The sequence below is a fragment of the Miscanthus floridulus genome, chromosome 9 (genome assembly GCF_019320115.1).
Source record: "Miscanthus floridulus cultivar M001 chromosome 9, ASM1932011v1, whole genome shotgun sequence".
Classification (NCBI taxonomy): Eukaryota; Viridiplantae; Streptophyta; class Magnoliopsida; order Poales; family Poaceae; genus Miscanthus; species Miscanthus floridulus.
Window position 1 is genome coordinate 134631077 of NC_089588.1, and position 72089 is coordinate 134703165.

General features: G+C 44.4%; 1 protein-coding gene and 2 pseudogenes across 1 annotated transcript; 2 read left to right on the plus strand and 1 right to left on the minus strand.

Annotated features, from left to right (window-relative positions):
- Positions 1 to 21721: 21721 nt before the first annotated feature.
- Positions 21722 to 22477, minus strand: LOC136481011 (uncharacterized). Its single transcript, XM_066478406.1, has one exon. The coding sequence runs from the start codon at positions 22475 to 22477 to the stop codon at positions 21722 to 21724; it is 756 nt and encodes a 251-aa protein (XP_066334503.1).
- A 10989-nt stretch (positions 22478 to 33466) lies between these two features.
- LOC136481012 (putative WEB family protein At1g65010, chloroplastic) lies at positions 33467 to 34552 on the plus strand (annotated as a pseudogene).
- A 15759-nt stretch (positions 34553 to 50311) lies between these two features.
- On the plus strand, positions 50312 to 51822 carry LOC136481013 (uncharacterized; annotated as a pseudogene).
- The last annotated feature ends 20267 nt before the right edge of the window (positions 51823 to 72089 follow it).

A 72089-nucleotide genomic window follows, 5' to 3' on the forward strand; every position in this document is an offset into this window, starting at 1 on the left:
GATGGGCCTTTTGTAGGTGCAGAGGTAAAGTTCAATCTGAAATAGGCATAGGCATAGCCATCCATCACCGTTTAGTGGCATAGTTGTACATGATATATCTCGGTGGTGTGTCTGAGTTAGTAGGTATCCAAGAACCTCATGATCTTAGAGCAATGTGGTCTTGGTTACCTACCATGGGATACTTCTTATTATTAGAATTTCTAGATCTCAGACGCACCACTTAGCTATATCATGTGCAGCCCTACCATAGAGCAATGGGTGATTGTGCCTAACTCCAGCTAGACTCTGCCTCTGTACAACTGAATGTCTATCTAGTTGATTTCTAGTCCGGATGTATCTTGTCACTTTTACTTGGTTTAGTTCTCGAATGATATGATCATATGTGTGGCATACATCCAGACTTACTTGTCAAAAATTAGAGCACGTACTTACAACAAAGGTGCCTAACCTACAAGAAAAGAAAGTCCTATACAAATGATAGTGCTCTATTTCTTAGTCTATAAGATGAAGATTATATCTATTAAAAACATATGGTGTCTCAATTGTGATTCTATAGGGGATGGTTGGTCTTAGATGGGGATCACATAATTGTGGTGGTTTTGGAAGGGAAACACAAAAATTCATCCCTACACAATTTTGGGTGCACAAAGAGAAGGTAGTGCAATGTCTGATTTTTTTTGTTAATCCAAAGGTCTCTTATGCATTACACTCTGTTTTTTAGCCAGCCACTGATATGTGCTTGATACACTTTTGGGATATAAGCTTAGGATTGCACCCATCAGACTATATGCAAGATTCTGAAACCAATTCACTACTATAAATTGAGCGCAACACTATTTCATCATCCTTTCCTAGCCTTGGCTCCCTTTTCAGTGAACTTCACAGGTCAATTTACTATCCATTCTTCCTCTGTCATGGCATAATTATCCTGCTTTGTTTTCTTTGATATGTTATATATTCTGGTAATCTTTCTTACCATAACAGGTCTACTCACTATGATGAAGTTGAGATACTTCTTGTGGCAAACACCAAATAGCATGCGTGAGTTATCTTGAGTTGAAAATTATTTTGGTATACCCACAACATGTTTTTGCACTATGAACAAATGGTTCAATCATTTAGATTCTATCATCCACATGTTCATAGGGAAATGATGTTTACTAAGTGAGATGATAGAGAATTAATATTTTTTCTGTGTTTAATACGTGTTCATGCTACATGAACAAGGAACGAAAGAATGTGTGTGTTTGTTCATTAGAAGGTTACTATTACTGTTGTGTAGATATTTTGGATTAGGTATTTACAAGGAATACCTCCAACATACTCAAAAGTAATAAAATCTATTTTTCAACATTCATGTTCACCATCATTACTATTTGACATAATGCTGTCACCCCTAGAATTTATTGACAAACAAAATTGGATAGTAAACTATACTTCCCTCCGTGCACGTAGAACATAGTAAGGATGATTTTTCATGTTTTCCAATCTACATCCAACACAATTATGTGAACCCCAACTAGAACATGTCCCTATTCTACAATGGCAACAAGTTTGATATAGCAAGGAAATGACAATGGCATCATTCTTCTTATGTGCTATGCAACATACAACTATTCAAGGAGCCTTTCCTATCTCCTACAGTACCATTAAAGGTGGCCTCATATCAATGATTCATTCATGTTTCAACTTAATTAACTAGGTTTTAAGTTTGAGTTAGTCAAATTAAAAATAGTTAATTAAGTCAAACTACATTAGATCCATCCGTACGTACTATTAAAGGCACCTTCGCTAAGTCCATTAGCAATTTTCCATGAGTAGATGTGTACCGATGTTACGACCATGAACTCATCATTATAGAACTAGACAAAGTGGAAGTGGGAAGAGATAGCTAGATTGGAAATGAAATAGATCGGCCTTTTGTAGGTGCAGAGGTAAAGTTCAGTCTGAAATAGGCATAGGCATAGCCATCCATCGCCGTTTAGTGGCACAGTTGTACATGATATATCTCGGTGGTGTGTCTGAATTAGTAGGTATCCGAGATCCTCATGCTCTTAGAGCACTGTGGTCTTGGTTACCTACCATGTTATACTTCTTATTATTAGAATTTCTAGATCTCAGACGCACCACCTAGCTATATCATGTGCAGCCCTACCACGGAGCAATGGGTGATTGTGCCTAACTCCGGCTAGACTCTGCCTCTGTACAACTGAATGTCTATCTAGTTGATTTGTAGTCTGGATGTATCTTGTCACTTTTGCTTGGTTTAGTTCTTGAATGATATGCTCATATGTATGGCATGCGTCCAGACTTGTCAAAAATTAGAGCACGTACTTACAACAAAGGTGCCTTGCCTACAAGCAAAGAAAGTCCTATACAAATGATAGTGCTCTATTTCTTAGTCTTTGAGAGGAAGATTAAATCTATTAAAAACATATTGTGTCTTGTTGTGATTCTATAGGAGATGGTTGGTCTTAGATGGGGATCACATAATTGTGGTGGTTTCAGAAGGGAAACACAAAAATTCGTCCCTACACAATTTTAGGTGCACAAAGAGAAGGTAGTGCAATGTCTGAATTTTTTTGTTAATCCAAAGGCCTCTTATGCATTACACTCTATTTTTAGCCATCCATTGATATGTGCTTGATACACTTTTAGGATATACGCTTAGGATTGCACCCATTAGACTATATGCAAGATTCTGAAACCAATTCACTACTATAAATTGAGCGCAACACTATTTCATCATCCTTTCCTTGCCTTGGCTCCCTTTTCAGTGAACTTCACAGGTTGATTTACTATCCATTCTTCCTCTCTCATGGCATAATTATCTGGCTTTGTTTTTGTTGGTATATTTTAAACGCACACAAATAAATTTGCAAGCGCACAGATACCGTTGTAGCTTTCACCCGGGAATATTCTAGAGTATCGTATTTATCCATAGGGAAACAATGGTTAAAGAAGTTGATAATTCACCATCATGTATCTAGTAACTAGTATAGCAACTAAAATAAAGTGAGAGTAAGTGATGTTAATGATAAGCGTTATGAAGAACACACGCATAAGAGAATTCCATAGTAAAATAAATAAGCAGTCTAGCTAAGTTGAGAGGACAACGGGTGAGTTCAAGGTTCCTAAATACTTCTCTATTACTTTGGTTCTATAGGATATAACTAATTCATGGATAGATATAGCGATCACACACAATAACACTTTTGAGCAACAGTACCTTTCCAACTCTCAAGGGGGATGAGAAAGCGTAGTTGGGGAAAGGCTACCTAAAGCTCTTTGAACATCAATCCTAATGTGGTGAATTACAATGGCTTGATAGAGCTGTCGCCCCTGGGGCTACCACAACTAACCATAGGATTGAGCACAATCTCAGGTAACCTATAGTCTAGACACCATGTCTATCCTACGGATTACTACTCTAGTCACATATGATAACTAAAGCACTCGATGCGAGCGGAGATCCCATGCTAAGATATGATAACTGTACTAACCATACACATGAAAGGCATAAAAGTAGATAGAGAAGATCACTATATTAAAACATAAGTCTTGCAAAGGTGAGATACAAAGATATACTAGACCTCCGAAGATTTCTCCAGAACATAAGCATGACTCAACTCTTCCTAACTCTCAACTAGAGTTGTTCTACTTCTACATCTTGAGAGTTGGCTTTGAGCCTGACGAGGAGGATATGAATTAGGGTTTTAGGGGTGCCCTCAGGGAAGGAGGTATAGGGCTATATATATAGGGGTCATCATCAATTTTGAGCCCTCAGATCAAACCGACATTAAGTAACGGCGTAGATTTAATCCATAAGGCAGTGGAATAGTCCACGTCGAAGGGGAGCGATTGGGCTCTGTAGTAGGCCGGCCGACCTATGGGCTGGGCCAGCTAACCCACTTTCGTGACCGTTCGAGCCCAACTTCGGTGAGTGTTATAGAGTCTTCCCATGCTGTTTTTGTGGTGGAATTCCGTGATTTCCTTTGACGAATATGTCCCCCTTGGTAGTTTTCTAGATAAACCCTGCTGAAAACACAGATTCACCAAAACTCGTGGAATTTATTAGTTTAAACCCCTATGCCTATGTTTGGTGATGGAATTAAGCATATATACATGTTATGTTGACGGTTTATAATTTATGTTAGTGACCATCAACAAGCTCTCCTAAGCTTAACCTTTGCCAGTCCCTGAGCAAAGCTAAACTCAACAATGGATCAGAAGTTGCTACAATGCTTTCACGCCTCAAAAGTACACATGTGTTCAATCAAGAATTCTCTTCCGGATTAGAATAAACTGATCTAACTTTCAAACTTACCCATATTACCTTCAACCATGGGGCTTCTTAGCCTTCACTTGGGTCTTGAGCAATTGAAAGACAAAATGATCAAGTCAAGCACTATGTCTCAAGTTCATTGTTCCACAATTGTTCTAGAGTTTTTATAAATTTTCAAAATAAAACTCAGAGATTCCATTGTATGACACTCTCAAGTCTCTCAATATATGTGGTATTTGTGGATCCTCACCAAAGGTAGTAATGATGTTATGCCTTTTTCTCTTCCTGCCACTAATGCTTATGTGGAGTTCATTGGTAAGGAGAAATCTAGGGCATACTTGCAATGCATATATTGTAAAGTCAAACAATGGATCCAAAGAGAGTTGAGTCATACAATCAAATCAAGATGTGCATGTGTGTGGATGTATATGGTGGATATATATGGTGGCTAACCTAATTCTACTATAATCCTTGAAAACATATCTCTCTTTTGAAACTTGGAAACACTTGCTAGAGAGCAGGGGCTATCTTATTCATCTCTTTTTTTTAGGTGGGCATCTAAGTACCCATTGTTTTAGATATATCGGACACTTGTCCATTTTTTCTCAACTCTTTTTTTTCTTATCACTTTTTTTACGAATAACTTTTGCATAGCCCTATGCCTCTTTTCTACAACAAAACTTTGAACGATAGCAACAAGAACTTGGAGCATTTATTTGGTGGATGGAAGACCTATCAAGCATGTTTTTTGGTGTTTGCTTCCAGTGTAGGAGTAAAACATTTTTGGGTGGATCTAAATAGAAAGCATGTTTTGAGTACTCCCAGTGTAGGAGCAGCAGGTATATGTGGTGTGTACGTGATCTTGATTTTAAGAGCATGACAAACCTCTCATAAGGGTCAACAAAGCTTGACAAAACCCAATGCAAAAGCAACCAACATATATATGAAAGTTTTTTTTAGCCTAAATAACATATATGGCTTTGGTGGAAATTCAAGCTTTGTCATATAGGAACTCATCATGTAGTATTTTTGTGTTTTTCAAAGAGTAAATCTCTAGAACTTTAGTATCACTTGGAACAAGATAAACAACAGCTCTGACCTTCTCATATCATATCTGTCAATTACCTAGACTTAGATCAAGCATATGCTACCCACGAGTTTCAAGTTCAGAGTAAATTCTTATATAAAAACAATTTTATCCAAAACTCGAGAGAATTCAAGGCTTAAAACTAGGTACTTGAAAGAAATTACAACAGAGCAACTATTCATCATTTCCATTTAAGAGATTATTTTGAGTCCTCTTTATTTATTCAACTCTTAAAAACGAATTAAACAAACTAGACACATCTTTTTATTTTGTTTTCAAGATTTAAGATCACACCTTATAAATATAATTAATTAGCTAAGATAAACTTTTATTTTGTTTTAGTTTGTTATGTATCTTTTTTTATTATTATTTTTAGCAATCTATATAGTAAACTTAATAAATAACAAATGGAAAGAAATACATAGCTAGATACACGGGGGATGCCCTTCCCCCAAGCTGAATGTTGTTGTGGTCTTTCTTAGAGCAGATTCGCCAGTGGATGTCCTTCTCATCCATGAGTGGAGTGAGATGAAGATGACTGGGTGAACTTGCTCTTGATCACCCTGCAAAATGCCAACAAGAACACCAAAACTCGTGGAACGGGTTAGGATAAGGGGTTAGCGGTCAGCCGTCTAGAGATTCGTTGTTCTTGTGGATTTAGACAGATTTACTATTGGCAGAATTTTAGCAGGATGTCTATCTAATATATTTTTGGATTTTCTTGTTTTTACAATGCAGAAAAGGAAATATGCATGGTATTTTTAATTTTTATGCCACCATAGCGAATATTCTTATGAGTTTTTACACTCCATAAAAATTACTCATATGGGGCTTAAAGATTTTATGATGCAATAACGAACTTTTTATTTTCTTTTTCTAATGCAATGCCAATGCAGAAAAGTAAACACACTAAAGTGAAAATAATTCATGCAATGCTGAAAAGTAAATATGGATAACTACCGATGTTACCTCCCGATGAGGGTTCAGATTTTTGAGTCCTCCGAACAGGACTTCTTCCTGTGAAGTTCATTGATCAAGTACCTCGGTTTGCTCTTAAGTTGAGGATTCTTGTGATGTCACCTCTAATGGTGATGTCACATTTTTCCACCAAACCCATCTTGGTTTTAAGTTTGGATTTTGGTTTGACAGGTTCATCTTCTTGACTTGTTTCTCCTCCTTGTTTTGTGTTTCAAAGTCAACCATCAGTAGTAGAAACTGGAGACATCTTGTGTGCATCATTATTGCCGGTTTAGAACTTTCACTTGTAGAACTTGGTGGATCAACTCCCCCACATTTGCTCGAAGTGTGTTCTGCTCGTGAAGACAAGGTAGAGATCAAGTGCATGGGCTCTGTTGGTGGAAAACACCAACAGAACCAAAACTTTATTTATTCTTCTCTAGCCTTAAGCACATTGGATCATGATAAGTGTTCATGTTATGTGCATTGTTCATTCTTACAACATGGGTGATAAAATGAGAATGATTGTGACATTTGAATACATTTGTCAAAAATAGTGGAGTTGCTTAACCTATGGAAGGATTGTCCATCTTTATATAATGTATCAAACTTTACACGATTATGACTATCATCTTCCAAAGATAAGATATGCAAAATTTTAGATCATTTGGTTAAGACTATGAGATCAAGGAAGTGGTGATATGAACAAGCTTAAGAAACAAGACATGTTGAGTTAATCAGGTTAAATCAAGCAAAGTTGCAACTCAATCATGTTTGTTTCTTCATTTATGTGAATACCAAGATCAAAGGAAAGCTTCTTTAAATAATGACCACTTACCTTAAGATGTTACCTTCATCATTGGAGCATGATGACACCCTGTGATGAAAGGTAGATGACTTGTGGTAATGTTTTCTTCCTACTTGAAGCTTTCCTTGCTTGAGTTGTTCATGAGTATCTTGTCTCCTTTGTCGCACTCCTTCTTTCTCATCCTTTTATCATGCCATCCTTTTTTCCTTTCTTTCGTGGATCTCAACACTTTGTTTGCTCCTCTCATTCCTACAAAAGATTAGTAGACATACCCGAAGGAGTATACAAAAATAATTCGAAGCAAGGGTAGTGTTATTGTAGAGTTGAAGGTCATCCTCTAACGAAGTTGGTTTTAACATTTTAATCAGCATAGAACATTTATCTCATGTTTTAAATAATGTGCCTCATTCATTACAAAAACTTCTTCTCGCAAGGATTGAATTTTACTTTACATCTTAAGTTTGATTTTCATGTATGAAATTTGTAAACATTTTCAAACTTATAGAAATAAAGCAATATTGAGCAAAGGGATTGCAAACCAGCATGTTAGAGCTACGGGAGGTTGGGAGGAAGAAGAGCAGGGTTGTATCAACTGTAGAAAAGTTGTACTTCCTCCCCCACACATGGACTTTTATGTCACTCGATACTGTCAGCGAGGACTCATGGTTTTTAGGTCCATTGAGCAGGACCTCTCCCTTACATCTAGCTTTTCTTTGCACCATCTGATCTAGGAGACGAAGATGCGGACAGTAGCATGTTCTTCTCCCATCAACCTTTCTTGATTTTTGTTGCTTCTCGGTTGATGAATTGGTGTTCATTGGAGATGCAGACTCAAGTTCCTCCTTGATTGCCTTAGTCCTCTAGCAGTATGGTAGAGAATTGTTCTTCTACCTTTGATAGCGATACGCCAGCTGTCTTTATGGTCAAGGAAGGAACCTCATTGGTACTCGCATGGAAGTTTCATCTTCAATGACTTAGTTGTCTTTGCGCGACCATGGTTGTGACCTAACACCATCGGCAGACCATTGATCATTGATGTCTGTTGGCATGAGAATGTACACCATGACGTGGTGGCATCCCATCATCTTGCTCCTTATTGCCGATGTGCGAGCTAGTCTTTTCGAAGATGATGAAAGCAGGCATATTCTAGCCAATATGAAGTGGGCTGCATCCTGATTCTCCTCAGCATTCTAGCTTGAGTCCTAGGAAAACTCAATGCTAGGTTGTCTTTGATGTTGCTCATAGCCCGTCGATTTGATCGTCCACATCCAAGCTGTAGTGGTTGATTGATTTGGGATTGACAAGTTCATACCAAACCATGAACAGGCCTAGCTTCTATTGCTTCTTTCCTGCAAAATGTTAGTGAACACATATCCGAGGGAATAAAATGAATTCGAAACACGGGTTGTTGTCCATAACTTTTGTGATTTTTCTTCTATGCTAATGAAAGGATGGTTTTAGGATTACTTTAGCATAGATTTTGTTTATTAGCAAATTTTATGTGTTTGTTGCATTCTAGCATGGTTCAAGGCAAAGATAACTCGCAACAAAAGATACGTGAATAAATTTTGATACTCACTATTCTTCCTTCCATGAAGAATGAGCTGGGTCTTCTTTGTGCAAAGTTATTGGGAGTTCATCAAGCGCCTTGATTCATCTTTGATGTGAATTCATCTCTTGACTTACCTAGATTGAATTAGAGAGTTTTCTGCAGGGGTTAGTCCAACAAAATGACCAGTATCTACTACAACATATTCTTGGTTCAAAAATCAAACTAGACACCATGTCTATATTAATTTAAGAAAGCATTTTAACCTAAGCAACACGTTTAATTTAAAATTCCTTTGATAGTAAGATCAGCACTCCTAAACTAAGCACCATGCTTAATTTAAAAGATGTATGAACACACTACAAACCTTAAGCACACTATAGTAAACAAAGATAGCATGAAAGCATTATAGAGATCTATTCAAATAGAGATGAAAGAGCATGATCATGGGGAGAGATTTTTTATCAAGCTTGATCCTTCATGTGCCCATATATTTTTTTCTTTTTAAATGCAAATGATATGGATATATGTAGGTAACCAAATATACTGTGGATTTGACATAAGAAAATGCAAACTAAACGGAATGGATGCATGGATTATTCAAAGTAAACATGCAGTGGAATGCAAGAATTTAATAGATAACTACTCATCGAATTTAAAGTCCATGAGCAAGACTATCTCACATTTCTTGATCATACTTACCATGACTCACAAGATGAAATTTGTGAGTAGTGCAGCATTTGTTTCCGTCACTTGAGATTGATTTGAATTCTTGTGACGTTGACCTTTTCTCCAATCTACAAATGGTTAGAATAAAATATATATGCAATACCTATGAGATGGTAGGGTTCCAGTGTTGATGGATTATGAATGTTTTGGCACCCTAGGTTCTTCAATGTTTCTCCTCTTCTCTTCTTTTTCTTGTGGAAACTTGCCGAAAGGTCACAACAACATCTGTTGTCCTGTCTTATCCACAATTCAACAGAACAGGGGTAATCCTACTAAAGCTAGCGATAACTAGATTAGTAGACATCAAGATCAATATCAAAATATTTATTGTTTCCCCGGCAATGGCGCCAGAATGCTTATTGGTATATTTTAAACGCACACAGATAAATCCGCAAGCACATGGATACCGTTGTAGCTTTCACCTAGGAATATTCCAGAGTATTGTATTCATCCTCTGAGAAACAATGGTTAAAAAGTTGATAATTCACCATCATGTATCTACTAACTAGTATACCAACTAAACTAAAGTGAGAGTAAGTGATGATAATGATAAGAGTTATGAAGAACACACACATAAGAGAATTCCATGGTAAAATAAATGAGCAGTCTAGCTAAGTTGAGAGGACAACGAGAGAGTTCAAGGTTCCTAAATACTTCTCTATTACTTTGGTTCTATAGGATATAACTAATTCATGGATTGATATAGCGATTACACACAATAACACTTTTGAGCAACAGTACCTTTCCAACTCTCGAGGGGGATGAGAAAGCGTAGTTGGGGGAAGGCTGCCTAAAGCTGTATGAACATCAATCCTAACATGGTGGATTACAATGGCCTGATAAAGCTATCATCCCTGGGGCTACAACAACTAACCGTAGGATTGAGCGCAATCTCAGGTAACCTATAGTCTAGACACTGTGTCTATCCTACGGATTACTACTCTAGTCACATATGATAACTAAATCACTCGATGCGAGCAGAGATCCCATGCTAAGATATGATAACTATACTAACCATACACATGAAAGGCATAAAAGTAGATAGAGAAGATAACTATATTAAAACATAAGTCTTGCAAAGGTGAGATACAAAGATATACTGGACCTCTGAAGATTTCTCCAGAACCTAAGCATGACTCAACTCTCCCTAACTCTCAACTAAAGCTATTCTACTTCTACGTCTTGAGAGTTGGCTCTGATCTTGACGAGGAGGATATGAATTAGGGTTTCAGGTGTTGAAACTAGCGGTCTCAGACAATGCGGTGAAGGCAGGGGCCTCCGCCCGCTAGGCGCTGCTATCGGGCGGAGGCTAGGGAAACAGGCACCACAAGTGAGCGAGTAAAGAAATGGCACGCAAAACTAGGGTTTCATTAATGCATTTGCCAACCATCCGCACGGTTACAAGTGTTCTCTATTTATATGGCTCAACTACCTCCTGACAGAATTTATTACAATGCCCCTCAACTGCTACAGTACATTCCTGGAATATTCCGCCACTGGTCTCTTGTTTGCGGGGCAATCCTGCCACACCGTCTTCAAGTAACGGGCCTCCATAAGCGGCCGGCCCACCGTGCCATGATCTTCGGCCCAAAGGCCTGGGTTCCCGATACTGGCCTCTATCTTCGGGGGCGCGCCGTCGCCTCGGTGGGTCTCCGCCGGTCCGGTCGGAGACATCGTTCGTATGTCTCCGCCCGGCCACGCGGCGGCCGTGGTTCCCGACGCTGGCCTATGTCTTTGGGGGCGCGCCGTCGCCTCCGTAGGTCTCCACCGGTCCGATCGGAGACGTCAATCGCGGGTCTCCGCCCGGCCGCACGGGGGCCATGCTGGCGCACTCGCACAGACCACGGGCGCCTGCGCTTGAGTACCTGCACACACTTAGGCAAGATTGTTTGTTTAATTAGTTCAGAGGTAAGGTGGCCTCCGCCCTCATCACCAGAGATGCTCGAGAGCCGAAGCGCGGCGGCGTCCGCCTGAGCATAGGTCGGAGATGTCTGCGCCTGGCCTGGGTGGAATTCGCGACAAGTTTGTTGAGCCTCGTGTAGTGCCCTACGAGCATAGCCAGGAAAGTTCCTTCAGTCAGCGCCAGGTCTCCGCCCTAAGACGGTCGAAGACGCCTTGGCGACACCTCGCTGTTGGAGGCCTTCGTCACCCGTCGAAGCCGTGTTACAACAGTTCCCCCCTTTTGAGACCATGGTTCACCGGAGCGTGCCGTGAGCTCAAAACGCCTTGACCAAAGGCATCCATGGGGGCGGAGGCCACATTCATTGGTGTCTTCGAGCGAGGCCCCGCTACTTCCCCCCTGGCCCGCTCTGGCGTGGCCGCTAGTCTCGTTGAGAGTAGCCGTTGGGCTGCAAATCTAGCCGTTGTCCTACGGTGCGGCCATTTAAGCCGTGTCAGTTTCCGTTGCATACCTTGCGACTTTTTCGGAGATGACCGTTGTGCGGCAGGCGAACTATCCAGAGGTGACCGTTGGGCGGCGATAGCCGAACCACCCACCCGCGGCCTATATAAGGGCGGGGTCCCCCCCTGCGTGGCTCAATCGCTTTCGTTGCCTTTGAGAAGTCGCTCTCTGCTCTCTTTGCGTTCGCCTGAGCTGCTTTTGCGCTTTCTGCTTTTTCGCTTGCGTCCTCCACCTAGGCTGCTGCCGCGGTGGCTTTCTTTTCAGCATGTGGCCTCCACCTTCCCTATATCCCCTTCCTTCACCGGGTGTTGGAGACCTTCAATGTCCAGCTCTATCATCTGACTCCCACTGCCTTCCTCACGCTCAGCAAGTTCTGTTGGGCGTGTGTTTCCTATGGCGCTGAGCCGGATGTGGACAACTTCTGCGCGTACTATGAGCTGTAGAAGTAGCCGAAGAAGAAGAAGGAGGTGCGGGAGGGCAAGGAGGTGGAGGTGACCTACCAGTATGGTAGTTGCACCTTTATGTCGAAGAGGAACCAAGGCGTAGAACGCCTGGAGATTTCTTTCTGCCAAAAGGGCAAGTGGGATCGCGACTGGCTCGAATAGTGGTTCTACGTGAAGACCTATGGGGTCTGTAGCACTACCGAGGATGGTGTGGAGGTCGCGGAGTATCCACTGACTTCAAGAATGGAGGTGATGGCGCCGCACACGCGCGTGGATCCTCCGGAGGAGGTGTCTCCGGCGAGGGAGGCTTGTGACCGGGCCTTTGCTTTGGCATGCCGTTACTCCGGGGGCCAGGATCTAGTGGAGGAGATTATGGCCTTCGACTATTGGCCCTTGAAAAAAGACAACCCACCCTTTCGGCTTGAAACGGTGGTTGTTCCCGTTTTTGGGCCGGAGGCTGGGATCCCGTTTCCCCGCTTTGGTCAGTCTTTGGGGGAGGGGGTGACGGAGGACAGTTTCGTCTCTGAAGTTGAGGAAGCCGCCATCGGGTTAGTCAGCAGAATTTCCGAGCGTGAGTACACATCTCGGAGAGCCATGGCAGGCACCATGCCGTGGCTCAACCGAGTTTTTGAGGAGCTCGGGATCGTCTACCAGGAGCGTGAGGTTCCCGCGGAGGTCTTGGCTTCGATTGACAAGAAGAAGAAGAAGGCCTCCGCGAAGAATGTTACGGTGGAGGCCGAGTCCAAGAAGAGGAAGGGCGCCCCTGTTGGTCGGGCGCCTGCGAAAAAGAAAAAGAAGAGCGGTGCTCTGGTGATCGCGCTGGCCATGTCTTCGACCGGTAGTGCTGGCGCTGCCTCCACCGGTAGTGAAGATGTTTAGAGCTCCTCTGTCCCATTGGGGAACATGCAGGTCGTGATCGGCGGAGATAGCGACTGCCCTGGAGCTCCGCCAGTCGCTCCTAATCCGGCGCGCTCCTTGCGCGGTGCTGCGAGTGGCGCCGATCAGCGGGAGGTTAGCGCCGCCAACCCTGTGCCCGACATTTTTGGCGGGCTATACTCAAGTTCTGAAGAGGGCGCAGAGGTCGCCTTGTAGCATGCTCCGTCGTCTCCCGCCATTGTTGCACCTTCCCCCATGCCAGCGGCCGATGTCGGGCAGCCGGAGGCCATGCTGGCTGAGCAAGCCCCCGTGGCCCAGTTTTCTCCGAGCCCTCCGCCCGCCAGGCCGCTGGCTGAGGAGAGCCAGCGCTTTGGGCCTTCGCCGCATGATGTGGCGGAGACTTCTGCCTAGGGGGCCCGGCAAGCGGCACACCCTGGGCTTTTTATGAGTGAGTTTGCTTGGGGCACATTTTGGTGTTTTATGTCTTCGCTCGGTTTATTTGTTTATGTATTCTACCAAGTGCTGATACTGTGTACTCGTTGCTTTGCAGGTGATGTCATGGCTGGACTCCTCACCTTGGAGGAACAAGTGGCTGCCGCCAGGACTGGGTTTGGTCCGGGGCAACCGGGGCTGATGGCGTCGGGTCCAAGTGAGTGTAGATCGTTTTTAGCTTGCTCGTCTTTGGGTCTGCTGCTGTCGCTTATTTCTGATTAGCCCTCTTACCTTAGTTGCTGTTGTTGTTTTATGTTGCGCAGGCTCCTCCGACACCTCTATCTCAGGTTGGGAAGAGTGCTATCTTGGGGTTCTTGGAGACGTCGGAGGTCGTCTCCAATAGTTGTTGTATTCGTTGTGAGATTTGCTTTTCTCACCTTATGGTTTTGTGTTGTTCGTTTTTCTTTGAACAGATCGCTTCAAACAGCGTCTGAGAGACATGAATTTCTTTCAACTTCTCTATGTTCACCTAGAGCACCAGAGCTTGGTGTGTCTCCGGCGGTTTACCTTTTTTGGTTGTGTGGTTGCCTTTACACTTGCTTTTATTTGTATTGTTGATCGCCTTGGTCTTCTTTCTCCTGGTCGCAGGGTTATCACACAGGCGTTGTTATGGAAGAGCGATGCACTCGTGAGGTCCTCGACCAAGATACCGCGATTGAAACGCTCAAGGCAAAGAATGAGCGCCTGGAAGGTGTAAAAGGGGGGTTGGCCAACTCCCTTGTGGCTCTCCGCCTTTCTCTGGCGGAGAAGGAACAAGAGAAGGAGGCTTTGGGGGCTGATCTCGCCAAGGCTCAGGATGCGGTAGCCTTGTCCGCCGAGCATTCCCGCCGGGCGAATGAGTTGGCCGAGGGTCTCCGTCGAGAGTTGGCCGCTGAGAAGGAATCCGCTGCTGCAGTGGGGGAGCAGCTGTCCTTGACAACGAGGCATTTGGACTCGGTCAAGGGGTCCTTGCTTCAACCGTTGGCCAATACCGGGCCATCATCGCCGAGTTTAGAGGCGAAACCTCTGCTCCTTCGGAGGAAGACAACGTGTACGCCCTTGCCTCCTGGCTAAAATGTCACCTTGCGAAGCTCCCTGACCTGATCAATGGCTGCATGGACTACGGAGCGCTAGCGGGAGTGTCGAATTACGCCAAGATTTTGGTGCGCAGAGGGTGTACGCACACCGAGAGTATTCTGGAGGGAGCGCTGCCGAGTTTGGAGGAGCTTGGTGAGACTTCTCTTGGTTTGCGGAAAACCTTGAGGAATTTCATTGGGTACTTCTGGGCTCCGTTTGGGAGACCTGCTGCCCGGAAGCTGGTGGAGGAAAAGAGGGCGAAGGTATTTTTAGTCTTTGCAGCCGCTATTTTTGTCTCCGCTGCGAAGGCTTTCATTGCCTGTGCCCCTAACATTTTAGCCTATGGTACAGGATGCGCAGAAGATTCTTGCGGGCAGGCCTCCGGCAGTTCCGCGCTTGGGGACCACGGGCGGTGCCTCCGCCGGCGCTGCGATCGGTGGTGGTGATGGTCGGAGGCCACAGGCGCTGCACCCGTCCACAGTTGATGCGGGCTCCGTTCCTGGGACTTCTGCTGCGGCCGATGCGCCGAAGGTCTACGCTCTCCGTAGCACTTAGCTGTTTTGGGCTTGTATATTGTAGTCCAGTCAGACTCTTGTAAATAAAGTTTCTTTTGTTCTGAATGGTTTTGTGTGAAATTTTAAACTTGCGTAGGTTCCGAATCGGGAGCCAGCGCAAGATGTTGCCCCTTTGACCCTCTACAATGACGGTATTTTTGTGAGCGGAGTGCTTTGGGAGTATTGGCGTTCGGCCTTCCCCCGCAGCGTTGCGCGCGACGTGTTTGAGTCAGTTAAGTTTGACATAGATGACATGCGCGCTGAGTTTACTCGCGTGCTTGCTTGGCGCGGACCTCCGCCACAAAAGTTTGGACTTTATTATAAATTTGTGTCCTGTAAGAATTCTACTTGACGTTGTATGGAATACAAAACATGTTCACTTTCTTGATTGTTTGTGCGGGGGCTTATGTCTGTTGTGCTAGTTTACATATCTCATCTAGCCCTGAGCTTGCACACCGTGGGCCTTTGCTTGGTCGGACGTGCGCGATACAGAGGTGGTGGCCAGGACCTTCGCCCCATGTCTTCTCCTTCTCTGCGCTTGCTTGATGGCCGGGGTAGCAGTGTTTGCCATTTTTGGCCGGCGGAGGCGTACTTGAAGCCCGCCTGGCTAGGTCTGCTGAATCGGTGTGTGATCCGATATGAGGTTTGGCGCAGCTTGTGCAGACGGTGGAGACTTTTGATATTTCTTTAGTTGGGTGCTTTAGCTGTCTGGTGGCATGGGCCTCCGACGCTGCACACCCGTGGGACATGGCTCATTTGTGGGGACGGCAGGTTCAGTCTCCGGCGTCCGGGGGATGTTACGAGATTTCGTGCGATATCCCCCCACTTCTGTAGTCCTATGCTGTTCATCACCGTGCCGTAGTTCCTCTATCTTTTCCCACTGCCTCCGACCGTCTACTGGTGCCTCCAATTTTACGAGTTTTCGTACAATATCTATGGCTGACTTAGATTTCTAAGGAGACCCCTGCCTCCATGGCCATTGCTGTGGATTGTGCTTGGGCTATGCCTTCTTCCCCCCTTGCACCCTCTGCTGACTGAAGTTTTAAGGGCATGGGGAGAACCCGTTTTATAGTGGGGTGGTGCCCTTTTGTTGTTAAATTTTTGGTACGTTGTTTGTTGGAACGTATCTTTGCTTTAATGGCCTATATCTTACTTGAATTATAGTTGGCTTTTGAGATCTTTTGAAGTAAATAGGCCCGGTGCCTAAGTGACAGGGTTTTGTCAGACCTTTTCATCGCTTTACTGTTTTTGATGGCGGAGACCTTCTTCCTGGTTCTAGCGCCACAATTTTGTTGCCCCTGATGCTAGGGGTGTTTTTTGTTAAGGTCGGAGGCCTGTTTTGCCGAGGTTATTTTTTCCTTGGCGCCTGAATTTGTTCAGGTCTTCTTCGAGGATCGGAGGTCCTTTTTTTACCTTGCTGCCTGACTTTGTTCAGGTGTTCGTCAAGGGTCGGAGGCCTGTTTGGCCAATTTTTTTTGACCTTGCTGCCTGACTTTGTTCAGGTCTTCGTCAAGGGTCGGAGGCCTGTTTGGCCAAGGTTGTTTTTGCCTTGATGCCTGAATTTGGACAGGTCTTCACCAAGGTCAGAGGCTAGTTTGGCCAAGATTGTTTTTGCCTTGATGCCTGAATTTGGACAGGTCTTCGTCAAGGTCGGAGGCCTGTTTGGCCAAAAATTTTTACCTTGATGCCTGACTTTGGACAGGTCTTCGCCAAGGTCGGAGGCCTGTTTGGCCAAGATTGTTTTTGTCTTGATGCCTGAATTTGGACAGGTCTTTGTCAAGGTCGGAGGCCTGTTTGGCCATGGAGGTCGTTTCAAATTGCCTTAGCCTATGGCTGGCGCTTTGAAAGGACCTATGCTTTTTTTGTTTACCGAATATTGTGGCGCCAGAGCTGGCCGCTTTCGGTTTTTGTCCTTTTCCAGCGTTCTTTTGGGGGTTTACCTCTTTATACTTGTAGAGGATTTTTACATTGAGCCTGCCTCCTTAAAAACCTCACCTCCGCTTGGAGTTCCCTTGTGAGGAAAAGAGTACAGGCTCTTTTACATTTTTTGAGTGTAAGAGAAAGGAACTGAAAGGTAAATAAACGGAGGGGCCTCCGCTTATTATTTGCGGAGGTTGCCCTTTGGTACATTGCCTAGATGTAGTATCTGCATAGGCTGTCAATATTCCAGGTGTGTGTTGTCGTGACACCTTCGCTGTCGGTCAAGTGGAAAGAGCCCAGGCGGCCTGTTGCCGTTGATGTGTATGGGCCTTCCCATTTCGGCTGCAGTTTTCCAACCAGTTGTGCGTTGGGTTTTCTTCTGAGTACGAGGTCTCCGTGTTTTATGTCTTTCCTTACCACCTGAGAGTCTCTCCACTTCTTGGTTTGGGACTGATATTTTGTGATGTTTTCGACTGCTTCCAGTCTTATTGCTTCTATTGTTTCTTTTGCATATTCTTCATCTTGCAACATTAGCTATCTCGTTGTGCGGAGGCTTTCGTGCTTGATTTCCTCTAGCATCATGGCCTCTTCTCCGTATAGCAGTTTGAATGGTGTGAATCCGGTTGTTCTTGAGATGGATGTATTGTGTGACCAAATTACTCTGGGTAATTCATCTACCCATTTTCCTTTGTGTAGGCCCAACAATGTTTTTGATATTGCTAAAAACACTGTTATGTTTGCTCTTTCCACAGCACCGTTGGACTCTGGGTGGTATACTGAGGCGAAGGCTAGTTTTGTCCCAATGCTTTCACAGAATTCTTTGAAGTTTTCTGAATCAAATTGCTTTCCATTGTCTACTGTCAGAATCCTCGGTACACCGAATCTGCAAATGATGTTTTGCCAGAAGAATTTTCTGATAGTTTCTGAAGTTATCTTCGCTAGCGGCTTTGCCTCTATCCATCTTGTAAAATATTCTACTGCCACTACTGTGAATCTGTTTCCTCCTTGGGATGGTGGTAATGGGCCGACCAGGTCCATACCCCATCTTTGTAGTGGCCATGTCGGAGGTATAAGTTGGGTCTCCGATGATGGTTTTGACTGCCCTAGAGAGAATGTTTGGCATGCTTTGCATGTTCTGACTGTCTGCTCTGCGTCTTATATGTGTGTTGGCTAGTAAAAGCCTTGCCTTATTGCCTTTGCTGATAATGCTCTAGATCCAATGTGCGACCCGCAAATTCCTGAGTGTATTTCTTGAAGCAGCTCTATGCCTTCGCTCTGCGATATGCATTTGAGTAGAGGCTGGACTACTCCTTTCTCGTACAATGTGCCATCTATGGTTGTGTATTTTCTTGCCCTGGCCTGTATTCTTACTGCTTTGGCTTCATCTTCTTCGGTGGTTTTGCCTTCTAGGAATTCTGTTATCGGCTTTCTCCAATCTTCGTTTTGCAGGTGTAGTATGGGCTTTGGTGCCTTAGACGTCTCCGCTGTTGCCAGAGACTTTAAGATCTGGTAAAAAGTGTTTGGTGGTAGTGGCAGGTTGTTTGCCATAGCCTTTGCCAATTCATCTGCCTCTGCATTTTCTGATCTTGGGATGTGCTTCAGGGTGAAGCCCTTGAATCTCCGCTCTAAATTTTTGACAACGGATAGGTATTTGATGAGTTCTGGCTCTCTTGCTGTATATTCTTTCTCTACTTGGCCAGTGACCACTTGAGAATCTATTTTGACTGTCAATGTTTTTGCCCCTAGGGCCTTTGCTTTGCTCAGCGCTAAGATCAGGCCTTTATATTCTGCTATGTTGTTTGTTGATCTGAACTCTAGCCTTGCTGCGTATTTCAGTTTGACGCCGGAGGGTGCCGTTAGGACGGCGGAGGCTCCTACTCCGGCTTGGCCCCAGGCTCCATCAGTGAATGTTGTCCAGCCTTGAATGGTTGGTTTTACGTTGGGCTCTGTCGGAGGCATCCAATCTGCTACAAAATCAGCTAGTGCTTGTGATTTGATTGTTGTTCTTGGGACATACGAGATACCAAACTGTGATAGCTCTGTAGCCCATTTGCCTATTCTGCCTGAGGCTTCTTTGTTTCTAAGCATGTCTTGCAGTGGCAGTGACGTTGGAACTGAGATTTTGTGGGCTTGGAAATAATGCTTTAGTTTTCTTGATGCCATCAGCACTGCGTAGGCAACTTTTTCTACCTCAATGTAGTTTAGCTTGGCTCCGGACAGTGCTTCTGATATAAAATAAACTGGCTTTTGAGTTTTTCCTGGTTCTTTTTGCAGCTCATGAACTAAAACTGCGCTGACTGCATGGTCGGAGGCTGCTACATACAGCAATAGGTGGCTATCTGATTCTGGGACGGAGACTGCCAGTGAGTTTGCCAGATACTCTTTCAAGTTATGAAATGCCTTCGACTGTTTTGATACCCACTCAAAGTTGCCTCCGCCCCTCAAGGCTTGGAAGAAGGGTAGGCTGCGTTCTGCTGATTTTGATATGAATTTGTTTAGGGCTGCTATTCTTCCCGTCAGCTTTCGCACTTCTTTCTTGTTTTTGGGCTCTGCCATTGTCATTATTGCTTTGGTTTTTTCTGGGTCCGCTTTGATGCCTTCGCTACTTATGATGTATCCGAGCATCTTCCCTTTTGTCACTCCAAATATACATTTTTCTGGGTTGAGGCAGAGGCCAGCTGCCCTTAGGTTGGCGAAGGTCTCCTGTAAGTCGGAGACATGATCACCTTGTTCTTGCTCATGACCACTATGTCATCGACGTAGGCTATGATGTTTCTATCTAGCTGTGAGCCCAAAACCTCCTTTGTCATTCTGGCAAAGGTTGCTCCGGCATTTTTAGGCCCTCCGGCATTCTAGTGTAACAGTATGTCCCGAATGGAGTGGTGAAACTTGTCTTGTCTTCGTCTTCTTTTTTCATCTAGATTTGGTGATATCCAGAGAAACAGTCGAGGAGGGAAAACCTCTGGCATTTGGCTGCCTTGTCGACGGAGGCATCTATTCTTGGCAATGGGAAAGGGTCTTTTTTGCAAGCTTTGTTCAGATCTGTGAAATCTATGCACATTCTCATTTTGCCATTCTTCTTTGGTACCAGCACTACATTTGTGAGCCATTCTGAATACTTGACTTCCCTGATGACTTTTGCATCTAGCAATCTTTGCACCTCCGCCTTTGCTGCCAGGATTCTGTCCTCTGACATTTTTCTCTGCTTCTGCTTTTTTGGCCTCATGTTTGCATTGATATCCAGTTTGTGCTGTATGATATCCTTGCTGACTCCCTAGAGGTCAGAGGCTGACCAGGCAAAGATGTCTTTGTTCTTTACTAGAGTTTCCATGAGCTCTTGCTCCTCTGCTTTGCTCAATTCTGAGCTGATTGTTACTTTTCTGTCTGGTAACTCCTTTTCTAGAGGGATCAGCTTTGTTTCTTCCTGATCTGCCATATCTGTTTTTCCTCTAGGCATATCTAGAGGCTCTAGTTCTTTATCTGCCGACTCGACTGCATTGATGTTTCTTTGGGTTCTATAGATTGCTTTTTCTATGTTTCTTGCTTCTTTCTGGCTGCCTCGGACTATGATAATACCATGGAGTGCTGGTATTTTCATGCACAAGTAAGCCATATGTAGGGCTACGTTGAATTTGGTTGTGAATCCTCTACCCAAGATTGCATTGTATGGGTAATACAGATCGACGACGTTGAAGGTTATGTATTCGGTTCTAGCATTTGCTTGGGTTCCAAACGACACTGGTAGTCATATCTTTCCTAGTGCTTGTATCTGCTTGCCTTCGAATCCTATCAAAGGGGATTCGGAGGGCTATAGTTGATTCCTGCTAAGCTTCATTTGGTCGAAGGTATTTGCAAATATGATGCCTGCTGAGCTGCTAGTGTCAATCAACACTCTGCTTATCTCCCATGCTGCTATGTTTGTTTTGATCACCATTGCGTCTGTGTGAGGGTAGCTTTCTAGCTAGAGATCTTCTTCTGTGAAGGTGATTGGGACTCTGGACAATTCTGTGTATTTTGCTGGGCCCTGGACTGCTACATTGTTTACCAGGCGTAGGTGATTCTTTTTCTGCTTTTTCGTTTGAAACTCCATTGATGATCCTCCGGCGATTGGCAGTATCATGCCCCTTGTTGGCAGTGCTCCATGAGGGTTGACTTGGTTTTCTGGGTTTGGCTCATTTTTTGGTGTTGGGGGTTGGTTGTGAGGTGGTGGCGGGGGCAGTTGTTGCATTTGCTGCTGTTGCAACGGATACTCGAACCTGCTTTGGTTTTGTGGCGGTTGGTTTGTTTCGAGGTAGGTTATGTGGGGAGTTTTTGGGTTTATGTAGGTCAGGCTTGCCTCCGACCTATAGTTGCCTGCTGGATGCTGATGCGAGGGCGCTGACCGCCATGCTGGTAGGAATTCTGGGTAATAGGCGGAGGCCAGTGTGGAGGGATGTATTTGGTTTGTGTTTAGCGCTGGGTACATCGGGCAGTACTGCTGGTGGCCAGTTGTGTAGGTGTTGTTGACCTCTCTTGCGTTCTGCTGTGCCGGAGGTTGGGCGGTCTGCTTGTTCTTCATTCTTTCCTATGTCTCCTTTGTCTCCAGACAATCTTTGGTGTTGTGCCCTGCGCTTTCGCCGTGAAAAACGCAATATTGCCTGCGTTGCTTCTGGCTGTTGTTTTTGTTCCAGTTTTTGCCTTGGTAACCTTGCCGACCTTGGTTCCTGGTCTGGGTCTCCGGCCGTGCTGGCGCTTCCAGTTGCCCTTGCTCGGGGTGAGGTTGACCCTCGATGCTGAGCACTTGCCCCTGGCCTGGTTTCTGATTTGATGCATTCTGGTTCGTATAGGTCTTCTGGGGGTTTTTGCTGCTGTTTTGTTGTCTGTTTTGACCCTGCTCCTCCAGCCTTTTCCGGAGGTCATTATCTGATCTGCAGTATTTCTCAAACTCGTCATATAGCTGTTGTATGGAAGTTGGTTTCTTTCTTGCTAGGTGTGCTGCGAATGGCCCGATTCGGAGGCCTTTGATCGCTGCTTCAATGGCTATTTCATCTGGGACATCTGGTGCCTTCGCCTTTAGTTGCACGAATTTCCGAAAGTAATCGTGTAGTGTCTCTCCCTGCATTTGCTTGCACTGGAACAGATTTGTGGAAGTGAGCGACTGTGCTGCTAGCCCCTTGAAGTTTGCCAATATCTTGTCCCAGAGGTTCTCCCAAGAATAGACTGTGCTTGGTTTGAGCATAGAATACCAAGCCAACACGTCGCCTTCGGCTGCAATGACAAATGACTTTGCCAAGACGGCATCGTCTCCGCTGACGGAGGCTACTGCTGCCTCGTAACTCATAATGAACTGATGGGGGTCTGTCTTTCTGCTGAACTTTGGTAGTGTGATTGGCTTGTACGCCGTTGGCCATGGCGATTGTTGTATGCCTTCAGAGAGTGGGGACTTGGGGTCGATAGGCCTCCGCATTGCCTGAGATGGCATCATGGTTGGGCTAATCACTGGCGGAGGCATGTTTGCGGTTGGTGAGGCTGCGGAGGCTGGGATCGCGGAGGTTGATGCTGGTACTGCATGCTGCATACTTAGCATCTCGGCATGTAGGACTGCCAACTGCTGCCTTATTTCTGCTGCTTGTGCTAATGCTTGAACAGCTTGCTGATTAGCTGCGAACGCTGCTGCCATTCTGTCCCTCTCTTGTTGCGCTTTTTGCAACTGTGCTTGCAGCTGTTGGAGTTCTTGCTCGGGTGTTGTGGCTGAGTTTGGTTGGGCCTTCGGATCTTGAACTTCTGGTTCTTGGGGTTCCAGTGGTTGACCCTGGGTAGCTGCTCTAGTGTCATCCTCCACAGTGGAGGTTGCATAGGTGCTATGAGCGGTGTGCCTAGGCCTTCCTCTCTGACCCGAGGTCGTTGTTGCTCTGGTGGTGGTTTTTCTTTTTCGTGCCATCGTTGGTTTGTCTTGGCCAAAACACGGTGGGCGCCAATGTTGAAACTAGCAGTCTCAGACAATGCGGTGAAGGCAGGGGCCTCCGCCCGCTAGGCGCTGCTCTCGGGCGGAGGCTAGGGAAACAGGCACCACAAGTGAGCGAGTAAAGAAATGGCACGTAAAACTAGGGTTTCATTAATGCATTTGCCAACCATCCGCACGGTTACAAGTGTTCCCTATTTATAGGGCTCAACTACCTCCTGACAGAATTTATTACAATGCCCCTCAACTGCTACAGTACATTCCTAGAATATTCTGCCACTGGTCTCTTGTTTGCGGGGCAATCCTGCCACACTGTCTCCAAGTAACGGGCCTCCATAAGCGGCCGGCCCACCGTGCCGCGATCTTTGGCCCAAAGGCCTGGGTTCCCGATACTGGCCTCCGTCTTCGGGGGCGCGCCGTCGCCTCGGCGGGTCTCCGTCAGTCCAGTCGGAGACATCGTCCGTATGTCTCCACCCGGCCGTGCGGCGACTGTGGTTCCCAACGCTGGCCTACGTCTTTGGGGGCGTGCCGTCGCCTCGGCGGGTCTCCGCCGGTCTGGTCAGAGACGTCAACCGCGGGTCTCCGCCCGGCCACGCGGGGGCCATGCTGGCGCGCTCGCGCGGACCACGGGCGCCTGCGCTTGAGTACCTGCACACACTTAGGCAAGATCGTTTGTTTAATTAGTTCAGAGGTAAGGCGGCCTCCGCCCTCATCACCGGACATGCCCAAGAGCCGAAGCGGGGCGACGTCCGCATGAGCATAGGTCGGAGATGTCTGCGCCTGGCCTAGGCAGAATTTGCGACAAGTTCGCTGAGCCTCGTGCAGTGCCCTACGAGCATAGCCAGGAAAGTTCCTTCAGTCAGCGCCAGGTCTCTGCCCTAACACGGTCGAAGACGCCTTGGCGACACCTCGCTGTCGGAGGCCTTCATCACCCGCCGAAGCCGTGTTACAACATCAGGGATGCCCTCAGGGAAGGGGGTACTAGGCTATATATATAGGGGTCGTCATCAATTCTGAGCCCTCGGATCAAACCAACATTAAGTAACGGCGTAGATTTAATCCTTAAGGCAGTGGAAGAGTCCACGTCGAAGGGGAGAGCGATTGGGTTCTATAGCAGGCCGGTCGGCCTATGGGCTGGGCCGGCCAACCCACTTCCGTGACTGTTCGAGCCCAACTTCGGTGGTTTGCCTTCTTGAGTGTTCTAGAGTCTTCCCACGCTGTTTCTGCGGCGGAATTCCATGATTTCCTTTGACGAATAGGCCCCCCTTGGTGGTTTTCTGGATAAACCCTGCTGAAAACACAGATTCACCAAAACTCGTAGAATTTATTTGTTTAAACCTCTATGCCTATGTTTGGTGATGGAATTAAGCATATATGCAGGCTATGTTGACGGTTTATAATTTATGTTAGTGACCATCAATAGTTTTCTTTGGTATGTTTTTATATTCTGGTAATCTTTCTTACCATAACAGGTCTACTCACTATGATGAAGTTGAGATATTTCTTGTGGCAAGCACCAAATAGCATGGGTGAGTTACCTTGAGTTGAAAATTATTTTGGTGTACCCACAATATCTTTTTTGCACTATGAACAAATGGTTCAATAATTTAGATTCTATCATACACATGTCCAGAGGTTAATGATGTTTACTAAGTGAGATGATAGAGAATTTAATATTTTTCTGTGTTTAATACATGTCCATGTTAGATGAACAAGTAAAGAAAGAATGTGTGCGTTTGTTTATTAGAGGCTAATTATTAATGTTGTGTAGATATTTTGGATTAGGTTTTTACAAGGAATACCTCCAACATACTCAAAAGTAATAAAATCTATTTTCCAACATACAAGTTCACCATCATTACTATTTGACATAATGCTGGCACCCCTAGAATTTATTGACAAACAAAATTTGATAGTAAACTATACTTCCCTCTATGCACCTAGAACATAATAAGGATGATTTTTCATGTTTTCCTATCTACATCCATCACAAATATGTGAACCCCATCTAGAAGATGTCCCTATTCTATAATGGCAACAACTTTGATATAGCAAGGAAATGATAATGGAATCATTCTTCTCATGTGCTATGCAACATACAACCATTCAAGGAGCCTTTCCTATCTCCTACACTACCATTGAAGGTGGGCACAGATCAAGGATTCATTCATGTTTCAACTTAATTAACTAAGTTGTTAGTTTGAGTTAGTCAAGTTAAAAATAGTTAATTAAGTTGAACTACATTAGATCCATCCATACCTACTAATAAAGGCACCTTCTCTTAGTCCATTAGCAATTTTCCACGAGTAGATGTGTACCGATGTTACGACCATGAACTCAACATTAAAGAACTAGACCAAGTGGAAGTGGGAAGAGATAGCTAGATGGGAAATGAAATAGATGGGCCTTTTGTAGGTGTAGAGGTAAAGTTCAGTTTGAAATAGGCACAGGCATAGCCATCCACTGGCGGAGCCAAGTGCAGGCTAGACTGGGCTCCGGCCCCCCTTGCTATCCAAGATTAATTAAGGTTTACTCTTATATGTATATAATTGCAAGTCTAAACTGTCCATCTAGAGAGCAAGGTATTCTAAGCTTGCCTTCTTTGCAAAGTGAGCATATAAATCAGTAGTTGTTTCATCTATCTTTAGCAAGTACTAGCTGATCGACCATAAAACTATGATCAATCTGACCAATTTGGCCCCCCTTGATTGTGATTCTGGCTCCGCCATTGTAGCCATCCATCACCGTTCAGGTGCACAGTTGTACATGATATATCTCGGTGGTGTACTTGAGTTAGCAGGTATCCAAGATCATCATGCTCTTAGAGCAATGTGGTCTTGGTTACCTACCATGGGATACTTCTTATTATTAGAATTTCTAGATCTTAGACGCACCACCTAGCTATATCATGTGCAGCCCTACCACGGAGCAATGGATGATTGTGCCTAACTCCAGCTAGACTCTGCCTCTGAATGTCTATCTAGTTGATTTCTAGTCTGGATGTATCTTGTCACTTTTACTTGGTTTAGTTCTCAAATGATATGCTCATATGTGTGGCATACGTCTAGACTTACTTGTCATAAATTAGAGCACAACTTACAAGAAAGGTGCCTGGCCTACAAGAAAAGAAAGTCCTATACAAATGATAGTGCTCTATTTCTTAGCCTTTAAGAGGAAGATTAGATCTATTAAAAACATATTGTGTCTTCATTATGATTCTATAATAGATGGTAGGTCTTAGACGGGGATCACATAACTTAGGTGGTTTTGGAAGGGAAACACAAAAATTCATCCCTACACAATTTTGGGTGCACAAAGAGAAGGTAGTGCAATGTCTGATTTTTTTTGTTAATCCAAAGGCCTCTTATGCATTACACTGGTTTTTAGCCAGCCACTGATATGTGCTTGATACACTTTTAGGATATACGCTTAGGATTGCACCAATCGGACTATATGCAAGATTCTGAAACCAATTTACTACTATAAATTGAGTGCAACACTATTTCATCATCCTCTCCTGGCCTTGGCTCCCTTTTTAGTGAACTTCACAAGTCCATTTACTATCCATTCTTCCTCTGTCATGGCATAATTATCCTGCTTTGTTTTCTTTGGTAAGTTTTTATATTTTGGTTGTCTTTTTTACCATAACAGGTCTACTCACTATGATGAAGTTGAGATATGTCTTGTGGCAAGCACCAAATTGCATGGGTGAGTTAGCTTGAGTTGAAAATTATTTTGGTATACCCACAACATCTTTTTGCACTATGAACAAATGGTTCAATCATTTAGATTCTATCATTCACATGTTCATAGGGAAATGATGTTTACTAAGTGAGATGATAGAGAATTAATATTTTTTCTGTGTTTAATATGTGTTCATGTTACATGAACAAGGAAAGAAAGAATGTGTGTGTTTGTTCATTAGAAGCCAACTATTATTGTTGTGTAGATATTTTGGATTAGGTTTTTACAAGGAATACCTCCAACATACTCAAAAGTAATAAAACCTATTTTCCAACATTCAAGTTCACCATCATATTTGGTTGCTCACTCCGTATTTGTCACTCTAATATACTCCCTCCGTCCTATAATATAGCGGATGTTTCTTTGTCCTAAGTCAACAAATTTAATGTTTTACTAAAACTATAGAGAAATATATAAAATTCTACCACATCAAAAAAGTAAGTTATAAAAATACAGCGTTACACAGCAAACGACAACTGCCATTTCATCACGTTGCTCTGTCTCGGACTACTCTTGCACCCGACATCGCTCTTCTTGCCGAGTTTCCTCACGGTGGTCGACTCGTATGTAAGCACACCAGTGGTTCGCGTTGCTGTCATATATCTTATGAGCGATGAGGGGGGCGTCAGTGTCGTGGTGCCGGGTCGCCTTGGGAGTTGGGACGGCTGCATGGGTCCGTCCATGCAGGTCGGGCGGCCAAAAAATACAAGCCTGTTCGGTTGGCGGGTTCGTATCATTGTTGGTTCGTGAAGAAGTACTGCTGGCTGGTTTGTGTGAGAGAAAAATACTGTTCCGGCTCGAAATTTACGATCGTTTACGACAAGCCACAGCCAAACGAACAAGCGCGCCGGCTGCTGCATGCTTCGATGGCTTTGGTTCGTCCGGACAGCAGCCTGGGATCCTTGTGTTCGCTCTGATATATACTCCTCCCGATGACACTCATGACTTATCAAGCCAAGACGGTGACAAGCTAGGGCCGTTGCTTGTCAAGCTCTCAGCAGACACCGTACCCTGTCTCTCTATCACATGGATGCAAAGTAAATCAATATATACATGGACAAATTCGCATAGAAGTATGCTTCAATTTGCTCAGTTCAGGGGCTAGCTAGCTCTCAATTTTCCACCATCCAAAATCCCAATGTTACGTCAAAATCTGAGGCAGGGAACATCGCTTGAACATTATTTCAAAACAAGAATCTATCTCACATGGCGGAGTGGCGTACTACGACCTCGCAGATAGACGATGCCAACACTGCACAAAGTACACACGCCATTCAGGGACCCAGAATCGAGACACGCCTCTAATGTACGATTAGAGATGCGGGTACAAAGGACGTGTCTCCGATGAGTTGTCACACATGGCCAGTGGACGGAAGGTGAATGTGATGAGACCTCATTATCAGGTCTCTGCTAATGAGGACAACTATCAGAGATGTGTTCCACTATAACTTGTCTGTGATATAAGAACCTTGGACACACACACAAAAAAAAATATATCAATCTTGGTGACTTGACGAGTCAAGTCCAAAGACTCTCCCGTCAAAACCCCCCGTCCCTCCCCGCTCTCTCTTCCGTCACAGATGTGTTCACATCGGTGTGGCTATACGCATCACTGATGTGTTCACTTCAGAGACAAAATACAAGTGACGTTTTTTTTCTGAGTTTCTGATGACCATCTAGAAGCGTCTCTAATCTGCGAGTCTAAGGTACTGAGTATTTCCTTTCCACTTTGTCCTTAACAATATCAAATTCCCTTCTGAACCAAAACTTGTATTACTCTTTGTTTTGTGCTTGCTGATTGACAAAGCAGTTCTTAAGTGTGAAGCAAGAAAGAAAAGGAAGAAATAAATGAATGAACAACTCTTAACTGAACTTGCATGTGTTGGGTACCCTGAAATTGGAGTCCTCAAATACGAGCCAATGAGCAGCACCTACGAGCCAGAGCATTGGTAACCATGTAGTTTTTGAATGTGATCTCAGTAGCAGATTATAAACTGGAATTCTTAGGCCATTTGATAATTAGTAGACTAAACTACTACCACAGTTTTGGTTGAGTACCCTGCAGGTTTTTAGGTAACAACAAAGGATTTCCAGCTTCAACTCCTTTTTTTCCCCAAAGATTGCATCAATTCAACACTAATTCACAAAAGGTGACGTCCCTCTACAGGTTTAACATGCCAACAACAAGCTCTCAAAAGAAAGGAACATGACAATTGAAATGTTATTCGTAAGCAGTATCGAACCACTCCACATGTTAGATATATACAATTTATTTTGTTCATAGGAAGCATTTCCAATTATTAAGTGTGGTGTCATATTTTGTTTAGTGTGCGCTTAAGCCCTTTGTCCTAGTTGCGGTAGTAGCGTTTGCCTTTGCAAGGCATGGTTCAACAGTTGATGAAAATGGAAGTATGGAGATTATAGATGACGAAGAAGATTAAAGGTAGTGTATTGTATATTTGATTATATTTTCACTGAATCATTATCCTTTTAAAAAAAAGTTGAGTCATTTGTTTGCCTTTTCATTTAGCCCGTTGAATAGTAAGGATCTTATTAAAGACTTGAAGTCAAATGGTGTATTTTGTCTATTCTAGCACTCTTTTCTTAGTGCTACACCAAATAGTAACCAATATTATTAATGGGCTTCTTCATTATGGCAAATACTTTTTATCACTTCCTTATCCTCACACCCGCTCAATTTTACTCTAGCTTCACCACTGTCTAGTCCTACCCATAAACATGGAGCAATATAGATTACTTAGGATTCATGACGCCCCTTGCATTTTTTGAGTTTAACATTTTATTATTAGGTTCTGAGTTTAGTTGAAGTTGTGTTTTTGCAAAACATGACTGTACTTCTACATATGGGCTGGTTAAAACATTCAAACTTCCTTAAATTGGAGAGAGCTTTCATGTACGAACTTAAATTGGAGAGAACTTTCATGTATGAATTCAATTGCGGTCTAAATTTGACATAGATAATCTTCAAGACATGTTCTAGATTTAAGTGAATTATAATGCAAGTTGATTGCATCTACAAATTTACTAGTACACATAATAAACTCTGATACACAGGACGTGTATATCCAAATTCAACATTGTCGTTCATGGATGGCGCCGTACGAAAGGTTTAGAGCGCATCTTTCGTACGGCGCATCGCATCACGACCTCATCGTCGTGTAGATGCAAGCTGCAGTATGACTCTTCCGACATATTTGTATGCTAAATGTAATCTTATTAATCAATCAACAAAACAGCTACATTGAATAATCGAACCTTTGTCTTGTTTCCCTCCAATTTCTCAAATCCAAAAATATAACAGGATTCCCATTAATTTGCTAAAACATCCCTATCAGTCTCACCGCGTACTGCTGGTAATATATGGATTTCAATATAGTCAAGGCCGAGTTCCATGTCCTTTGCATGAACCGGAAGTTTGAGGCATGCATTAGAAATGTTGTCGCATGCTCTTTCACATCACGGATGGCCGACTGACAACATGATACTTTTCTCTAAACTATCCCAAGAAATAATTCACAACATCCATGCCCATTGTTCATGCATATCACCATGTATGCACCAACAATTCCTTGTGATTTGTCGTTCACTGGATTCCCATCATTAGTACTTTCCACCGTGGGACGTTCCGCCGCACGCCAAGGTTGGCGGCCACACGCCTCAAGCAGCCGCACAGGTCCACTCGCTCACAATGCTCCGGCCATGCACTTGTCGTCATGGGCGGACCTATAGTTGTGCCCGGGTATTTCTGGGCATACCCAACATTTTTGGAAAAATTTAGTAGTTCTTAGAGGTATATACATGTACAATATAGTTAAGGTCTTAAAATTGTGACTCTTCACTATTTTTTGCCAGTAATTCGCATCTAACTGAAAAGCAGCCCACGGGCCACACCTAACCAGACGGCCCAATGGCCCATCTGGCCTTCCCACTCTCTAATCTCTAATTCTCCACTCCCCAAACCCATCAGGAGGCTGCCGTGGGGGTAGGGCAGCCAGCAGCTTGTAACGTTCGAGTTCGACGGACGCGGAATCGCGCCGCGCCGCCGCCAGGCCGCCCGCCCGCGCGGCCGCTCGCGGCGCCGGCGCCCCCCGTCCCCCCTGCCGCCCCGCTCCCCCCTTCAGCTGCGGAGCCAAAGCTGCCGCTCGGCACGACCCGAGCCGCAGGAGCCGGCGAGCCCGACTGCTCCAGTACCTTGATTTGATTTTTTCGTTCAGAGGTAATCAAAATTCAAATCCCTTTGGCCTTTGCTATGTTCAGAGGTAATCAAAATTCAAATGTCTTGGCTCTTGTGAACTTTTTATGTTGTTCATCCAAATATTTTCTTGCCATGGGCATACCCTGCTCTAAAATCCTGGGTCCGCCACTGCTTGTCGTCGAACACTCGACTGGAGAGGAGAGCCTTTGGCGGCGCCATGAACTCCTGCCATGTCTCCGTGAGCATCTTCATTCACAGTATACGCGAGGTTGCACGCGCCGCTGAAGGCCGTGCGCGGACGGACGGTGGGAGCTCTGCGTCGTTCGCGGCCAAGCTCACCGTCGTCCTATCGCCGACGCCGTGGCGCGACGAGCTCGATTGGGTGGCGTTTGGCGGCACGTACGACTTCACGTACATGGTGAAGATACTCACAGGCGGACGGCCACTGCCGGAGACATGGCACGAGTTCATGGTGCAGGCAAAGGCTGATCGGCTGAGCCACAACCAGGCAAATCCTAGTAATTAGAGGCAATAGGTGTCAGAAACCTGATCGGCTGTTGGACCAGCCAATGGTCAAGAGATGAGGGCTGAACCGTACGTCTGGGGCCTACAGAAACAAGCAACGATACAAAGGGCAGCACCAACGGAGGTCATCATCGTGGAAACGACCAGACGGCCATCCCGGCGGCGGTGAGCTTAGGCTCGAGGCAAGCTCTTGCTCGATTCTATCCCCTTTACCCTTTCTTCTCTTCCTCTAGTCCACCAAAGTACCCGAATACTCCTTGAACCTTCCAAAAACTAGTTTGCTTTGTTTGTATTTCTGTGGAGTGAATCAGTAATCTGGTATATAGTTTTTCTTTCATGAGTGCCATCAGGTATTTATTGTAGGATTTAACGATGTTTTTTTAATGGTAGGCGACAATGTCTCTGCAGCGAGGCGTCTATGGTGACTTCATCAATTTTGACATTTGCCGATCCAACTCATTTCTTTGAAGGTGCTCATATGGAGAGATGATATATGCATGTGTCTATACGATGAGTGTGCACTTGTGTATATGAGTGTATGTGTTTGTACTATAGATCTCGAAAAAAAATGTAAATAAAGGGATCGGTGGTTAAAAGCAACCTTCGGAGCTCGAGGTGCTGTCCAATGCAGGGGAGGCGAGCAATGGAACCACGTAGGATGGATAGCCCAGCTTGTCAGCCAGAGACAGAGTACAATAGATGAAAAAGTGAAAGAATAGGAGGAAATAAAGGAAATGGTCGACCCTTGGCTCCAACCGCTAGGTGGCTTCCAGACGGTGGCGAGGTGCAGACCGTAGAATAGTGCTCTCTTAGTCTCTATTTTAGATTATAAGTCTTTTCACTTTTATCTGAAGTCATTTTTAATTACTTTAATCAAATTAATTGTCAAATATGTTGACATTTGCAACTTGTCTTGAAAATGTTGATATTTTTTAAACAAAATAAATATGTTACCGATGCAAGTTTGAAGCTTAATCTCTACTATAATGGACTAATCAAAATTATACTAGGTCTCCCTAAAAAAACGTCCCCTGCTAAGAGCCTCCAACCATTGTGCACCCAGCAAAATGCACATAGGAATTCATCTCCATTAAAATCTGAAGGGCTAATAAAACACCCAAACCAAATATGTGGCCATTGTTTAATGTTCGATGCCAGGCTTTCAACGCAGCCGCATCCCACGCGCCCTCCGCATCATCACACGAGGCTTCAAATGCGCTCCAATCTCCGACATCCTTGCCCAGCGCCCGCAGCCACGGTTCGATCGCTAAGGTCGTTTTCTTCTTCACGTCTATTATTCGCTGGAGCAGCCGGCGTGGAGGGCCGCTCCTGCTTCTTCCTCAGGCAGCAGCCGGGAAGCAGGCCGGCCGCGTGGGGGCACCAGCCGCGGGCGGAGGCCATCGCCGGCCGTGTGCTCAGGGCCGCTAGCATGGCTGGCAGTGAGGAGAGGCCGGGATGGCCATGAGCGGAGGCCATGCGTGGCCACGGTGCAAGGCCGCGCTGGGAGATGGATCCATCACTGCCATGTCCTATAGAGGTAGCCACAAGAAGGATATGGGTCGTTGTCGAAGGAAGCCCATGCCCTCCTCCATCCCCAGCGCTTCCTAGCAGTCCTGCCCCTTGAAACCCTAGACCAAATCATCTAATTTCTTTGGAGAGAATTCCTTATTTGACACCGAACAAATGATCCGTTCCTTTCTTGGCCCTCAAAAAATTTCCGTTCCCTATTTGACACCGAGTTCATCTTTCATTCCTCATATGACATTCCGTTGGATTCTCCATCCGTGAACCGTTAACTGCCATGTGAAAAGACGATTTTGCCCCTGTGGGCCCCACCACCCTTCTCCCTCCTCTTCTCCCCTTCTCCCTCCTGTCCGCCCACGATGGAGCGTGTGATGCGGCTCCTGGAGCGGGAGGCGGCGTCGACCAAGCAGCGGGAGATGATGAAGATGCTGGAGTCGCTGGTCCAGTAGACCAAGGAGCTAGAGCAGGCCAAGATCGATCTCGAGGAGGCCAGGCTCGAGGTCGCCGCGCTACGGCATCAACAACAGCAGGGCGAGGCCGCCGCCACCGGGCCGGCCACGCAGGCGCAGACACAGACACAGCAGCAGTGGAGCATCATGGACCTCATGTTCGGCGGCATGGACGAGGAGATCAACAGTCTTCGTGCCAGGCTCCGCGCGTCGGCGTAGGACGAGGAGCGGAGCCGGAAGGCGGCGGACGAGCTCACCGCGGCGCTGTCCGCGGTCAGCAGGGAGGCTAAGCAAGTCAAGGCGTGGCTCTACGACGTGCAGGATGAGCTGGAGGCGGCCCACGCTGAGCGCGACCAGCTCTGGGGCCTCCTCCAGGGCGCCGAGGTGGAGCTGTGGTCGGCGACCGAGCGCGTCGACGCGCTCACCGCCGACTAGAAGGACGCCGCGGACGGGTGGCGCGCTAGGGAGAAGGCGCTGCTGGAGCGCGCGCGTGGCGTGGAGGAGGAGGCCGCCGCCGTGCGAGCGGAGAGCGCCGCCGAGATCGACGCGGCGCGATGGGCGCTCGCCGACGACAACGCCGCGCTGCGCCGTGTGCTGGAGCAGGCGGTCGAGGAGGCTAACGCGGCCACCGATGCGCTCGAGGCCGCGATCGGCGACAACGCCGGACTGCAGGAGGCCGTCGCGGAGAAAGAGCACGCCCTGGAGGCTCTGCGGCGGGAGAATGAGGGACTCAGGGCCAGCGAGACCGTGGCCAGGGAGCGCGCCGAGGAGCTCTAGGGCCAGCTCGCGGCGGCAAGGAAAGAGCGGGAGATCCCGCTGGTGGAGAAGTGGAAGAGGGAAGACGCGCAGGGCAAGCTGGGCGCCGGAATGTTCCTGGACTCTGGGAGGAAGAGGAGAGGGAGGGAGGAAGAGGAAGGAAGGGGCGTGCTGCTTATACGGGCGCGAACAGGAGGGAGAAAGGGAGGAGAGCAGGGAGAAGGGTGGTGGGGCCCATAGGGGCAAAATTGTCTTTTCACGTGGCAGTTAACGGTTCACGGATGGAGAATCCAACGGAATGTCATATAAGGAATGAAAGATGAACTCGATGTCAAATAGGGAACAAAAATTTTTTGAGGGCCAAGAAAGGAACGGGTCATTTGTTCGGTGTCAAATAAGGAATTCTCTCATTTCTTTGGCCGCCTCCAATCCATACATCCATATTGGTATGTTCTTTCTCTTTTCTTGTTGATTTTATTTTATTTTGGATCCAGATATAGGCGTGCTGTTTTGGTCAATTACGCAAAATTGGATGGTGCTTTTGAAGTGAGAGGATCAAAAGAGAACAATCTAAGATGGGCGAGGACGTAGGAGATTGGAGCGCATTTGAAGCCTCGCGTGATGATGTGGAGGGCGCGCGGGATGCGGTTGTGTTAGAAGCCTGGCATCGAATATCAAACAGTGGCCATCGGATTTGGTTTAGATGTTTTATTAGCCCTTTATTTTAATGGAGACGAATTCCTGTGTGCATTTTGCTAGATGCACAATGATTGGAGGCTCTCAGCAGGGAATGTTTTCCTGGGGGACCTAATATAATTTTGATTGGTTCATTATTATAATACCCCAAGAATCACACAACAACAAAGCCTTTTAGTCCCAAGCAAGTTGGGGTAGGCTAGAATTGAAACCCTACATGAGCCCCTAGTCACGGTTCAGGCATGCCAATAGCTGTTTTCCAAGCACTCCTATCTAAACAAGGATCTTTAGGTATATCCTAACCCTTTAAATCTCAATTTATTGCCTCCCCCATGTCAGCTTCGGTCTTTCTCTACCTCTCCTCACATTGGTATGTCGACTTAGAACCCCACAATACACTGGTGCCTCTGAAGGTCTCTTTAGGACATGGCCAAACCACCTCAACCGATGTTGGACAAGCTTTTCTTCAATTGGTGCTACCCCTATACGGTCACATATATCATCATTCCGAACTCCATCCATCCTTGTATGACCACAAATCTAACGCAACATACACATTTCCACGACACTCAGCTGTTGGACATGTCGTCTTTTTGTAGGCCAACATTCTGCTCCATACAACATAGTGGGTCTAATCGCCGTTCTATTAAACTTGCCTTTAAGCTTTTGTGGTACCCTCTTGTCACATAGAATGCCAGATACTTGGCCCCACTTCATCCACCGTGCTTTAATCCTATGGCAAACGTCTGCATCAATATCTCCATCCTTCTGCAGCATCGAACCTAGATAACGGAAGGTATCTTTCTTAGGCACCACTTGACCTTCCAAACTCACCTCTACCTCCTCATGTGTAGCATTGCCAAAGTCGCATCTCATGTATTCTGTTTTAGTTCGACTTACTCTAAAACCTTTGGACTCAAGGGTCTGCCACCACAACTCTAGTTTCCTATTTACTACTGCCTGGCTTTCATCAATTAGCACTACATCGTCTGCAAATAGCATACACCAAGGGATATCCCCTTGAATGTCCCTAGTCACTTCATCTATTACCAAGGCAAAGAGATACGGGCTTAAGGCTGACCCTTGATGAAGTCCTATTTTAATCGGGACGTACTCAGTGTTACCATCATTTGTTCGGACATTAGTCACGTTATTGTTGTACATGTCCTTGATGAGGGTAACATACTTTGTTGGGACTTTATGTTTGTCCAACGCCCACCACATAACATTCATTGGTATCTTGTCATAAGCCTTCTCCAAGTCAATGAAAACCATGTGTAGGTCCTTCTTCTCCTCCCTAAACCGCTACATAAGTTGTCTTATTAAGAAAATTGCTTCTATGGTTGACCTTCCGGGCATGAAACCGAATTGGTTCATAGATACCCGTGTCGTTCCTCGCAATCGATGCTCAATAACTCTCTCCCATAGCTTCATCGTGTGGCTCATCAATTTAATTCTCCTATAATTAGTGCAACTTTGGATGTCTCCCTTGTTCTTGTAGATTGGTACCAATATGCTTCTTCTCCACTCCTCAGGCATCTTATTCGATCGATAGATATTGTTGAACATCTTCGTTAGCCATACTATGGCTAAATCCCCGAGACACCTCCACACCTTGATCAGAATACCATCAGGGCCCATCGCTTTACCCACTTTCATCCTCTTCAGAGCTTCTCTAACATCCTGCACTTGGATCCTACCACAAAGCGCCTATTGGTGTCATCAAACGAGTCGTCCAACCGAACAGTGGAGTTTTCATTCTCTCCATTGAACAACTTATCAAAATACTCTTGCCATCTATATCTGATCTTATCCTTCTTCACCAAGAGCTGCTCTCTCTCATCCTTAATGCACTTAACTTGGTTGAAGTTCCTTGTCTTCCTATCACGAGCCCTAGCCATCCTATTGATGTCCTTCTCTCCTTTCTTCGTATTCAGATGTTGGTAAAGACCCTTGTAAGACCGCCCCTTCGCCTCTCCCACCACTCATTTTGCAGTCTTGTTTGCCACCTTGTACTTCTCTATGTTGTCTACACACCGGTCCTAGTACAAGCGCTTGTAACATTCCTTCTTTTCCTTGATAGCCTTTTGCACATCTTCATTCCACCACCAAACGTCTTTGAAGTCGCATCCACTTCCTTTGGTCACTCCAAGTACCTCGGCCGCAACCTTACGAATGCATGTTGCCATCTTCTCCCACATATTGTTTGCATCGCCTTCGTCCTTCCAAGGGCCCTCTTCAATAACTCTTTCCTTGAAGACCTTTGATGCCTCCCCTTCTAGTTTCTACCACTTTGTTCTTGCAATCTTGGCTTGTTTAACCCTATGAGCTCGTACCAGAAAGCAGAAGTCAGGCACCACTAGCATGTGCTAGGAAACCACGTACTCACCAGGTAACACCTAACAATCCACACAAGCACATCTATCCTCACAAGCACGTGTAAGAACAAAGTCAGTCTGACTAGAGGAATGTCCGCTCCTAAAGGTTACCAAATGAGGCTCTCTTCCTAAAGAAAGTGTTAGCTATCATCATAATATTATTTTTATTGTGGGTCAAGTGTTTATTAGTAAAGGTTGACTAGAATTAAGGAGAGACAAAAAATTTGACTTTTTGATCCATTGCTCGAATAGATGAATCGAGACCACCAATACATAGAGCTCTTCAAATACTTGTCGTTTGACTGTTCATTCGCTTTAATCGGACTGTGAATAATGAAGTTATGTTCATTCTTAGTTTTAAGAAGAAAAAAATTTAGAAAACATCACGTACATGATGGGGGGGGAGTCAATCCTCTCGTGCGTTTCCTCTCTTCCTGCCCGACGTTCTCTACTGCACAGAAAAAAAAAGAGAAGAGGGAGAAGGGAGAGGAAGGGAGGTTCTAGGGTTTGTTGTCGTCGTCGTCCGCCTCCGTCGTAGGCCACGGTGCCGTTCTTCCTTGGATTGTTGGTTAGACATCATCTCCTCTCATCGTTTTGCCCTCAAATTTCTTATTCCCTCGCTGTTCATGAGGGATATACCATGTTCGCCGTAGATCGGAATGTTGAGATGGTCATAGCGGCGTAGATCACTGTGAGGTGGAGAAGAGAAAGTAGGGAAGGAGTGGATCGCTGAGAACTTGTCGTCGTGTTCATTGTGGTTGACCTAGGTGAGATGCCAAATCCTAATCCCCTTCTTTGGAGCATGTTTCATGGATCGAATCATTTAATTGGAAGGGTTTAGTCAGAGTAATTCCCGAAATTGATCTCATTCACGTTCTGAATTTCTGTCAGACTAAGCAGTTTCAGATCATCACCGTTTTAGGGTATCTTAATAGCCTTAATAAATTTTACCGCTATGGACAAGGTTGTAGAGGACTTCAATACATTTCGTTTGACACCAGGATCACCCTCATAGCCTCATTATATTGAAAGATATGTTCATTTAAAGTATAGTGTTTTTAGGGACGAGATTTTTGGACAGTTCTGGATCTTATAACTTTTTGGTCCTTGTAATGGACGGATCTGAACTTGTGATCTAAACAAAAGTTGTAGGGAATTTCATAATATTTCCATATTCTTAGAGAACACTATTTTTGGATGAGTATGTATTCAGTTATGAATTTTAAAACCTTGCCGTCTTGTTTTGATTGTCAGAAAAGTTTAGTTATGTTAAGAGGATGTTTAGGCTATCTCTTTTGCCAAATCTTATTATATCTAAGTTGTAGATAATGGAGTTTTCTATCATCTAGTAAATTTTAAGAGTTTTTGAATATACGGTTAAAAGGCTATGAAAAAGAGAAGGGAGAGAGCTGCTGTCATGAACAGCAGCACAACTTATACGCTTGAACGGCGGGTTTGGGGGAATTCTAGTGTGTTATTTGTTGTTTGTACTTGTTGGTATGATGATGTTGGTACTGAGATTCGCTTGTGATCAGGTGGTTTGCCTTCACAGCATTCCTAACTCTTTCACTTGATTGTCGGTAAAGGCAAGTAAACGTGGCGTTGTGGTCCACATGCTTTATCTTTGTTGTTTGAATTGCCTCCACTAAATTTTCAGTATCTCACACTAGCCATATAATCTGAAATTTGAAGTTATTTGCTTTACATTGAAATATATTATTTCATATCTTGTGGTATTACCTTTGAATTATGAAGTATATGATATATGAAGTGCATATGTTGCAACATTTGTATTTGCACTTTTTCCGTTGATATGCATATGAAGAAACCGTAGCCAAATTGGTACGGTAAATACGGGTACAACAACGTACGTTGATGAGCAATGTGGTTGCAACAACGCATATTGATGAGCAATGTGGTTGCAGCCCTCACTCCCTCTTCTTGGGATGTGTGGGTTGAAGTGAAGTCATGCATTGCATTGCACTTGGAAGTTATATTTGTATTACTATGAAGCAGTTGATGTCTCTATTATTATGCTATTTAAACCTGATGCTTAATTGAACTGTGATTTGAATTACTTGGTTGAAGCAGTTTGCTTGCTGAGGTTTTCCATAAACCTCACATGCTTGTTCCCTCATCTCAGGTACATGAGCTTCAAGGATGCTTGGCGGGATGGGAGTAGCTGCATGAGCGCACACTTGTTGGCCTAAAGTTCAAACAAACACATTCGTTACAATATATTAGTTGGTTGTTGGAGATTTTTTTTGTACATTGTATTAAACACCTTAGTTTTGCTAGTTGTCTTTGAAGATACCTTTGTTTATGTCATTGTAGAAGACTTATTTAATGTTCAACTTAGATGACGTTTGTTGCTTCCGTGTTATCTGATGATGTGTTCTTGTTAGATTGTAGTGTGGTAATACTCCAGAAGGAAATTTATATTGTTGTTTTCTTCTGGGGTGTTATAATTATAGTAGAGATAAAATTACTTAATTAGCTAGCTAATAGCACTAACTATTATCTATATCTAGTTAACGGCGGTGAGCCTAGCCACGAACGTCGCTGAGCTCACTCCGTCCGTCCGCGTGCGCCGCGGAGCACGGCCTTCAGCGGCGCATAAGACTTCGCGTATATAGGACGTGATTGGTTGCCCGAATGAGACCGAGCCAGGCTCATGGGATGCAGCGTTTGGGTGTTTGGATGCCTGAGCAGCAGCTTGGGCCTGGTTGCACGCGTGCAAAAGCCGCCGCTCGGTATACTTGGCCATCGGGCCTGCCCGGCTCGGCACGGCCTGGGCATGGGCAAGGCACGGCCCGGAGGATGTCGGGCCGGCACGGCATGCCGTGCCTCCTGTGCCTTGCCGCTGCGGGCCTCGTGCCTTGCCATCAGCCCAAGCACGGGCCTGTGGGCCGTTTTTCGTGCCAGGCCAGCCCAAGGCCCACTACACCGACAGAGAGAGAGAGAGAGGGGGGGGGGGGGGGAGGCCAGGGCGCCAAGCTGTCGTTGTTGCTTCGAAAGGCCATGGACGACGCGACCTCTCCATCCGCGGAGGATGAGCAATGAGGAGGCCGGATCCATGGAGAACGAGGCCGGATCCGCGGAGGATGAGCGATGAGGAGGCCGGATCCGCGGAGGATGAGCGATGAGGAGGCCGGATCCACGGAGAACGAGGCCGGATCCACGCAGAGGAGGCATGTGGAGGAGCAGCAGCGCGTGGCAGTGAGGAGGAGGTGGCCACCGTCGGCGGAGGCGGGTTGGAGTGGAGGTGGGATTCGGCGAGCCGCGGGGAAGCAGGAGCTCGAGGCGTCGGCGGCCGGCGTGGCGGAGCTCGAGCACGCCGCGCTCACACCCAAGGCGCGGCCTCGTGGAGGGACGGGAGGAGAGGAGCCCGAGGCAGGTCACGGATGGCCACCGTGGCATTCTACAGCTTGTGCACGGGGAGGAGGTGGGCGGCTGTAGGGCGGAGAAGCAGGTGAACGGCGGGGAAGGAGAAGGCCGCGTCCACTCCGCGCGTGTGCAGAGTCGCCGGTCGCGTTGCAGAAGGGAGTTAGGGTTCGGCCGGGGGTGGGACGTGGGAGTGTGCTGCGGCTGCGCGGGCCGGGGGGCGGGGCCATATGAGGAGGGGAGAGGCGGGGATGCTGGGCCGGCCGCACTGGGCCGCGGGGAGGGGAGGAGGAGTGAGGAGGGGGAGGGGGGTGGCCGGGCCGCTGTCGGGCCGGCTGACTCAGGCCGTGCCGTGCCGTGCCAGCCCACGGGCCTGAGCAGCGGCCCAGGCACGGCCTGCTACCTCGGGCCAGGCCAGCCTGGGCCCGCATGTCACCGGGCCGTGCCGTACTCGTGTCGGGCTAAAAAAACGTGGTTCGTGCCGTGCCGTCGTGCCTCGGGCTGCATGGACAACTATACCGCTCGGCCTGGCTGAGGAGGAACGCAGTTGAAGTCCGTTTCCTTTGGGGCAGGCTCGCGCGGGCGCAGCTCACACGTACGGGCGTGCGTTTCCTTCAGTCGTCGAGCCAAAAAGCTGTTTCACCCATGCATCCAAACAGCTGCGCGCTCTGGCCTATCTCTGTTCGCCTGACCATCCAAACAAACCGGCTTGCATGTTACGAGCCTGGTGCTCGAGAGACAGGCTGGGTAGGTACACACCTGGCTGAGTTCCAACGTGAACCAATCACGCTCATAGTGAATGAAGATGCTCACGGAGACATGGCACGAGTTCGTGGCGCCAGCAAAGGCTCTTCTCTCCAGTCGAGTGTTTGACGACAGTACATGGCCGGAGCATTGTCAGCGAGTGGACCGGTGCGGCAGCCTGAGGCGTGTGGCCGCCAGCAGCCTGGGATACCCAGTGAGCAACAAATCACAAGGAATCGTTGGTGCATACATACAGGGTGATATGCATGAACAATGGGCATGGATGTTGTGAATTATTACTTGGGATAGTTTAGAGAAAAGTATCATGTTGTCAGTCAGCCCATCCGTGATATATGTGAAAGATGCATGTCGACAACATTTCTATTGGATGCCTCAAACTACCGGTTCATGCAAAGGACATGGAACTCGACCTTGGCTATTTACATATCGGGCATCTCATATTGAAATCCATATAGCAGTATGTGGTGAGACCGATAGGGATGTTTTACCAAATTAATGAGAATGCTGTTATATTATCGAATTTGAGAAATTGGAGGGAAACAAGACAAAGGTTCGATTATGCAATGTGGTTGTTTTTGTTGATTGACTAATAAGATTGCATTTAGCATACAAATATGTCGGAAGAGTCATACTGCAGATTGCATCTACATGACGATTAGGTCGAGAGGTACATGTCCTATCCCTTTCGGACGGCGCCATCCATGAATGGCTCATCGATAGCCTGCAATGTTGAATTTGGAGATACATCTCCTGTGTATCAGAGTTTATTATGTGTACTAGTAAATTTGTAGATGCAATGAACCAACATTATAATTCACTCAAATCCGAGACATGTTTGGAAGATTATCTGTGTCAAATTTTAGTAATACCGCAGTTGAGTTCATACATGAATGTTCTCGATCTACAATTTAAGTTCGTACATGAAAGTCCTCTCCTATAATTTAAGAAAGTTTTAATATTTTAATTGCCCCATATGTACAAGTACAGTCAAGTTTGGCGAAAACATAGCTTCAACTAAACTCAAAACCTAATAATAAAAATGTTAAACTCAGAAAATGCAAGGGACATCAAGAATGTAAAGTAATCTATATTACTCCATGTTTATATGCATGGGTTGCACCAGACAATGGCGAAGCTAGAGTAAAATGGAGGGGGTGTGACTAAAGATGTGATAAAAAAATATTTACCAAAATGAAGAAACCCATTGATAATATTGGTTACTATCTGGTGTAGTACTAAGAAATGAGTGTTAGAATAGGCAAAATACAACATTTGATTTCAAGTCTTTAATAAGATCGTTGCTCATCAACGGGCTAAATAAAAATGCAAACAAATGACTCAACTTTTAAATTTTAAAAAAAAAGGATAATGATTCAGGGAAAATGCAATCAAATATACAATACACGACCTTTAATCTTCTTCATCATCTAATCTCCGTACTTCCATTTTCATCAACTGTTGAACCATGCCTTGCAAAGGCAAACGCTGCTACCGCGACTAGGACAAAGGGCTTAAGCGCACACTAAACAAAATATGACACCACACTTGATAATTGGAAATGCTTCTTATGAACATAATAAATTGTATATATTTAACATGTGGAGTGGTTCGATATGATATTGCTTACGAATAACCTTTCCATTGTCATGTTCCTTCCTTTTGGGAGCTTGATGTTGTCATGTTAAACCTAGAGAGGGACGTCACCTTTTGTGTATTAGTGTTGAACTGATGCAATCTTTGCAAGGAGTATCAGATCAGAGCCAACGTACACATCGATTCCAGGCTGCTGTATTCTGGACGAACCAAAGCCAACGAAGCAGCCGGCTGATCTTGTATTTTCAGGCGGCCCGACTTGCATGGACCAACCGATGCAGGCATCCCAAGGCGACCCGGCAGTATGACACTGGTGAGCTTACAAGTCAACCACCGTGAAGAAACTTGGCAAGAGAAAGCGGATGTCGGGGAGATATGATGGGGACGACGACGACGGGGACCAATGCAAGAGTAGTCCGAGACAGAGCAACGTGACGAAATGGCAGTTGTCGTTAGTGTAACGCGAAACCTGAAGACACCTGCATGCTTTGCAGGTTCAGATAAAAATAACCTGTGCTAGCTGCCTCTAGCTATATATCTTCGCGTCTCCTGCGAACGAGAATATACGATACACCTTCAGCCAACTCAACCATTGTACCTTTGCGAAAATAGGGGCCGGGCGAAGGATCCCACGGTCTCATGCACCGGCTCACTGCTCACCCCAAAGGAGACATTTATCAATCTTCTAATAACTGAAAATAGAATAACTCCGCTGCAAATGAAAATTAGAGTTTTTTCTTTCCTTTTGTTCGTCAGAAGGCGAGGAAAGAACAGGAATGACAGACCAATGCAAGCTTGTCGTGTGCCGGCCGAAGACGGCCCCAGCGGGCAAACAAAGAGACGCCAAATGTGAAATATCCAAATACTATTTTTCTTTTTGGATCACAGCACAAAAAGATTGATTTAGCACATCTTGAGATTGCAAAATCAATACATGCACAATTTCGATATGGACTTCGCCATAGGAACACCACTGTCTAACACTGAAAAAATAATGTCATCAAATATTTAAATAAATCTAGAAAAATACGAGCACGGCATAAAGTCAAGGACTTGAACATACATGGGTCGGCAGATTCCAAACAAGAAACCCATCATCCGAACTAAGTACTTGTTTGGATCCACTAGCTAGTACTAATAGTTAGAACAACAACAATAACATAGCATTTCAGTCTCAAGTAAGTTGGGGTAGGCTAAAATCGAAACTGACTAAGAGCCCCAAATCACGGTTCAGGCACTTCAATAGCTGCTTTCTAAGTACTCCTATTCAAACATAGATCTCTAGATATATCCCAAGCTTTCAAATCTCTTTTTATTGCCTCCCTGTGTCAATTTCAGTCTTCCTCTACACCTCCTCATATTATTAGCTTGACTTAGGACTCTACAATGCACTGGTGCATCTGGAGGTCTCCTTTAGACATGGCCAAATCACCTCAACCGATGTTAGACAAGCTTTTCTTCAATTGGTGCTACCTCTAGGCGATCACGTATATCATCGTTCCGGACTCGGTCCATTCTTGTACTAGTACTAATTTTAGCTGTTAACTATTAGTAGCTAGTACATCCAAACAAACCAACAATAGACCAACTAACTATTATCTAATAAGAGGTTGCTAACTATTACTTCCACTAGCAGGTGGGGGCTGCTAATAGATACCAACTACTTATTAGGAACATAAAGGTAGGTTCACCCAAACAGCCCACTGCTAATAACTCCCGTCCTATCGGCAACGCCGCGGCGCGACGAGCTCAATTGGGTGGTGTTTGGTGGCACGTACGACTTCGCATACATGGTGACGGGACTCACAGGCGGACGGCCACTGCCGGAGACATGGCACGAGTTCATATGGCGCTGGCAAAAGGCTGATCGGCTGAGCCACGACCAGGTAATTTCTAGTAATCAGAGGAAATAGGTGTCAGAAACCTGATCGGCTGTTGGACCAGACAATGGTCAAGAGAAGAGAGCTGGACCCTCTGGGGCCTACGTACAGAAGCAAGCAACGATACAAAGGGTAGCACCAACGGAGCTCAGCATCGTCAAAGGACCAGACGGCCATCCCGGCGGCGGTGAGCTTAGGCTCGAGGCGCGCTCTGCTCGATTCTATCACCCTTCACCCCCTTCTTCTTCCTCTTGTCTACCGAAGTACCCAGATACTTCTTGAACCTTCCAAAAACTAGTTGGCTTTGTTTGTATTTCTGTTGAGTGAATCAGTAATCAGGTTGCTGACAATAGGTTTCGGTTCTGCCTGCTGCGTCCTCCGACAACCACTAGAACAGGGCCCTTGTTTGCTCTCGTGTAGAAGTGTCAATCTTGCCGGTACTCAGTCAGAAGCTTCGATGGATGTGTAGCAGCTAGCAGCAGTACGTGTAAATTTCTTAAACTCCTCCAAGATCAAGAAGTAGAGAAGTGATTATGTGACCCAAAGTGATTTTGTATGATTCCCCAAGATAAACTCTATACAAAGTGATTATGTGCTTAGAGTGAACCAGAAGAAACTACTTTCAGCACTCTGGCTTCCAACTTTTATTATTTTTATTAAGAATATTTGGCATGTTTCTCGGTAATAATAGTGTTATTTCTCCTCGTTTTATTCTTTCTTATGTTATTTTACTTTCTATATATTTCTTCCTAACACTACACCAAACTGGATTTGCCTTGGCGGCCAAGATTTAACTTGGCGGCTAAAATTGAGCCGCCTAGGAATATAACGTTTCCTTGGCAGTGGCAGAAAACCGCCAAGAGAATGTAATTCTTTGGCTGTTATTATAAACCGTCAAGGAAAACGTGGGTTTCCTTGGCTGTTTATGTAAGCCGCCAAGCAAAGGATGGATTAACTTGGCTGTTTTGACGAACCACCAAGAAAAAGATGGGTTTTCTTGGCTGTTTCCACGAACCACCAAGAAAATGATGGGTTTCCTTGGCTGTTTCTAGGAACCGCCAAGAAAAGCATGCATTTACTTGCCTGTTGTCATCAGCTACCAAGTAAACAAGGTATTTCCTTGGCCATTCTTTAATGAGCCGCCAAATTAATAATTCATTTTCTTGGCGGTTTCTATTGAGCCACCAAGTAAATTTAATATTTTCATATATGTATTTTAAGCCAACAAGCTAATTGCCCATTGTATTGGTGGGATATTTCTTATGATACATGCATTTGTATGTTAGTATGACAAGTTTGTCTTAAACTCTTTGGTGACGATCTTGCTTAATAGCTACGAGGTCATTGCCTCATAAGTATATACACCCTGACTCAATGTAACATATACATCCACTACCCTCTGTTGTTGCTCGATGACCTCAAATTGTGTGCATGTCCTCCACTTCTCCACCCTCCGATTCCATGCCCATCGGCACACATCTTTGCGCATACGGTCATCCACTTTTGTGCAGTTGGCACCTCACCATATGTGCAGTTGCCTAGTACTAGGAAGCTGTTTGTGCCCTCATCGAGGGGCACACGACACTCATGAAGGGAACAATGGTGAGATTTGTGACACGACTGACGTAATCGCTAATGATAGTCTATTGCATCCGGACATCGAAAGATGACTACACGATGGAGCAACCACATATAAAGGATGCACAATATCACCTGTTTGGACCACTAATGGGCTGAATTTGAATCATACAATTAAGTGGATGACCGTCACGTTTCTCTACCGCACCCAGGGACGTCTGGGGGGTGCGGGGGGGGGGGGGGAGCCCCCCCGCGGTATGGATCGTCACCTATTAGGGTTTTCATCTTTTTATATACCTCCTGTAAACCACCGTTTTGGGATAAGTCAAAAAGTTGTAAATCCCCGGCGTTTGATCTGCTGTTCTTCGTCGTTTATATTGCCTATCGTTTGTAACATGTTTCTCATGTGCTGCATCCCTACCAATACAGACTGTTTAAACTATACATAAACAAACTGTGTATGACAACATGTATGAATGGAATTTGTTCTAGTTTAACTCTAAACACTTTGGTGGCACGTACAAGCAGGTTGAGATCCTGATCGTCTAAGCTTCTTGTTCTACTCTCTTCCTTGTCAACGCCGAAACGCTGCCACGAGCAAATTTTCCATCGCCCAAAACTGCAACGCGCCCACGAGCAAGCATACCGCGTCGCACTCCCGCCCAGGGCGCCAAAAATTCAGTCCCACGCGCGTACCCGTCTGGATAAGGTCCAACCCACACTCTCGGCGCCCTCCCCATCCCACACTCCCGCCGCCCTCCCCCTCGCACACTCTTGCCGCCGCCCCTTCCCATCCTTCCCAGCGCCGCCGCCCCCTCCCCTCCCTGCCGCCGTCGCCCCCTCCCCTCCCTCCTGGCACCGCCGCCCACACTTCTCCTTCCCTAGCTCCTGCCTGGATAAGAAGAAACCCTAGCGGCGCCCTCCCCCTGCCACACTCCCGCCGCCCACACTCCCGGCGCCGCCGCCCCCTCCCTTCCCTACCGGCGCCAACTCGACCAGACTCCTCCAAATCCGTTTGGTACGTACACTTCTTTTTCTTGAATCAGTTTGTTCATCTTGCTCCCTGCGAAGTGAGAAAAAATGAAGTCCACATGAGATAGATTCTTGATTGATTTCTGTTGATAGAGGCTGGATTAGTTTTTTATTCCAAAAATAGGTTTGAATCCTCGGGTAGCTGGGTAAGCAAAAGGGTGAACTAGAGATGTTTAAATCTGATTTCCTCGCTCACAATTTTTTCAAGGTTCCCGCGTGTGAGGAGCCAATCATCTGTTCGCTCTGTCGTGCATCAACACTAACTGGATTGAGGAGAGGAACAAGTGACACCACACTGTACACTAGGGACCTTGCTGATCAGATTCGAGGACAATTGAAGAAGGTACTGCTTCCCTCTCCCACGAACTGCAAACCTTTCCGATTGAATAGCAGTAAGTATCAGTTGACTAATGCAGTTTGATTGAATAGCAGTAGTGTTTTAGACATTGGCTAGAATGCACTTGTTTGTTAAGCTGCATACTCAATCCTTAATTTGGCAGAAAAGAATCTTACTGCTATTTCAAATTTTTTAGTTGGTATGTGACAAATTATTTCTATTTGCCTATTTGTTCTATGACTATTATTTGTGTCAGATTGTTGTGACATTGAAACATATTTTATTTTTAAAACAGAACAAGAATAATGGTAGACCGTGAATGGATGTATAGTGGTTGGTCTCGTGGGCAGCCTCCTTCTCATGAGTGGATTGAAAACACAAATAAGTTTCTAGACCACACATTCTCTATGTTGAGTCTAGTTGAAAATGACACCATTAAGTGCCCGTGTGCCTTTTGTCGAAACTAAGCTAGGCATAAAAGGTTTGATGTAGAGATGCACTTGTGTAAATATGGGTTTAGGGATGACTACAAAATATGGACATCACATGGAGAGAGTCATGTTGAAGTTGGAAGTGATGAGAGGTCTGAGGAAGCTGATCGCATGGATGATATGTTAGTTGACCTAGGTGTTAACCATGGACCTACAAGTGATGATGAGCTCACACCCTCAGCCCGGGCCTTTTATAGGATGGTTGCTAGTGCTGATCAACTGGTCCATGAAAACACAACACACTCATCTCTTTCTACCGTGGCACGTTTGCTAGCTTTGAAATCACAGTACAATATGTCAATTGCACACTTTGAAGCAAACTTAGAGCTAATCAACGAACTGCTGCCTCTAGAATCTAAGGTTCCCAAGGACTTTTACCAGTCAAAGAAATTATTTGAGGGTCTAGGTATGTCATTTGTAAAAATTGATGTCTACTATAACAACTGCATGCTTTACTACAAGGACAATAAAAATAAAGACAAGTGTGATGTTTGTGGTACCTCACGCTATGAGGAAGTCCAAAGTAGAGTCCCACGTAAAGTCTTGCGATACCTTCCCATCACAGATAGACTACAAAGATTGTATGCACATGAAAGGGCAACAAAGCTGATGCGGTCTCACAAGCAGTCCAGATCTGGTAAGATCTTGCACCCATGTGATGGGGAAGCCTGGAAACAGTTTGACAAAGAGTTCCCAGATTTTGGTTGGGACCCTAGGAATGTGTGCCTTGCTATGGCAACAGATGGTTTTACACCCTTCAGTATAAATGTAGCTCCCTATTCATGCTGGCTAGTTTTTGTTACTCCATTAATCTTCCTCCTAGTACAATCATGAAATCAGAGTACATATTCCTTGCCCTTGTAGTGTCTGGTCCTGAACATCCCGGAAAGAAACTAAGCATATTGATGCAACCTTTAGTTGATGAACTGTTGAGCTTGTGGGGTGGTGTTAAAACTCAGGATGCTTCAATCAAGAAGAACTTTAACATGCGTGTAGCCTATCTATGGTCGATCCATGATTTTCCTGCTTATGGTAACTTTTCTGGATGGAGCACTCATGGTAGGCTTGCATGCCCAGTTTGCTTGTGTGATAGTAAAGCATTCCGACTACATAATGGTCACAAAGCATGCTGGTTTGATTGCCATAGGCGCTTCTTACCTACAGACCATGAATTCAGATCTCAAGCTAATGCATTTAGAAAGAACACAGTGGTGCATGATGAGCCTCCAAGACATTTGTCAGGGGAGGAAGTCCTAGCCCAAATTAACATATCGGTGGCTGATACAGATAACTTTGGTATATTGCACAATTGGACACATCTTAGTTGCTTTTGGCAACTTCCATACTTTCATAAATTGTTGCTATGGCACAACATTGATGTGATGCATAATGAGAAAAACATGGGTGAAGCTATATGGAATACATGCTTTGATGTACCTGAGAAGACTAAAGATAATGCTAAGGCTCGGAGAGATCTAGCTCAAATTTGCAACCGTCCCTCACTACATTTGAAGTTAAAGCAAAATGGAAAATGGGATAAGCCCAGGTCCCCATTTTGCATTAATAAGAATGACAAGCCAATAATCCTTAAGTGGTTTCAAGAACTCAAGTTTCCTGATGGCTATGCAGCTAACATTAGAAGAGGTGTGAACTTGACTTCAAGGAAGATCTTTGGGCTAAAAAGCCATGATTATCATGTTTTCATGGAACGCTTACTTCCTGTTGCATTCCGTGGTTTCCTTCCAGAAAATATATGGATGTGTTTGGCGGAGCTAAGTTTTTTCTATAGGTAGTTGTGCGCCAAAGAGCTGAACCATGACACCATATGCTCACTGGAACAGCAAGTTGTTGTTCTTTTTTGCAAAATGGAGAAGATATTTCCTCCAGGTTTCTTCAATCCTATGCAACATCTGATTGTTCATCTTCCTTATGAGGCTAGACTAGGAGGTCCTGTCCAAGCCCGTTGGAACTATCCATTTGAGAGGAAAATCCAACAACTTAGGAAAAAGGTACGGAATAGAGCTCGTGATGAGGGTTGCATCGTTGAGGCTGAATTAGTTGAGGAAGCCACAAATCACCTATCTCTTTATTTTAAGCCCAATGTCCGATCAGTTAGAAACAAAATTCCTCGATATGATGATGGTACTTGTACCTTTGAAAGTTCATGCAACCTTCAAATCTTTCAATACCCTGGCCGGTGCATTAGCCCTCGGGGTGTTCGTGCGCTCTCAACAGAAGAGTATGAGGCTGCTTTCCTATATGTTTTGACAAACATGCCGGAGATGGACGAACACTTCAAGTAATATACACTTTTTTCCTCCAAACTATAATCTATTTTCTGTAAATATTATTAGTGGCTGTATTCTAACTTACTTTGCTCTTCCAAGTAAATTTGAGAAGGAACAATGGAAGAGCAGAAATAGACCTACACCTGAACAGCTCAGGGATTTGAGGTTAAATGGGTGGAAGAGTAGCTGAGGGAAGCGTGGGCCTAATTTCTTTGATTGGTTCAAAGAAGAAGTAATCCAACTAAAACCTTTCATATTAAGTACTGTAACATTTTGCTTCTAACTAAAACTAACATATCAAACTATCACTAATTTGCAATGCATGCAGACAGCTGGCATTGATACTACATTATGTCATCTATCTTATGGTTTTCGTAGAAGAGTAACAAGCTATGGGTGCTATGATGTGAATGGGTGCAGATTCCGTTCAAAGGAACATGAGAGAACTAAATCAGGATTAGCTACAATTAATAGTGGTGTTTGTGTTTCCTATGTCGACGATGACAATAATGAGATGGAGTATTATGGTGTTATTAAGGACATCATAAAAATAAAATGGGAAGGGAGTTTGCAACTAGAGATGGTTTTGCTTGATTGTGATTGGTTTGATCTAACACCAAATGGAACTAGGCGTACTGAAAAGTTGGGTCTGGAGGAAATTAAGCATGCTGCTAGGCTTTCTGCTTTTGAACCATTTGTTATGCCAAGTCAAGTTAAACAAGTGTATTATTTACCTTATGCCTGTAAGAGTAGAGCAGATCTACAGGAGTGGTGGGTTACATATCAGGTTACTCCACGTGGCTATGTTTCCCCAGATGAGGGCTTGTACAAGAAGTGTCATTTTTTCAAGAGGAGGGATTGGAAGGCACATTTGTCATTGATTTGGATATTGAGCTAGATAATACAACTCCTATGTTTCAGATGAGATAACTGATCCTAAGGATTTGGAATTTTTGTCAAAATTGAATATTGAAGGTGATGGTGAAGAAGCACTGGATGATACATACAAAGAAGATGAAGATGATCAAGATGAAGATCATGACGAGCTGCTGCATGAACATCCAGCTTATGATCCAAATGATTATTGAACATTTTTAGTTTACTTTCTTGTTATAACTGTCATTGTATGCCTTTAACAACTTGTGTACATTTTGGAACTAAACATGATTTGTGCTGATGCATCCTTTGCATGTGTTGCTGCATAATCCATGTTATGTGCAGAAAGTGTCCTTTACATGTGTTGTTGAATATTCCTGAAAATATATCCTTTTGTGCATGAGATATACAATGTACTTACCGCTTTGCTGATGATAATGCAGGAGATGCACTTCCTTCGGCACAAAAAGCTTACGAGCAAGCAGGGTGCAGCAAGGGGTGGGAGCAATCAAACAGGTTTTAGTGATGGTGGCATTCAGTCCAACAGAAGCAAGGGAAATCAAGGTGTCCAGTCCAACAAAAGGAAGGGAGTTCATGCAGGGAGCTCTGAGAGGAGCATTGCTGCTGGTGGTAAGTTCAAAAGAGTTAACACCAGAAGGGCTGGAGCTCATACTGAGAGCTCAGGAAGGAGTAGTGCTGATGGTGTTAACTCCATAATGGTTGTTGAAGGTGGTGTTAACTCCACAATGGTTGGAGCTGATTGTGAACACTCTGAGAGGAACAATGCTAATGGTGCTAGCCATGGTGTCAACACTCAACTGAATGGTGCTAGCGATGGTGTCAACTCTCAACTAAATGGTGCTAGCGATGGTGGTAACTCCCATGTGAATATTGGTTCCAAGCGAGTCCTTGGGGATGCTCCAAAAAAAGGGAGGGCAAAGATGTCTCGGACAGAATTGAAAATGGCCCCATGCAGTGGGAGGGTGGAGCTTGCACCTAAAGGTCATTGGTAAGTGCAAATGAGCTCATTTCTGTGTAGTACCATAGTCTTGTCATTCTGCTACTAATTGGAATCATGAATATGTACAATTAACATATGAATTTCTTTGTAACAGTCAGTTCAAATATGTTGCTTATAACCCTAAAGGCCTCAAGTATCCCTCACAAGTGGGAGCTATTCTGAAACGGGAGTACCCAGGCATTATCAAGGTATATGATGAGTAGGGCAATGTTGTTAAACAACACCCAGCAATGTCATGGAATGATTATTATTGGAAAAAGAATAGAGATGGAATTTGTTATGCCAGCAGAGTAAAGCAGGAGTTCTGGGTTAGTAATCTATCTAACTTCTAATTTTATGGATTCTGATATTTTTCTCACATGTATACCTATCTGACTGTCTTACTTGGCCTTGTCCTACATATGCAGAAGTTGTTTACAATTCATCTGCGACATAGGGTTACTGCTGACAAAATTTTAGAAGCATATCTAGTGAGAAGAGTAAGCAATATGGCGTATCAACTCCGTCTGGAGGCTGTCAAGATGTACTTTCACCTAAGGGATGAGACATGTGATGATACACGAGCACACACCATTGAACTTATGGAAGAACAGTACCTGACTTGTCGGTTGGAATGGTGCAGTAAATCAGCTTGGGCATGGTTCTGCAAATACTGGACTAGTGATGAGTACAAGAGAAAGAGAAAGATAGCCCAAGATTGTTGCATGAGTTCTGAAGATAATGCTCAAAATAGAGGAGGTTCAAGGAATTTTTCGGAGACACAACAACTCCTGGTATAAGAATTCCTTGTGTCTTGCCTAATTAAACCATTGGCCTCTACAAAGTTTTCCCTTGCATAATTTGATGTTTCTGTTCTTGTAGGAACATACTTTCAATCCCGAGAAGAGTGGCACTTTAAATACATATGCTGTAATGAAAACGGGATTCAAAACTGTAGACAGCACTAGAAGGGCTGGTCCCATCCCCAGCCAGAAAGCGCAAAAAACGCTTGGTATGCTTTGCATTATTTACTTGATTATCTCCAATGTAAATGTCCTTGTCAGTAGCAACTAATCAGTTTAATTCTTAGAAAATATCTTACAAATGTAGTAGTTCGATCATATAATGCTTATTTGATTATGTGCACATGGGCATTGTTAGAGTATATACTCATTCCTACAACATAAAATTCAAAATCTGCTTATTTTTCATATGTCATGATTTTTTGCTTATTTTAGGATGACTACAGACAACTAGTTTCAGATGAGAATTCACAAGAATTGGATGCAAAGGCGCTGCACATTGTAGGAAACGGGATGAAGCATGGGCGTGTTCCAATAGAAGATGGTGCTGTGGACAAGGCAATTGTTCTAATACATAGTAAATCAGTAGGTTTTAAGGCAATCAATCCTACTGATTATGATAGGGTGCTCAAACAAAATGAGCAGCTAAAAGAGACTAATGGGATACTCTTTGAAGAAAATAGTGTTAATTGTGCGTTGATCATGGTAATATTTTTTTCATTGCTTCTAGCAAATAACATGTTCTGATTTGGGTAATGCTCCTATGCATGCATCTGAGTGTAATACTCATGTGCCTTTTTAATTACAGACAATGTATTCTGATTTTGGAAGAGAACCACCTGTAGAGCTGTTGCGGCGTCTAGAAAGTATTGATGCACGTCGTCAACAGGTTACAAATTTTACTGAATGCTTGTACAATTAATGTTTTGTGTCTGGAGGACATTTCATCTAGAGAATTAATATTGTTTGCTGCTAGAATGCCAATTTGAGTTGCAACAGTGAAAAGGTGGCTTCTTGCTGATTAGTAATGGCAACCTTAGATTTAAGTTCATGGTAAGGTAGCCAAGATTAGTTTGACTTGTCTGATTCCCCTAAGTTTTGCTTGGCAAATACCCTTTAGTTCATTTGGTCAGCTCCTTAAGCATCAAGTACTGTATTCAAAGATCAAGTAAAACTATGCTCTGCTAGGTCCATCTTCATATTTCTTAACAGCTCATAGTACTGCTAGGTTGAGTTGACAAAAAGTAATCATTCTGTTCTTCATATTATGGACTATGTAATCCTTCTATTGCTGCCCCTTTGCTTTCTTGGCTGGGTAGTAACTATGTAGGTGCACATGGTTTGCACGTCATCATGGAGATTTTACTGATTTTGTAGACTGTTGCTTCCCCACATGGTTGCTCCCACCCAGTTGATGATAGGCGCAACGGTGAGAACATTGTTGAAAGAGATGATGATGGAAACAACTTCCATGAAGACGATGAAGATGGTGATGGTGACTCCGAAGGAAATGGTGTGGCGATCCTGACCAAGAAAGGGAGGTTGATGAGGAAGCCTTCGAAGGCGATCGTTGACGACAGTTGCATTGTCGATAGTGACCTACAGGAAGCAAATTGATTTGGCATAGGACCAACTAATGCCAGCAACTCCTAGTACCTGCCGTGTCATGCTGACTTCTTTTGGTCTATTTTGGTACAACTAACATATGATGTGTGGCTGAGCTTTTGCAAAGTCTTTTGTGAATGTGTGATGATGACATGTAGGCAAGATAAGATACTGCCATCTAGATTATATGTAGGCGGGATGCATGTGCTGCTGACATGTTTGCCCTATATAAAGTGGACAGTACGTACTAGTACTGAGCAAGTGGATGTTGGATATATGATTTGTATTGTTGTTGCTATCAGATTTGTGGCTACCAAAATATTGAGTTTGTTTGTATTAACTTGGCAGAGTAAGCTGTCAAGGAAATTAGAATTGTCTTGGTCAATGTATTCTGTTTTCCTTGGCTGATGAAGGCTGCCAAGGAAATGTATTAACTTGGTTGTTTTGGACGGCCAAGCAAATAGTTTAAATTGGCGGATGCTGCTGCCAAGGAAAGAAATTTACTTGGCTGTTGTAAGCTGCCAAGGAAAGGTATTTTCTTGGCTGTCCAAAGCCGCCAAGTAAAGAAATTTTCTTGGCTGTCGATGGAAGCCAAGCAAAGAATTTTTCTTGGCTGTCGAAGGCAGCTAAGGGAAAGAGTTTACTTGGCAGTTGAAGGCAGCCAACGAAAAGAGTTTACTTGGCAATCGACGGTAGCTAAGCAAATAAATTTCCTTGGCGGATGTACCCTTTCCTTGGCGCATTGAAAGTTTTATCAGCGTCCTATTTACCTTGGCAGCCAAACAGCCAAGGAAACAATTCTTGGCAGTGAGCTGCCAAGGATATCGTTTTTCCTTGGCTCTCTAGGCTTGGCGGGCTTTGCTTGGCGGTCGGGCGCCAAGAACAATTACCTTGGCGGTAAACCTATATTCCTTGGCGGTTTTAGGCCGCCAAGGCAATTCATGATTCTGGTAGTGTAACCTTGAATGTACCTTTTTTTAACTTTTCTCTTTCTCTCTATGTTACTTCTATTTCAAACATCCCCTATTCGTGCTCTTGTTTCCCCATTATGTTTCTATATTGTGCTTACGTTATAAAGTACTAACTACATTCCAAATTATAAGCCAAAACGTCTTATATTTTTTAATGGAGGGAGTACTTAGTATTCCTACTAATTCACTGAGATTACATTTTATGTCACTATTTTTTATTTTAAACATTTTAGTCATGGAGATAATATATTTTTTCTCCTAAACCTCGAACATTATTGTTGTGGAACAAATTTCTCATGAATATAAAAACTTTGTCTCGGTGAAGCACAAACCATTTTCTTCAAAAGCTTGAACGATTTTTGTCATGGAGATAATGTATTTTTTTCTCCTAAACCTCGAACTTTATTGTTGTGTTTGGTACTTTTTGGTACACTCCTAACTCACATGGGAGAAGACGCCAAACTATGACCGTGCCACAACATTATTGACTTTGTCCTCCCTGAATACTACTAGACTAGAATAGTTCTGTCCATCACGATGTGCAGCAAAGATGGGTGCGTCCCAACGGAATGGCGATGGTCAAATGATTAGTCAATGCCTCACACCTGCCAAACACTACTACAAAAATGATTTCGTGAGACACTGCCCAAATATTAACGCAGGTGGTCACAAAATCCAACTGTTTTGTAAAATACCTAAGGACTTTCGGAGACGGATGTTTCATTTACGAAGGCGGTCACAATTGGCTATCTTGCAAAATTCATTCACAGAGGCAGACATTTTGTTTACGGAGACGGTCAGGATTGCCCGTTTCATAAAATCGATTTATGGAGGCGGTCCCTAACATCGATTTATGGAGCCTCCAAAAATGGAGGCCATTTTCGGAGGCAGACCTCTTGGGAGGTCCGCCTCCAGAAATATACATTGAGACCCAGCAAAGCTCGTATCCAATCCTTTTATCGAGCTTATATATACAACACTTAGGGTTTCTTCTCACTTGTCCAACCCTCTCCCCCACATATCCCGTCACTGCCGTCTCTCCCTTCCCCCATGGTGGCGTACGTGCGCAACCTCCAATCCTGGGCGCAGCCCACCTGGCGGCGGCGGCGCACGTCTGGCTCCCCTAGCGACGGTGTACACGGGGCGGGGCCTGCTCACCCGGAGGCGTTGCCCTCCACCACCTCTAGTTCCCTATCTGGTGCTCTCCACCCTCTCCTCCACTCCAGATCTAGCAGCAGGAGGTCACGCCTCGGCGGTGGGGAGCGTGCAGGGGTGGCAGCGCGTCTAGGTCAAGCTCCCCCAACAGCGGGGAGCGCGGCGATGGTGCGTCCGTATCGAGCTTCCCCAGTGGCGGGGAGCGCGCATGGGTGGCGGCGGGTCCGAATCGAGCTCTCCTGATGGCGGGTCCCCATCTAGCTCCCCCGCTGGAGAAAAGCATGCAGGGGCGGCGGCACGTCCGGATCTAGCTCTCCCAGCGGTGGGGAGCGTGCAGACGCGTTCGGATCTAGCTCCCTTGGAGGTGGGTAGCGCGCAAGGGCGGCGTCGCGTCGGATCAAGACTGTAATGGTGGCCATATTTGGTAATTCTCCCCATTTTTTAGGATCTGATCTCTCTATTAGTGGCACATGCGATGGTGGTGAGGAGGTTGGCAATGGGGAAAAGGTGCCCAAGAACAACAATGACTAGAAAGTGGAGCTTTCCTTGGGCACCATCACTAGTAGCAAGAGAGTTGTTGCTAGTTGAGGTGCCCAAGCTACCATCAACTGAGGAGAGATCCATGGCGGCACAAGACCTGACATTCCTCTGCTCCAAGGTCACCTAGTATGGTGGCATACTTGAGGGGATAGCGTCAGGTAGTAAGAAGGTCGGTGATGGATACAATTTAGACAAAAGATTACTTTGCCAGCTAGAAAATATTGAACCACTGAGACGTCTAGGATATCAAGATGATGAAATGCTCTTACTTAGGAAGGAAGATGAAAAGTTATTGGTAAGAAATATTTAACTCATGTTAAAAAACTTACAATGTTCGGGTGCATTGAAAATATTTGTTATTGTTTATTTAGAATTATATTTTGTTCAATATGTGCTTTACTTAATCAAATGCATAGTTTTTGTCTAACATGATGCAATTTTGTACCATTGGCACCTCGAATGTATTCAAATCATCATCATTTTCTTTAGGCCCTTCAATTGTTTGTTTACCCATGTCATAAGAAGCTTCAAATTGAATGAGCATGATATCAAGTGCTACTTTTGTTCCCAGACAACTATCCTTGCACTTGCATATTTTCAAGTGTCTTCGGTAAACAGCCCGCTGTACTTGTAGCCATTCATGGGCAAGGTCGCTATTATAGAATTTCTTGTGGCAAGCACCAAATACCATGGGTAAGTAACCTTGAGTTGAAAATAATTTTGGAGTAACCAAAACATCATTTTGCATTATGAGCAAACGATTCAATCATTTAAATTCTATCATACTCATGTTCATAGGGAAATGATGTTTACTAAGTGAGATGATAGAGAATTTAATATTTTTATGTGTTTAATACATGCTCAAGTTATATGAATTAGGAAAGAAAGAAAGTGTATTTTTGTTCATTAGAAACTAATTATTATAGTTGTGTAGATATTTTGGATTTTCTTTTACAAGGAATACCTCCAACAGACTCAAAAGTACTAAAATCTATTTCCAACATTAAAGTTCACCATCATTAATATTTGACATAATGATGGCATCCCTAGAATTTATTGGCAAACAAAATTGGATAGTAAACTGTACTTCCCTCTGTGCACCTAGGACATAGTAAGTATGATTTTTCATGTTTTCCGGTCTACATCCACTGCATTTACGTGAACAGCTTTGTATCTTCTCATTTTTACTTGGTTTAGTTCTTGAATGGTACCACTACTAAAAAAGTGCACATTTGAGACGACCTAATAATGTCATAGTAAACGCTAAAAGCGTCATGGAAAGATATCTGTGATGAAGTTATGACGAAATTCTGTTCGTCATCTTTGTAGCGTCACAAATGTTGCACTGTGACGATTTGTCGTGTTTCATCAAAGATAAGTTTACATCCGTGATGATTTGGGCATCATCACTGAACTATTTCAGCAGGCGTTGTAGTGGACACGTGTATGACGGTAATGTTGATGCGTTTCATTTGCTCAGGACAACACATGTCTTAAGCTAAGGTTTACACGTGTGTGACTATGAGTACATCACGTGTCCTAAAATAAGGTTGACACGTGTTTCAATATGAGGTCGACACGTGTATGTTCTGTGAGGTCGACATGTGTATTTCTGAGAGGTTGACACGTGTATTTCTGAGAGGTTGACACGTGTATTTCTGAGAGGTTGACACGTGGCATTATCTTAACGCTGGCGATGATGTGGCAGTGCGTGAACGATGACGTTTTTTCATCATAAATTCTTTGATTGGATAAAATACAGGCTACAGCCGTGCCTGATCACTCATTCCAGAAACAGAACATAATTTACCACATACAACAATTCATACATCATACATAGTTTATACATCACATGTTTAAATGTTCTCACAACCAAAGTTCCCAAACATAGGGGAACCACAAACACAGGGGAACCACAAGTTCCATAGGTTCACATCACTTGAAAGATAAGTTCACAAACAAGTTCCACAGACTAGGCAATCATAGAATAAGTTCACAAGCGACAACTGACAGACCAAGTTTAGCAACTTATTATGAGTACCAGCAGTAGCGACACGGCCCAGCACAACCATGGACTGCGGAGGAACCTAGGCAGGACAGGAACAAGCTAAGTAGCTCGATTACCTGAGTTGAGGCCCAAGATGCGCTGAAGGATCATATCATTAGCTTCTTGTTTCTTCTTGAACTCCTCCAGCTCTTGCTGGTTCTTGAGCACAACTTCTTGGGTCCTGGCCATGGATTCTTCTGTTTCTGCAGCTTTCTTCTTCAGATGGACTAGTTGTTCTTCAAGATTATCAGCATGTTCCTTCTCCGCCTATAGTTGTTCCCGAAGTTGTGCCTCTCTTGCAGCTGATGCAGCAGACTTGCTTACTGGTGTTTCAATACCAGCATTCTTGGGGAATGTATAAGCTGCACTGGTTTGTGAGAGAACCTTCGAAACTATCTCAGTACTAGATCTTGGTGTCTCCAAGTCTTGAGTAGGCTAGGCCAACATATCTTCCATGGTACTCTACAGCAAACAGGTGCAACATTAGTAAGTTCATTATGCAGAATCTATTTCACAAGCCAAGTTATGAAAACCATCACAAAACATATTGCTGCATACATTTTAAAGTACATAAACATCAAAGATATGAATATCCTATCCATGTAATAATGCCATCCAGCAAGCATATAGGGACAACTATTTATTTCCTAAGCACAGATAGGACCATCCTGCTAGCATATAGGAAAAGTAACAACCAGCAATCATATAGGAACATCTTTTCTATGTATTAATCTCACCCAGCAAGCATATAGGAACATCAACATAGCATTTCATAGTCATGTACAGACAAACCATGCACTACCTTCTAGAAAGCATGTAGGAACCCAACTTAGCATTTCTCAACCATGCACAACCTTCCAACAAGGGTGTAGGAACCCAACTTAGCATCTCACAAGCATATAGGAACACAACTTAACATTTCAGAACAATGCACACAACATATGATTCCATATATAGGCATAAACACATGAACAACTTTCTATGTACTCATCCCCTCCAGCAAGCATGTAGAACAACCTTCCATTTCATAAAGAACTGATAGAACCATTGACACACAACATCTAAGCATATGAACATACTTTCCATGTACTAATCCCATCCAGCAACTGTAATTAGCATAAATTCACACATATACTCAATCGCAACAAGCAATGATATGTAGGCACTTACAACTATTTCTTTGACCACATCAGTCATACCCTTCTTCTTGCTGGTATACAATTCATTGAAGATCTCAACTGCATCCACCTCTCTGTCCTTGTTTTTCTCCTTCTTTACATAATTATAGCGGGAAATGCAGCAAAATTAGCTTTTGTTTGTAGACAACTTTATAGGAAATAGATATGTATGTTTAAATCAGATACAATGTATTGTCCCAGTGTTTTAGCACTTACAAATGCGTACAAGTGTGAGATGTAGCTTCGAGATCCTATCGCTTGATGGTGTCTAACCTTCTCACGGTTTATCTTGTTCTTCCGAGCAGTTTCCTATAAGACATATATGTAAATGGAAGACAACATAGAGAGAACAGAAAACTTTCTTTACAACATCATGATACCTTTGCTTTTGGAGTAGACCACATCACCACGAGTGCCTTCCACTCGTCGTCAGAAATACTAGGAACAGGGGAAGTAGTGGGGACTTCATTAGCCGATATACCATTGAAGTACTTGTTCTTCAACAAATATCTCCTCTGGCGTACAACACCTTGGAGTATATTGCTGCAGGCTTGAACTGTTGGCTCATCCTTGTCATCAACTGCCAACCTAACCTACAAAAGTCAATCACCCAGTGGAGTTAGCTCTTAGCATTTGGTATAGTTACTTATTGAAGGTACCAAATAGATATGGAAGGTATCAATTTACTTACAGATAACTGGCCCATGAATTCTTTCAGTTGGCTTTCATCTTTCTTGTAATGTTTCCAGTGAGTTAGGATAGGCATGCTCTTCCTAGTGATAAGTCCAGCCTCTGAAGCTAGCTTAGCAGCTTGTACAGGCTTCTCTGGCCTTCTCTTCCCTACAGCAATTTCAATTGGCAATCTCTTTCCCATAGATTTTGTCATATTGTCCAGCAATTTGCCTTTTGTTGGTGGTCTTGGCTTTCTTGGAGCACGTTGTCGAGCTACAAAAGTGATGCTGTTAGTGTCAGAGTAATCCAAGTAAAGCAAAGAATGTGAGAAAGCATGGTCTATTACTGGCCTTGAGGAATAGCATCTAACTCTTCTGTGACCTCATCTTCATTTGTATTATTTGGGTCATCAAATACAGAAAAGTCCAGAACAGGACTTGGGGGATGTTCTTCTTCCCCTTGTCCCATAGTTGCTGTCTCATTGTTCTCTGGTAGCGGAGTTGACTGTCCCTTAGCCATAACTGTTGCATGGTTGGTGATGTACTTCTTTCTAGACCTGGTTGCAACTCCAGGAGTTGCCTCACTGCCGCCAATTGCCCTGACTCTTTTCGTGCCACCTAGAGGCATCTTGGTCTTCTTCTTCCACTTTGTGCCCCGCTTGTTGCTTTTCTCAGTTTCCTAATACAGAAGGGTAAACAAATCTGTTATTAGAACCTGCATTAAAATGTACATCGCATAGTGTAATGTAAAAAAAACCCCACCACAACCGTTTCATCTTCCTCTTCTTGGCCGCCCTCAGCTCTAGGAAGATACTCCGATGAATCTGACCCCTCCCCATGACCATTCTTGTTTCTTGGCTTGCCCGGGTTCTGAGAACTTGCATTTGCCAAGGTACAAATACCCAAGGATTCCATGAACCTTTTGTTCTCCGCGACTTGCAAGTCCCTCAGCCTTCATAGTACCCTATTTATTTGTAAATGAATTTTAGTCCAATTGATCCCTACACCATAAAACCTAAACAATAAACCCTAACATCTTACCCGTCATCCATAAAACCTAAACCCTGCCTAGTGAACACATGCCTAGTGAACACAGTAATCCGTAAAACCTAAACCCTACCTAGTGAACAAAACCATACACCTAAAAGGGGAAGCATTCGGCAGAACCTAGGCTCGGGGGGCAGAGGAATGTTGCGGTTCGTTTAGGCATTGTTGATGAGAGTTGTATCTCTGCTGGGGTGGACGATCTCCAGCGATGTAGTCGTGTGGCTCCTCCGTCTCCGGGTCGCAGGTCACGTCTCTGTGGCGGATCGGGGTGGGGCGAAATGGGTAGCAGCGGATCTGGGCGGTAAGAGGGTGGCGGTGGGCGGGCTCTAGGTGGGCAGTGGTGTAGGGGATCTTGGAGGGCGGCGGTGGAGGTGAACTAGGGTGGCGGTGGAGTGGATCTTGATGGGCGACGGCGGAGTAGATGCGGGAGGAGTGAAATGAGACCGAGTGGAGTGGATTCACGGATATAGAGTCCGTTGTATATTTACTATTTTACCCCTGCTATAGTCAATCAAGAGTCGACGTGCTTGAGGGCAGTTAGGGGATTTTCTCAGCTACCAAAGTTTGGGCGAGGGATTCGCGTCGACCACTGGGGCGTTTAGGCAGGAGGAGTGAAAAGAATTTTCTTTTTTTTTGTTAGGAAAAAATGGTTCTTTCTTTAGCTTTTGGGGACTATTTTTGTGTTGAAAAATGATATTTGTTTCTCTAAAATTGATATCAATTTCCATTTGCCTGTGATTCAGACTTTTATGATTACAATGATGTTTTATGTACCATAGTAATCCAAAATGATATTTTTTAGTCTTTGTAACCTTCCTTGATACATCAAAATTACAAATTATATAGTCATTATATAATATATATGAAAACATTCTTTGATTTTTCAAAGTAAATGTGAAAGATGGTAATCTGTGGGCTCTAAAATTATAGAGACATGTAGGTCTTATTTTGTGTGCACTATATACATTATAGGATGATATATATCCAAGTACTATGTGCACTACACTACTTATTTAGTGAGTGCATTAACGAATTCAAACACTTAACAATGTTCTAACAACACACATGTATGTGGCATTTGTTTACTTCATAAGATAATATACATCGATCCATGTATGTGTGCTTGGTTGTACACATAAGATCTATATGTCTCCTATCATAGCTATATGCACTTAAACTATGCACTACTTAAGATAGTATACATGATTTGATATAGAAACACACATAAATAGGTAGGCATTACATAAGATCACATAAGATTAAATGAACACACTTCAATTGATATGAACACACTTCACTTGATATATGAACACACATAGCTTATGCATGAACACACATATCTTATCCATTGATATATATGAACCGTTTTGAACTTTAGTGATCAAGGTACAATTACTTTACTTGAATGTTGCACTTAACATTGCAATAAAAAATTAGGTTCAAATCTGCATCAAAATACACTGAAATCATGGATTTGACCATGATTTGACCATCATGGGCCCACCCGTCAGCCTCTTACCCGAGGTGAACCGAGTCCAACCACTTCAAGAGCTGATCGGGTTGGCCTACCCGTCAGCCACCCAACGGCCGCAGCCCAAATCCCCCAAATCGAACACAATCCGCCCAAATCCCCCAAATCTGCTGCACCCGCCGTCGTGCGTCCACTCCACTGGCGAGCCCCCGCCGACGCGCGTCCACTCCACCGGCGAGCCCCCGCCGCCGCGGGTCCACACCACCGTCCATCCCCGCCGCCGTGCTCCCACCTAGCGGTCAGCCCCGCCACTATGCTCCCACCCACCGTTCAGCCCTGCCGTCGTTCTCCAAACCACCTCGGTTAGGGTTCGAGCGCCATGGCAACCAACTCTGGGTCAAGCTCGTTCCGAAACTCCATTGCACGCTATGGAGAGCCGTCCCCGAACGCCTCCCCAATTCCATATCGCCATCTGCCCTACTCGTACACGCCAGCAGTCAATTGCTTCTGCGATAAGAGGGCACCCAGGTGGGTATCATGGAGTGATGCGAATCTAGGAAGGAGGTATCACCGCTGCTACAAATATCAGGTGAGTTCAATTTACATTGAGTTCAATTTGCAATGAGTTCATTTATATAGAGTATGTCTAACAAAGTGCAATTTTCTTGTGGATGCAAGGATGGTGGTTGTAATTTCTGGGAGTGGCTGGATCCAAAGCCAACTGAGCATCAGATCAAAATACTTGTTGATCTAGGAGATGCAGTCAAGGCCCTTCGTAAGAAGAACAAATCTCTTGAAGTGGAGAACAGTGAACTAGCATATTTGGTGGATGAAGCACATGCCAAGTATGTTGTACTGGTGAAGGAGAAGGAGGAGCTTGTCAAGGAGAAGGAGGCCACATGCAGTAAAGGTCCTCAGCCAAGGCCTATGATGCTTCAGCTATTGTGAAAGAGTTGTATCAATGTTTGAATTAGATTAGTTTGAATGAGTTTTATGTATTAGCTAAGTCTTAGATCTGTATGTCGTAGCTTTGGAGAACTGTATCCATTAGCTTAGTCTGACTGAGTTGGATTTTGAGAAGTGTATGAATGAGTTCCTGGTATCAATGTATCAATGACTTCCTGGTATCAATGTATCAATGACATCATGGTATCAATTGTGTGAGAATTGTTTGTGAATTGCCAACTAAAGATCTACCTGTTCCAATTGTTTGTGACTTGTCTGATACAGTGAATTGCAATTGTGATCCTAGAAAAATACAGTGAATTGCAATTGTGATCCCAGAAAAATACAATGAAGTTGACAGGAACATCAACATCCTAGAAAAAGTCAGATACATCTACATCCAGAAGTAGACAGGTACAAATATTTGTGCTCAATCAACATCCCAGAAAAGACAGGTACTAAAAAAAGAGTCACAGTTACAATTGTTTGTGCTCAATCAACATCCCAGATTTAGACAGCTACAAATGACAGCTAATCTAATCATCATCATTACATTCCATGGGATCCCTATCATTGTCACTAAAATACTCAAAGATAGTATCATCTTCATAGCCTTCAGAGTCACTGTCCTCAACCATGTCTTCTTCCCTTCTATTGATAAGAACTTGTAAGTTACTAGGAACAGTAGATTTTTGGCCACCCACACGTCGATGCACTGGTGTAGGCTCATCCAAGCCATCATCAACATCATCTTGTACCCCAAGCTCATTATCAGAACCATTTTCATCTTGGTGAACAGTACTCAATTCTACTTCATTGACATCATACATGCTCCTATGCTCAAATTTTTGGACAACACGCCAATTTTCGCCAAATTGTGTGTCCTGCACATAGAAGACCTTTTTTGACTGAGTTGCTAATATGAATGGGTCCTTCTTGTACCAAAGCCTCTCTACATTGATGGATCTAAAAAGGCCATCATCTCTAATGGTTCTAGCGTTGCCATCTTGACTGAACCAATCACACCGAAAAAGTACGACCGTTCGAATGCATTCCAAACTAGAGTTGTAGCTCAACTCAACTATCTCTCTGAGCTGACCATAAAATTCTGTCACCAATCCATTATGTGTTCCATCCACCAGCACACCATTGTTTTATGTCTGCCTTTGTCTTTCACGGTCGACAGTGTTGTATCGAACACCATTGACACTGCATGATGCCCATAAGTTCACTCTTAGGTCAGGAGGACATGATATTGCATATAGCCCTTCACTAACTTCTTCTCGATTATCCTTCCACTTAGTCTTGATCTAAAAAGACAACAAAATAAGTCAAAGCAACTATGATTACCAGCACACATAATTGAGTGAAACTTGCTGCAATATGAATCTTGCTGCAAAATAAGTCAAATCAAGTATGAATCTAATATGCATCTTGCTGCAATATGAATCTTAAACCAAGCAAGTCAAAAATAAATCTGGAACCACTTACATGACTCCTAAACCAAGCAGGGAATTCCTTTTCCAACCTCTTCTCAACATCATGGCCACCTTCTTTGTCTAACTCTCCTCTAAACTTGCTGCACACACAGTTTACAATATGTCTTGAGAAACAGTTTGTTGCACTCCTAAACTTTCTTTGTCAGGTGCACACACAATTTGCTGCACACTTACATAATTTAGAAACAAAACTCACCTCAAATATGGCTCTACCTCCTCACTATTGTTTAGCACATACCAACAAATCTTGTGAAATTCTTTATCATCAAGATATGTCTGCCTGTTGGCCCCCAAGAGTTTAACACCATGCTGGAATATAGGGAGGTCACCATCAGTTGCTCCATGATGCCATTTTTCATCATCTCGATTAAATCTAGTGACAACATCTTCCATGTAACTTGAACAAAAGGTCAAGGCCTCATTAGCTATGTACGCCTCAACGATGGACCCTTCAGGTCTAGCCCTGTTCCTCACATACCCCTTCAAAGTGCCCATTTGCCATTCGATTGGGTACATCCATCCATATTGGACAGGACCTCTTAGGAGTGCTTCATTAGGAAGGTGGACAGCTAAGTGGACCATCACATCAAAAAAAAGCAGGAGGAAATATTTTCTCTAACTTGCAAAGTATCACAGGGATTTCTGCTTTTAGACGTTTCAATCTATCAACCTTTAGTTTCCTACTGCAAAGCTACTGGAAAAATTTACCCAACTCTACAACTGCTACATATATGTCCTTGTGCACTAGTCCCCGGAGACCAATAGCTAAAATTCTTTGAAGAAGGATGTGGCAATCATGGGTTTTGAGGCCCTGCACCTTGGAACCATCTGAACTAATGCATCTTGTTAGGTTGGAAGCATATCCATATGGAAACCGAATACTTTTTAGAAATACACAAAATGCAACCCTTTCTTCTTTTTCCATGGAATACCATGTTGCTGGCATGGAAACTGAATTGTCTTCATCTTCTTCTAAATGCAAATCAGGACGTATGCCCATATCCTACAAAGTATTATGCCTAGAAGGGCATCACATATATTCTTCTCTATATGCATCACATCAAGATTATGTGGCAGCTTCAAGTATTTCCAATAAGGAAGGTCCCATAGAGCGGACCTTCGGCTAAACAATTTTGGCTCTTTGTCCTTCTGTCCTCGCTTCCTTTTCTTGGTACCATCAGTCTTACCAGGAGTAACATCTTTTAATTTCTCTAGACACTCCGATGTCTCATGCATACTCAACTTTCCTGGCTCACCCCGGTTCTCTCGGTGTCCATCAAAGGCCAAGCTTCTTCTCCACTTGTGGGTTTTACCAAGATAGCGACGGTGTCCAATGTAACATATCTTCTTCCTAAGACTCCTTGATAATGGATCTTTGTTGCAATAGATACATGCATAGTAACCTTTAGTGATTCGCCCTGACAATACACCCAAAGCTGGATAATCATGGACGCACCATAGTACTGCAGCACGAAGGTCAAACTTCCCACTAGTGAATGCATCATATGTACTGACTCCCTCCTAGAGTTTTAACAATTCCTCAATGAGAGGTTGTAAGAATACGTCAAAGTCCTTGCCTGGAGACTTTGGTCCTGGGATGAGCAATGCCATTATGCAGTTGGATGCAGCGGTGCATGACCATGGAGGTAGATTGTATACCTTTACAAGTACAGGCCACATGCTATAAGTTGTGTTCATGTTTCCAAATGGATTAAACCCATCTGTTGCTAAACAAAGCCTTAGGTTTCTGGCAGCTCTAGAAAAGCTTGGAAACACAGCATCAAAATCTTTCTAGGCTAAGCCATCAGCTGGATGGGTCATTTCATTCTCCACAGCAACCCTTTTTATCCTTGTGCCACCGGGTCTCCTTCGATGTTGCTTTGTTTGCAAACATCCTCTTCAGCCTTGGTATAAGAGGAAAATATCTCAAAATCTTTTTAGGAATCCGTTTGGCATCATCTCCATCTACCCACCTAGATTCCTTGCATTTTGGGCAGATGTCATGTTTTTCAAGTCCTTTGCGAAACAACACATAGTTATTGTCACATACATCGATTAACTCATATCCAAGGCCATACTCTTTGAGATACTTCTTTGCTTTGTCATATGAATCTAGAAGACAACAATTAGGGAATGACCCTGACAATAACTTCAAAAATGCACTGAATGCTGTGTTGCTGACCCTGTAGTATGACTTGATATGTAGCAATCTTACTAGAAAAGATAACCTAGACTGAACTGAACCCGGGCAAAGAGCATGTTTTGCATCTTCAAGAACTTTCACAAACATAGGTTGTTCTCCATCTTGTTGTACAGTTGTGTACAAGTCTGCAATCATCTCTACCGAATCATGATCATCTTCATTGTTGGGCTCCTCCACATCTACCACATCACCTAGATAGGCAGGTACATTTTCATCCTCTCCAAATTCCACAATGTCAACATCAAAATCTTCTCCATGGTGTACCCACCGAGTATATGTAGCTGACCATCCATGGAGATAAACATGGTCATGCACATCTTTCAGACTCCGTGAAGACTGATTCAGACACAATTGCGACATGGGCAACGTATAGCATCATTCGGACTGAATCTATCTCGAACAAAAGACATAAACTGATCAACACCTGCAGTGAACTCATCGCTGAACCGAGTAGCACGAATCCATGTTCTGTCCATCTTCTGAATGCAAAAAAAATTAGGCCTAAGTAGCTGAACAAAAGCCATGAACTGCTCTACCAATCCTTGTCTAAACATCTACTGCTCTACAAATTGCAAGCAATGGGAGGGGACAATACCTCTAAGTAGCTGAAGTAGCCACCCTAGCACGCCGCCAGTGCACACCGAAGCAGCTACGCTGCAGCAGGTGCCCGCCGGAGCAGCCCACTACGCCGCTAGAGGAGCTGCCCGCCAGCGCATCCCGTACCAGCTAGGCTGCTAGAGCGGTTCGCCGAAGCTGTCCACGGAGAGGCTCACCGTAGATGCCCGAGAGGCACGCCGCCGGCGGAGAACCTACTCTGCAGCAGGTGCCCGCCAGAGCAGTCCGCTACACCGCCAGAGTAGTTGCCCGCTAGCGCATCCGTCGGAGAGGCTCGTCGGAGCTGGCCGTCAGAGACGCTCACCGCCAGCGGAGAACCTACTCCCGCCCTCTGCCGGATTTGGGTTGGGTTTGGATCCGGGGGCAACACGATTGGATTGGGTTTGAGTCATAGAACTGATTCAATAAACGAATAAGAAAAAAAATTCATCTCTAAGCATGACCAAAGTCATGTTCTGATGGTAAGGCAGCTTGACTCTGAGTGAAGGGTGCTGGGTTCGATTCCCAGGCACCACACATTTTTTTAAGATATGAATTATTCAAATAGATAATAAATTAATGTTCCCACTCTGTAACACGTCTGAATTCGTAGTGTGATGGTAAGCCATCTTGCTTGGGAAGTGCAGGTCCTGGGTTCGATTCCTAGGCACCGCACATTTTTTTTAATTTCACTTTTATGATGAAAATTTCGGTTGACAGGTGGGACCTCAACGGTGAAACTACTGAGCTTTACTTCTATGACGAAGTTCACAACATTTCTATGACGATTTCTTCTACTTTGTCATAGTTGAACAAAGGGGTTGACGCCCAAACCGGTCATCCATGATGAATAACAAAATTTCGTCATTGATGAACCTTGTTCAGTGACCAAATTTGGGATCATCATACCCAAAACTTTATTGTTGTGTTTGGTACTTTTTGGTACACTCCTAACTCACATGGGAGAAGACGCCAAACTATGACCGTGCCACAACATTATTGACTTTGTCCTCCCTGAATACTACTAGACTAGAATAGTTCTGTCCATCACAATGTGCAGCAAAGATGGGTGCGTCCCAACGGAATGGCGATGGTCAAATGATTAGTCAATGCCTCACACCTGCCAAACACTACTACAAAAATGATTTCGTGAGACACTGCCTAAATATTAACGCAGGTGGTCACAAAATCCAACTGCTTTGTAAAATACCTAAGGACTTTCAGAGGCGGATGTTTCATTTACGAAGGCGGTCACAATTGGCTGTCTTGCAAAATTCATTCATAGAGGCAGACATTTTGTTTACGGAGACGGTCAGGATTGCCCGTTTCGTAAAATCGATTTATGGAGGCAGTCCCTAACATCGATTTATGGAGCCTCCAAAAATGGAGGCCATTTTCGGAGGCAGACCTCTTGGGAGGTCCGCCTCCAGAAATATACATTGAGACCCAGCAAAGCCCGTATCCAATCCTTTTATCGAGCTTATATATACAACACTTAGGGTTTCTCCTCACTTGTCCAACCCTCTCCCCCACATATCCCGTCACTGCCGTCTCTCCCTTCCCCCATGGTGGCGTACGTGCGCAACCTCCAATCCTGGGCACAGCCCACCTGGCGGCGGCGGCGCACGTCTGGCTCCCCTAGCGATGGTGTACGTGGGGCGGGGCCTGCTCACCCGGCGGCGTTGCCCTCCACCACCTCTAGTTCCCTATCTGGCGCTCTCCACCCTCTCCTCCACTCCAGATCTGGCAGCAGGAGGTCACGCCTCGGTGGTGGGGAGCGCGCAGGGGTGGCGGCGTGTCTAGGTCGAGCTCCCCCAATAGCGGCGAGCGTAGCGGGGAGCGCGCATGGGCGGCGGCGGGTCCGAATCGAGCTCTCCTGATGGCGGGTCCCCATCCAGCTCCCCCATTGGAGAAAAGCATGCAGGGGCGGCGGCACGTCCGGATCTAGCTCTCCCAACGGTGGGGAGCGTGCAGACGCGTTCGGATCTAGCTCCCTTGGAGGTGGGTAGCGCGCAAGGGCGGCGTCGCGTCGGATCAAGACTGTAATGGTGGCCATATTTGGTAATTCTCCCCATTTTTTAGGATCTGATCTCTCTATTAGTGGCACATGCGATGGTGGTGAGGAGGTTGGCAATGGGGAAAAGGTGCCCAAGAACAACAATGACTAGAAAGTGGAGCTTTCCTTGGGCACCATCACTAGTAGCAAGAGAGTTGTTGATAGTTGAGGTGCCCAAGCTACCATCAACTGAGGAGAGATCCATGGCGGCACAAGACCTGACATTCCTCTGCTCCAAGGTCGCCTAGTATGGTGGCATACTTGAGGGGATAGCGTCAGGTAGTAAGAAGGTCGGTGATGGATACAATTTAGACAAAAGATTACTTTGCTAGCTAGAAAATATTGAACCACTGAGATGTCTAGGATATCAAGATGATGAAATGCTCTTACTTAGGAAGGAAGATGAAAAGTTATTGGTAAGAAATATTTAACTCCTCATGTTAAAAAACTTACAATGTTCGGGTGCATTGAAAATATTTGTTATTATTTATTTAGAATTATATTTTGTTCAATATGTGCTTTACTTAATCAAATGCATAGTTTTTGTCTAACTTGATGCAATTTTGTACCATTGGCACCTCGAATGTATTCAAATCATCATCATTTTCTTTAGGCCCTTCAATTGTTTGTTTACCCATGTCATAAGAAGCTTCAAATTGAATGAGCATGATATCAAGTGCTACTTTTGTTCCTG

Excerpts from the sequence above, each read along its gene's own strand:
- LOC136481011 (XM_066478406.1), bottom strand. The coding sequence starts at position 22,477 with ATGAGTTACGAGGCAGCAGTAGCCTCCGTCAGCGGAGACGATGCCGTC.